We start from the raw sequence: 72,089 nt of genomic DNA on the forward strand, positions 1-72,089 counted from the left end.
GAAGTGGTGAAGGGTGGATGAGGCGTCATGAAGCCTGTGGACGCCATGACACTGTGTTACTGTCACTGAATACTGACACCTGCTGGACTGTAAACTTCCCTGCAGGCTTGACCGACTGAACTGACACTGATTTGATGACCCGTGAACACAATGAGATCATTGAAGTCTTTGCATTCATACTGGATCGTTCCATGTCTTTGAACAATGGGACCATGATGTGAAAGTCTCAGTGAAAGTGATGGGAATGAGGACGCTTTGTTTTTACAATTTTTATTAAAAAAAGAAGTTTTTCCAACGTTTTCAAATCAAGTCTGTTGGGTTTCTTGAAGCGATTTCTCCTGCCGTGGAGAACACACGCTCACATGGCCCTGATGATGACGGCCTGCACAGGAAGTCTGTGGCCAGCAGGAAGAGGCTGGGACAGGCAGTCTGCTGGCTCTTCAGTGCACCAGAGGATCTTGAGTCCGTCCAGTATCTGCTAGTATCGCTGTACTCGCTGTACTTGATGTACTCGCTGTACTTGATGTACTTGCTGTACTTGATGTACTCGCTGGAGTTCCACTTCTTCCAAGTCTCCCCACTTCATCATCCAAGTGCTGCCACAGGTCATTTAAAGAAAAAACAAACAAACAAACAAACCGTCCTTTTAGTACAATTTCCAAAAACCAACACGATGATGAACAACATGGCTGATGGGGCTGAGAGAGCTGTGATGGAAACGAAGCTCCAACAGACGCGCGGACCAGAGGGAGGAAACCACGGCGTTTCACTGCTTTACATTTAGAATCTCACGCCAAGCCGGAGAAGCAGGTCCTGAATCAGTCACGTGGTCACTGCTGGCTGGCGAGGCTTCGGACGTCACCACATACGTCATCAATACGCGCTTCACAAAACGAGAAGAAGACGCGGGAAGCTTTGAACACAACAAGAAAAGAAGGAGAAGTCCGTGAAGCCCCGGCCTCGGTCTTTGTCTCCTGAAGGCTGAGTGGCGCCGGTAGAACCTCAACATGTGCGCCGCGCAGCTGCTGCGGGTGTCGGTCCAGGAGCGGATCCTCGCCGCCGCTGAAGACTTCCTGCTGCAGCTGGGAGAAGGAGACTCAGCGGCTGGAGTCCCGGTGCTGAGAGCGCTGCTCACCGAGCGGCTGGCGGCGGCCGCGGAGCAGATCGTGGCTCTGCTGGAGGAAACCGTGGCGGAGTACGAGCCGGAGAACCGCCGGCAGAGGTTGCTGCTCGATGCCGTGCTGAAGCCCCGAGTCAGGCTGGACAGAGCAGGTGAGTCCCCCGGACCTGCTGGGCCCCTCATTCAGCCAGGAAGTGGAGCTGCAGCAGGGCCGGTTCTAGACAGGCATTTGTAAGGGGGCAGACAGGAATGTGAAGGGGGCACATGGTGGCCACTGAGGCGGGAAAGGGTGTGGTGGTGTTGGGGGGGGGGGGGTAGGTGGTTCTCTGGATCACTGTTGTTGTCATGTAATTGGATTGCACTTTGTCAGACCTTCACCCTCAGACCGGTTAAACCTGGTCCCACATGAAGGCTAAAGCCCAGTTCACTCCAAGATTTTAGGCGTCAGTCACTTCCCTCCCCATCAGGCTGAGGCATCAATGACCACCACACTACAGTAATGAGGGTGAACAGATCCAGGACAGCAGACATGGGAGCTCTGGCAGTGGGGGAGTGACGCAGAGCCAACAACTACAATGAGGAGGGGCATGGATTCTATGAAGGGTTCACCACATCCTTGGACACAGGATTCTTGGCTCCATGGTAGCGCACAAAGGACCTGGAGGGCTGCGTTCTGCTCCACCTCCATGTTTACAATGAAAGGGGTGTGCGCTGCGTCCAAGAGTTTCCTGGTCAGCTGTGCAGTTGGCCACGCCTTCTGACGGGGAAAATCATGTAGTCTGAACACTCCTGTGCGCCAACAAATCTTGTGGTGTGAACAGCAGCCAGATTGAGCGTCGATGGTGTGAACAGCAGGGCCTGTCGCTAACAAAAAGTAGCGTAGTTTGAACAGGGCTTGAGCTTCTGCTGGTGGAACTCTGAGGGTCCCTGAGGCCCCAAACCCCTGACCAGGAGGAGGTGGCAGTCCCTCTGGGCCAAATTAAAAAAGAAAACTAAAAAAACATTTCTGGTTCCAATTCTGAGATCAACTTACAAAATAAAGTCAGACTCAATAAGAGCTCTCAATGTAGCCGATATTTACCAAACTGAAGGGTTGGCGTTGTGTTAAACCTCTTGTTTGTCTTCTTGTCCTGTTCTCAGCTTCTTGTTTGGAGCCCCTGAACAGCTCCACTCTCCTTTCTCACCAATCCACTCCTCAACAACAGCCTCCTGTTTCCCTTTGCAAACTCTAACAAACCTCCATATCCAAGTCATGTGTTCTGGACTTCTCATGGCCCAAGTTGACCAAAGTCCTCTTTCTTCGATGGAACGTGGTTTGATGGTAGGGGGTTCAGATCTGTGACAAAGCAGAGAAGGAACTCTCCCAAGATGCTGAGACGCATCAATGACACGGAGGAATGAATGGACAAAACCATTCAGCAGAGGGGACCTATGACCTTTGACCTGGGTGACCCAACGTTGATCCAAGCATCTGAAGCCAGCGTTTCTGTTCCCAGTTTGCTGACTGGTCCTCAGTAGCAGGACGTCTCTGTTCATTGAGTTGATTTCTGTTTCTGTCTGTTGCTCCGCTGTTTCAGAGTCAAATGAAGAGATTTCTGATGTAGCTGTTTGTGTCCTGCAGATGTGGAGCAGCTGCTGGTGATTAAAGAAGAGGTTCCCCCTGAGCTGCAGGACCCAGAGCCCCCCCCCCCCACATTAAAGAGGAGTGGGAGGAGCTCTGCACCAGTGAGGAGGGAGGGCAGCTTCAAGGGCAGCAGGAGGCTGATATCACCACGTTCCCCTTCACTCTGGTCCCTGTGAAGAGTGAAGGGAACGAAGAGAAACCTCAGTTCCCACAGCTTCATCAGAGTCTAACTGAGGAGAACTTGAAAGAAGAGTCTCTGAGCAGCAGCCCAGTTCATCCTCTGAAAACAGAAGCTGATGGAGAAGAGAGTGGAGGACCAGAACCTGAACCAGCCAGCAAGGTAGATCCAGATCCACTTGTACAACCCCAGACTGACGACCAGATGTCAGACTCTTCTGAAGCTGAGACTGAAGTCAGTGAGGATGATTGGGTCAGACCTGATAACACGGCCACCTCTGAGCACAAGGAACCCTTTGGTTCAAGGAGGAATTTGCTTCAGAAATTGAGCCCAGGACAGGAAGTGACTCATTGCAGCTCACTGATAAGACACATGAGAACGCACACTGGGGAGAAGCCATTCCCCTGCTCAGTTTGTGGCAAAAGATGGTCAGACAAGGGAAATCTGAAAAAACACATAAGAACGCACCCCGGGGAGAAACCATTTTTCCAAACATGGCACTGAAGCTGTGACAAAAGAGTGGGAGAAGCAGGTTGAAAGTCAAATAATGAATGTATTTAACTATTAAAACACAACAGTAATTCAAAAATGGGCCCAGGTGCTTCCAACTCGCCCACCCTCCACATACCTGCTGCAACACCAGAAACATCATGAAAAACATGAGATTCTGTGTGACTTTTCTGTTAAACCTGTGTTGGGAGCTAATTTGCGGTATGCACCCAAAATTGGTTACATTTAGATGCTGCAAAAATACATCCCTGAAATTCTTCAAAATAATTAATAACACAAGAACACACATTAGGTTTGTTTTGCACTGGAATTGTCCTTTAAGAGCTTCACAAGTGGGGAGAAGGATTTTAAACTCCACGCTGGATTTTACTGGAGGCCAGTGCAGCGAAGTTAAGACTTAGGGGTCTTGCTTCTTAGTTCCTGTCAATTTGCATGCAGCTGCATTGTGGACCAGCTGCAGAGTCTTCAAACACTTGTTAGTACAGCCTGATAATAAAGAGTCACAATAGAGCAGTGACATCACTAGATAATGTGTCTCGAAGGGTTTGGGGCCAAGCACAGGAACTTCTGTCTTATCAGAGTTGAACAGTGAAAAGTTATAAGTCATCCAGGCCTTCATGTCTGGAATGCATGCTTGTAGTTTAGACAACTGTTGGCCTTCATCCAGCTTTATTGAGAAATAAACTGGGTATCATTTGTGTAACAGTGGAAATGTATGGAGTGTTTTTGAATAAAATGACCGAAAGGAAGCATATATAAAATGAAGAGTATCGGTCCCAGCACTGAACCTTGGGGAACACCGTGTTTAAATTTTGGTTAGATCTAAGATTTATCATAAATGAGTACAAACTCTAATCGACTCACAGAGGGAAAGACTTCATCCAGCAGCCTGGAAGGTCTTGAATCTAAGAGACAGGTTGAAGGTTTTGATGAGGTCATCATTGAATGAAGTTCTGGACTGTTAATTTGATAAAAGTGGTCTAAAGAAACATCTGGTTCAACAGCAGTTTCTGTGTTGACTGAGTTTACAGGTAAATTAGAATCTCTTGAGGACAGGAGCTGATTAATTTGATCCTAATAGTTCCTATCTTGTCCTCAAAGAAGCTCCTAAAGTCGTCTCTACTGAGAGCTGAAGGAGTCCAGGGTCTACAGAGTCAGGACTCTGTCAGTTTAGCTCAGTGCTGGAAAGAAACCTGGACTGTTTTCTGTTCCTCTGTTAGTGATGAATAATAGGAGGCTCTGGCTCTACTGAGGACCTTCTTATCCATTTGAAGACTTGTCTGCCTCTTGTTTAGTTGCCTGGAGATGGAAGTCTACCACACAGCTGTTCTCTTTTGTTTATCTTCTTTTAAAGGAGCAATGGAGTCTGGAGTTGTTGGTAGTGAACCTGCAGTTTTATCTACTATGAGGTCCACCTCCAATGACTCAATTCAGAATCAGGGATCTCTGTAGTAGGGAGACATGTTATTGAGTGTAACACAGGTGGAATGACTTCCTTCAGATGTGGTCAGACCCACCCTGAGAGTTTGGGGAGAACCCTTGAAGCCTGGGACTTCAGGTCCAACGCTGAGACCACGGCGTGATGGAGAGTTCTGATGATTCATCAGCACAATCAAACTCTGAGAACTCCTCCCTCCCTGGTTGATCTGAGTCAAAGTTCCCATGTCTGATCAACTTCCTGTCCTGATGACATCACTACTTCAGGTGAACAGTTAGCATTGCTCTGTTTGATGAAGCTGCGTTCAGGAATGAGGAAGTTTCCCTTTGTTTCACTGCTTCTCTACTAATCTGATCTCTGATCAGTTCACCAAGAAGAGTCTGGGGTCAGGGGCTTGATGAGTAGAGCTGTTTAGTCAGGAGGAGGCTGCTCTGATTGGTTCCTGACACTGAAACAAGGCCAAAGCTCAAGTACACAGGCTCACATATTGAAGTATTCTCAGTCTTCCCACTTCAAGTATTTTCCCACTTCAAGTATTTTCTACTCTGCACACCAAGTTACCTCTTATGTTAAGTTACTAGCTGAGAGTTATGCAGGACACTTGGATGGAAACATAACCTTTTTCTCTAATCAGCACAACAATGTGGGCGTGTAGTGAATCAACACCATAACAGTAACGAGGAATGAATGCAGCAGCCATCTTGGAATCATTAGGTTTACAAGGCTTCCACTCGGTGAGAGCAACCCCTCGATGGAGGAGAAGAAGCCGGACCATCAAGAAGACCTGAAAGAAGACAGCAGAGGCAGGAAGAGGGACCAGAGACACACAAACAGACACAACACTGCCACCTTCTGATCTGATGACATCAGAGTTGAATGTGTGGACTATTTGGAGGCCAAGCCTCACAATAAAAGAAGCATTTTCATGGGAATGTGTTCCATCCAGGGCTTCACAATAAAAGCATTTGAAATGTTGAGTCATTTTAACAGATGTTTGTGTGTCGGCTGTCCTATGAGTCACAGCAGGTTGACAGTTTGGGGAGAAACTCTTGAAGACTGGGACTTGAGGGGCCCGTTTCACAAAGCAGGTTCATCAAACCCTGAGTTTCATCCTGATCTCTGAGTTGATCTACCCTGAGATAGAAAACTCTGAGTTTTCGGTTTCAGAACAGCGGATTTGAATCAGTTTGATCAACTCCGAGTAGGTCCACCTGGGGTAAAGCGCGATCACGACAACTCTAAAAAGCCAGCATAAATAGAGCCCCGATCCACCGAGTCACCATGGCGACGGAGAAGAGGAGAGCTTTGTTTTTCACGTCAGTGCAGTTGGAAATCTTGATGCGATCATGTGAAGAGTTCCAACACGCGTTAAAAAAAGAAGTGCAACACCGCTGCAGCTGCAAAAGAGAGAGAGATGGTGTGGAGGAACATTGCTGCTCGGTCAATGTGTGAGTTTGACTGTAGTCCTTAGCAATCATGATTATTACGGAGGAAGCTGCTTCCATGGTAGCGCATTAATTTACATCATTTAGATGCAATACTGCGGGGGAGAAACACACTTGGCAGCAACTGAAAATGAAGCATAAAAACATGATTCAAACAGGTCAGACCACCTCAGGGGTACCCCAGGTTCTGCATTGTAAAGTAAATATTAAGTGGCTGTTTGACTGTACAATAGTTGTTTGATCACCAACACAATGATGGTTTCATACACAAATGTCTTCATCAATATCATGTCCTGTTAAATAAGTCAGCCTATTTAAACTAACACAGACTTCTGCTCAGCCAACAGAAAGAAGGCAGACGCCCGTAAAACGGGTGGTGGTCCAGCACCACCACCTCTAACAGAGGCACAGGAGCCAGAGTTTAGGAAGGCCAGTGGCTGAGGGAGTTCATCCTTAGAACCCAACCCCCAAGACACCAGTGCCTTCATAAAATGTAATATGGCTCGATATATATATATATATATATATATATGTGTGTGTGTGTGTGTGTGTGTATATGTATGTGTGTGTATATATATATATATATATATATATATATATATATATATATATATATATATATATATATATATATACACATATGTACCCATGACTTTATTTCCCAACAGATTCTGCTGGTGCCATTTGCCTTGTCACAACAGACACAGTCACTGTCAGTAAATTCTTCAAAGATTTTCTCAATGTTATTTCAAGTCACTGAAACATCTCTCCTCCAGGACGAAGAGGATGGACAAACGCTGTCTGCTGCCTTTACAGTGGGGGACCCAGAAAGGCCTGTAGAAGTCACATCTTGATACATTCCTGATTCTTCCTCCATTCATATTTCTTACCATTCTGGTGGGATATAGAGACATCAGCCTACACTGAAGTATGAAGACAGTCTTGTCCTCTTTAACAGAGCATGGCTGGGCAGGAGGGTCCCTCGACCTCCAGTGCACACACTGACACAGTGAGATGTTCAGTCGACAGATTCATGTCCAACTGTCTAATCCTCATGTTCTCAGTTACCAGTAAAGGAACTTTACAGAGTCCACCTGCTGAGAAAAATGTAAAAAAGTGACAAAGAAATGCAGTCCTTGGACCGCCAGATTAGGAAAGCAGATCTGGAAACAGAACGACTGGAGCCCAAGTTAGAGGGGGGTGCATGGCTCCAGGTGAATATGTTAACTAGTGGAACGTGAACTGAACGAGCTTTTTGATTGCTAGGAAATAAAGAAGACCAAATGAAATGTGTATTGTTCCTTTATTCGACTGTGGTGGGGAGGATGATTGCTAATTAAATGCCAAAGTGATTCTGACATATGGTGTCTCTGACGGCTCTGCTGTCCTGGATAGCTGGCAGGTGGATGGGGTCGTCATCAGGCTCTTCCATTTGTAGGGCAGGGTGTTGCTCTCCTCTCATAGTGGCAATGTTATGAAGAACACATGCCACAAGAATATCACAGGCCCTCTCAGGGGACACCCTGAGGTGACCTAGGCACTGGAAACGGGCTTTTAGCAGGCCTGTGGTCATCTCCACCTCTGGTCCTGCAGTGAGCCCAGTTGAAGTTCTGTTGGGGGCCTGGTTCAGGGTGCGGGTAAGGGGTCAGCAGCCTGTGTTGGCATGGGGAACCCCTGTCACCCAGCAGAAGGCCATCAAACTCTCCTGTAATGTATAGTGGATACCTGAGAGTGGATTAAAGGAGGGAGACAATTGACTTCTATTGTGCAAATCTTGAGGCTGTACTTACCACGTTGCAGTCTGTTGCTCAGGTCAGACACAAAACATCTTGAGTCAGGGACAGACCCAGGCCACTATCATCCTCCGAATGTTGTGGGAGTCCAGCTGTCATGATGACAAAGATGGATTTGGACTGTGACCCAACGACTCAGGTCCTGACACCAGCAGACCCCTCACCACCTGCAGCCTTTTTCCAGCTCCACCAAACCCACCATTCACTGCCTCCTCATCATCTGGGCATCAAAAGCAGCTCAGACCTGCTGCAGCTCAGAGACCTCAGCCATTTTTAGGATGTCTCCATGATTCTCCTTCACAGGATTTTCATTCAGAAACAAGAGAACTGTCAAAGACCACAACAGTTTTCAGCTTGCTGCTAACAGTACTTCAACTACCATTCCACTGTGTAATGGCAGTGACTGATGTGTACTATATGCAGTATTAATCAAGTACAGCCCTGACTGATACTTTATCTCCAATGCTAGGAAGGATAAGAATGTTGAAATGGACCCAGCAGGAAGAGAATCTCAAGTCATGGCAACTTTACTGAGCAGCACTCAGTTAAGTTCAGGAAACACCAGACATTTTTACCACCTGTCAATGAAGTAGTCAGTAAAATAAATACTACACTGAACAGTAGTGGAGGGAGAACAGAGCTGGAAATGAGACCTTACTGGAGGGAATGAATCTAGAAATGTTAGCGTTCTTTCAGTTGAAGAAATCAGATTTGGGAGGGATGCTCTGGACGTTTTCATCCATTTTTATTTCATCCAGATAAACAAATCATGTCTTCTACTTGGGCAGAATACGCTAACATTGCTAACTGGCTAATATTATTTTCTAACTTCAGGCCTAAATTTGGGATTGACTGTTAAAATTGTTCACCTCACCTTTGTAAGCACCAGGTTTTGTCTTGATGATGTCATTCTATTTGTCTCTGGTTCTTTCCATTCATAAATCAAACTTGAATGTTAGCTAGCCTGCTCTTACTGTGTTCCATCAGCTGCAGGTTTGACCACAGGTAGCTTAGCTGCCTGCTAACTAATGAATGTTTAGTCCAACAAAGAATGGAGGTTGATAGTCATTCATCCAAAGTCTTTGGTTTCAGATGGAGCCTCAACTGAGACTCCTAGTTCAGAGGATGGGTTTGTTTGCTATCAGGTTGCCACCTTTCTGGAGGAAGACAGGAGACAAGAAAGGACATATTCTTTCACCAGGGGGTCAAAGCAGACATCAGTCCCCACTGATCCTGGATCTGCTCTACGTTCCTGCCTGTTAAAAGAAGGTTTTAGTCACTACTGTTGATGGATGTGCTTGCTGATGGAGAATTGTTGGGTGTTAACTGATGGAAGGACTGAGGTGCTGGACCTGCTCTTCTTGTAGAGTGTCATGAGATCACTGTTGTTGTGATTTGGCACTAAAAAAATAAAATTGATTTGACTGAAATGGAAACTGTTGGGGGGGGGGGGGTGTAGCCTCCATAGGTTATGTCTTTGATCTCTGAATTCTGTGTTTGATCTCTGAATTCTGTGTTTGATCTCTGAATTCTGTGTTTGATCTCTGAATTCAGTCTTTGATCTCGGGGTTCTGAGCATTGATCTCCTGCTTCAGTCTTTGATCTCTGATCATGGAGCTGATCTGGGAGCAGTCCTGATGTTAAATGTTGTGATGAAGGACAGTGTGGAGGTGAAATGGATGAAACATGTCAACATAAAATTAAATTTGAAACTTATTTCAAGCTTTATTTTGTGTTTGATGGCCATTTTTAAAGTCACTCATGATTTGCTTTGACTCCTGGATCCTGTGGTGCCTGATGAGGAGACAACTGGAGCACAAAGTAGGGGAAGAGGTCTGATATGGACCATCAACAGTTGAACGTTGTTGGCAGGACTCGAACCTACGCGGGGAGACCCCAATGGATTTCAAGTCCATCGCCTTCACCACTCGGCCACAACAACCACATTCACACACATGTGTAGGAGACTGAAATTCACCAAATTATCTTTATTCTTATCTTTATTATTATCATTTTGATGTTCTAGAGGAGACAACATCTGATCTTTGTTAGAGCCACCAGTCAAAGGTTTTCTTTAAAGGCTGTAGCAGCTGAGAATGAGGAATTAATAACCATCTTAGTGAGGACATTTTGAAACAATGACAGAAAAGATGACATTTTGCCAGCTCTGCTGCTCCAGCCAGTGTTGGACAGTGACTTGGGAATCTGTATTGTTGAATATCAGACTCCACTGGTGAGTGGATGCTGTATAAATTCCATCCATAAATGGAGGTGGATCCTAAAAGGGCTCGTTGACTCAGGAGGATCTCTCCACCCTACAGACTGAGAAGGAATCATCAAAGATGGCAGTTGGAGTTCTGTGGATCTGTCCTGGATTCCTCGTCCTCACGGACCAGAAGTCTGTCTGAAATACGACACTGATTGATGATCTTTTCATGAATCTGAAAATGCTTCTAAACTTAAGAGGAAAACAAATCTATCTTTTATATTAATTTTCATCATGGGAACGGACGTCTGCTGTGGTTGGTTTTTAAACGAGAGCAGGAAAGGACAGACAGCAGAAGGCAAATAAATAGAAAGAAGAAAAGACAAAAGAGAGAGAGAGAGAGAAAGAATGAGAGGGAGGGAGGGCTCTTGTGGGGCTACTTCCTGCTCCTCTGCTCCAGTTGGTTCCGCCCTGTCTGCTGGTGTCTCCACTGCTGTCACAGAGCGGCTGATTGTCACACCAAGAGACCGCAAGTGTCTCATGTTCAGTGTCTGGCACGGGACTTTGCAAAAGTAGGTAGTTATAGTTACTAGTTACTTCTGCCAAAATGTAACTGAGATAGTACCTGAGTTCCTCCACTCTGAAAGTAACTACTCACCAGGGAAAGTAACTACTGCAAGAAGACAGACATGTCCTCCCTCAAGCCTCACACAGACCATTGGTCCTGTTTGGTGTTCCAAGTCACACGTCTGGCCTTCTGTTTGAGGGGAGGAAGGTGTGGGGAACCCAACCCCTGGTTTACTGGTAGATTCATCACAGCCGACTTGGCACACACTTTGTCTCTGACCAAAAGACACAACAGGACCTCAGAGGACCGTACGACTCTTCTTTTCTTTTCACCAGGAGAGAAGTCTTTGTTTTTTGGAAAATGGCCGATTGCAACGGTAAGCAATTTCTTTATGTATTGTTGTCTTTAACTGATGCGATGATAAATTACTAGTGTGCTTTTCAACATTTGAAACCTTTTTTTGTTGAGGAAAAGTCCGGTGAGCCTCTCTGTATGATCATATCATGAACAAATAAATATTTGATTGAGTAAACCACTAAAACTTCTAGCCCATGACCTTTGCTTTCAAACACCCAGATTGACCACGTGCCTTCTGTTTTAGGGGAGGAGGGGTGAGGAACCCCAACCCTGCCTTTGAGCTGCTCTGGCTGTTTGACCTCTGTTTAATGGTGATGTTATTTCTGCTTCTCTTTGACTGTATGGAACAAAACAAGCTGAGGGCCAGTGAGTGTATTCAGAGATGGAGGCCAGGCAGCTGGAATCTCCACCAGAGGAAGCTTCAGGGTGTGCAGGACCATACCTGGATCATGAAGACGGGTTCATGGATTGGGAACTTTCAGCCAAACTCATGGAGCGTCTAAGAACTGCTGTCTGACTGCTGCTCAATGCTGCCATGAACACACAGTGGACTGATGACTGGTGATGAAGCATTCATGTGAGAGCAACCACACGTGGGGAGGAAATACCTGATGACTATTTTGAAAGAGATCATGAAAACATACGGTCCAGGCTTTGGAACAGAAACCTCATCTGCACAATTAGAAAGGACCTGTTCCTGAACCACAGGCTCATCAGTCCTGCTAAGATCACGGGCGCTGCTGAGACACTGTTGGAGACACTGTTGGAGACACTGGTGCAAGCAGGGGTGGCACCAAGAGCGACTGGTGACTGTTGGAAAGTACACAGGTAGGTGACCACTGCTGGAACATTCATGCTGAACAAGCAGGATCTCAAACATTGGTATTCTACGTAGGTGGCGCTACAGAGTTGGATGTACTTTTTTGACTACTCTGACTTTGCCTACATGCAGGAATGCTGCCCAGGCCTGTGCACTGCTAATGGGACTGATGGGTGCCCTCAACCTTGCATGTCCCCCACGACTGTGCTACACTTCTGAAGTGTTTCAAAAACTTCTCTTGGATCTGGATGGACTTCAACTGTCCCCCAAAGTCCACGCATTAAAGGTGAAATTGTCTTGAATGAAGATTTGAAGTGACAAACTTCACAATGCCAAACCGATGAGGTCAGGTTTGAATGGACGATGTTGCAGTTGAACAAGATTTGAAAGCACTTTGATGAAGCGTTTCAGGAGTTCTTGTCACGCTCACTGACTGTTACACACTTACGCTCACACACTCTCACACACTCACTTTACAGATGTGCGGTACACACACGGCGAAGAGGTTTTTGCTAAGAACATTTTTGTTTTGTTTTTTAAGAACATTTTTGTTTTGTTTTTTTAAGAACATTTTGGTTAGTTTTTTCCTGAACGTACTTGGAATACATTGATTCTTAAAAATAAATATGTATTTGTACTTTGACTACTCTAAATTGACCGTAGGTATGAATGTGAGTGTGAATGGTTGTTCGTCTCTGTGTGTTGGCCCTGTGATGGACTGGCGACCTGTCCAGGGTGAACCCTGCCTCTCGCCCGTTGACGCTGGGATAGGTTCCAGCCCCCCCGCGACCCTTAATGTGTAGGAATAAGCGGAACACAATGTATGGATGGATGTATTTATTTGTACTGTATTTTAGTTGTGTGATCCTCTTCCTGAGCCTGTCTACCTGGACAGTGAGGACCAACAAGACAGCCTTGGTGCCTTTCTGAAGGCAGTACTTCATAGAACACCAACACAACTGAGCTTCACGGATGAAGTGCAGTTCATCTTTGGTGTTCTAGTTCCTGAGGGAGGCCTCACCATGGATATACTTTACAGAGTTTGTCCTTGCAGCAGTCAGTGACTTAATAGAGTCTAACAAAGGGTTGAACCTGAATGAGACAGTCACCCTTCAACATGGGGCCATGGCAGAGTGAACCAAGAACACTACAATGGGGGTGAGAGTGGAGCCATGATGGATTCACAGTTCATCACCTCCACCATCATGTGGACCACCTGATCACCTCTCCCTCAACCTCTAAATAACTCATTCCCTGACTGGGAATCGAACCCGGGCCGCAGCGGTGAAAGCGCCGAATCCTAGCCTCTAGACCAGGGACCACAGTGAGCTCTCCAACAACAGAGACTATAGACAATGACTCAAGAACACAGGACTCTGTGGTCTCAGCTTGAGATGCAGAGGGTCCACCAAGACCACCAGACACCTCAGCCCCCTAAAGACAGTCCACCCCCAGGATCCTGCACCCCTCTGCTCCAACTCAGCCCTCCATTCATAACTGACTTTGTCTCAGTCTCTTCACAATGCCAGTCACTGAAACACTGACAATGTGATGGGGCTTCCTGTCTTTACTGCATTTTCTTCAAGGCTCACAACTGCTACTTCCTACAGTCGTCTCTACTGTGTACTTGTACTACCAGTTGTTATGAGCATCTGTGGATTTCTAAATATTTCAGTCATCAGTTTGCAACTGTATAGTGATGATGGGTCAGTTTAGAGCTGTCAATCAATGTTAATAATTGATCTTAACATCTGTACATTATTTTAGGAACACAAATACTTTTACTTCATTCTGAGGATGAGCAGACGTTCAATATAATTCTCATTTCCTGGTCAAAGACTCCTGCTAGTCACAGAGGATCTGGGCTGGATTGGAAAGCTTCTGAGAGGGAAACCTTCACTCTGGACTGGACTGAGAACGGAGCAGCCTCAGCTTCCTGGAGCCTGACTTGCCTCTGTGGTCTAAGGCTGTGTGGGCTGACATCACAGTGAAACTACTGAGATCACAGAGCCTTTGAGATCACAGGCTGACTTCCTTTTTATCCCTAAAATGAAGAATAAAAATGTTGTGTCTGTGTTTGTGTTGCTGCATCAGTTAAACAGTGACTCTGACAGAGGGGGTGTAGCTCAGTGGTAGAGCGCATGCTTTGCATGTATGAGGCCCCGGGTTCAATCCCCGGCATCTCCAGCTGGTCCTTTGGAGCCTTCATCTTACCAGCTAAATTGATCATTAAATGTGACAACAGTTGATAACAAACTACCAGAAGAGAAACCAGTCTGTTGCATATCAAAGTATTTATAGCTGGGTCAGCGTGACTGTGAGCCTTCATAGCCAGCATGAAGGAGCTGGTTTCATCTTTGCTGGGGAAATCCCACACACAGCTGCTCTCAGTTCCAAATGTGTGTGTCCTCACTCCTCCGTCCTCCTGCTGCCCTCAGAATACAGACACAATTCAACCTGGCAAGTTTGGAGCATAGAAGTGCTCCTGAAGAGATGTGTGTCAGCCCACAGCTGGCTGTTCTTACCTGGAACCTCAAGATGAAACTGCTTCCACAGATTGGAAATGAATCTGATGTTGACTTTTGGACAAATCACCTGTTCATCAGTTCCATCCATTTTCTACTGCTTATCTTGTTATAGAAAGGAGTCTATCTGCTGTGTGACTGAGGCAGTTACTGTGAGCTGCTGCGTGTCTCAGTGTGTGTGTGTGTGTGTGTGTGTGAGTGTGTGTGTTGTGGCAGGATAGCGCCACACTCCCCACCGTGAGGGGCAGTGTGGCAGACGATAGTGAGCGGTCACCTAGAAGTAGACCTGGTCCGACCCTTCTCCGTCCTTTCCACTTCCTCTCCCTCCTTTACGGAGCCGACAGCCGTGCGTGGTGGCGTCTCGCTGGTCAGCAGATCGGTTACAAACAAAGGTATGCATGCTTGCTCTGCTCCATTATTCAGTGTCATGGGCCCCCTGTTTACTCTGGTTTTGCTCCGTCCAGCGGTGTGGTGGTACCCTTGAGCTGGGCTGTCTCCCTTGGGCCGGTGTGTGCGTGGTGCGCTTTCTGTGGGTAAGACGCGTAGTTGTCTGCCTTTCATATCAAGCTGCCGATGATCTGTGGTGTTCTGATTATCCTCTCCCGGCCATCGTTTGTGTAGTCTGGGCTGCTGGCTTCCTCCTCCTGCCTCGTCTGACGCCACGATTCTGCTCTCCGGTAGGAAATGTTTTTTCTTAGCTTTTGTTATTCTGTAATGCCCTTCATCCACATTTTAATCAGGTTAACTTGTTTATTTTGCAGTGCGCAGCCGTCAATTGCTGCTGTGAGCCTCGCTGCTGTTTTGGTTCTTCCTCTTCTTCTCTTCTTCAGTCTGGATTCTTGCTGATTCGGCTCATAACGGCTCTGCTCCCAGTAACGGCGGTTAAAGCCGTGCACTACGGCCTTTATAAGAGCCTCAACGTGGGCCAAGAGAAGGCATCCCGACCCTCATCGGCGCTGAGCCATCCCCCTTGGAGACCGGTTTTACTTAGAGGGGCAGACATTTCCTTAATTACTTGAGTTTATTCCTTTTCTATTTGTTATTTCTTTCTTTGAATTATTACTGTTAGTTGTTGTGGGTTACATTTGATTTATTGTTTAGAACCCTTATTATTATTATTATTATTATCATAGCCTTTTGCTCCCCATTTTGATCATTTGGATTTAAAACAGTTTCTGTTGGGTTATTTGTGGTAGCGATATTTAGTTCGTGTGTGAGGGTTGCCTTGATTTCATGTTTTTGATGGTGTTCTTTTCTTTTCTTTGACAGGTGTGGAGGGCCCAGTGCGGCAGCGGTCCCCCTGGTGATGGTTCCTTATTCATGTTTTTTTGGTTTGCTGTGTCACGGGTGCAGTGTAGTTTTTTTTGGATCCCTCCCCTTTTCGTTACCGCTGTCGTGGTAAGCCCCAGCCCTGTCCCCTTTTCCTTTCGGTAATTCGTCTTGCACTCCTTATTATATCCATTGGTATTCATTTAGTCTGTTGCTCATTTTAAACTATTTTTCTAAGAAAAGTATTTTTATAATTGGAAATCACGGTCCTGTCCTGTTGTATCTCTCGAACTGTGTGCCTTTGTTCAAGTGGAAGCCTGGTCATTTTGAAATTTTGTTTATATCCTGGGGTGAAAGCCCCCAGGTGGCGTTGTCAGCAACTGTTCCCCACCGCTCGCCTTGCCACAGTACGAACCTTAAAAAAATGCAACAGTAAAGTAGTAAGAGTTACTGTTATGTAGTGATAGTTGCTAATGAACTCAAAATGATGCTGACAGTAATGTAGTGATAGTTGCTAATTAACTCAGTGATGCTTACAGTAATGTAGTCAGAGTTTCGAACAACCTCAAAGTGATGCTGACAGTCATTTAGTAAGAGTTGCTAATGAACTCAAAATAATGCGACAGTGATGTCTATGAATTGCGAATAAACTCAAAATGATGCTAAAAGTAATGTAGTGATAGTTGCTAAGAAACTCAGTGATGCTTACAGTAATGTAGTAAGAGTTGCTACGAACCTCAAAATAATGCGACAGTAATGTAGTAAGAGTTGCTACGAACCTCAAAATATTGCGAAAATGATGTTGGAAGAATTGCTAATGAACTCAAAATAATGCTAACAGTAATGGAGTGACAGTTTCGAATAACCTCAAAGTGATGCTGACAGTCATGTAGTAAGAGTTGCTACGAACCTTTAAATAATGCAACAGTAATATAGTAAGAGTTGCTACGAACCTCAAAATATTGCGAAAGTGATGTTGGAAGAATTGCTAATGAACTCAAAATGATGCTAACAGTAATGTAGTGATAGTTGCTAATTAACTCAGTGATGCTTACAGTAATGGAGTAAGTGTTTCGAACAACCTCAAAGTGATGCTGACAGTCATTTAGTAAGAGTTGCTTATGAACTCAATTTAATGCTACAGTGATGTCGTAAGAATTGCTAATGAACTCAAAATGATGCTAACAGTAATGTAGTGATAGTTGCTAATGAACTAAGTGATGCTGACAGTAATGTAGTAAGAGTTTCGAACAACCTCAAAGTGATGCTGACAGTCATGTACTAAGAGTTGCTCCGAACCTCAAAATATTGCGACAGTGATGTCGGAAGAATTGCTAATGAACTTAAAATGATGCTAACAGTAATGTAGTAAGTGTTTTGAATAACCTCAAAGGGATGGTGACAGTCATGTAGTAAGAGTTGCTTTGAACCTCAAAACAATGCGACAGTGATGTCAGAAGAATTGCTAAAGATCTCAAAATGATGCGACAGTGATTTAGTAAGAAGTGCTAATGAATTCAAAATGATGCTAACAGTAATGGAGTGAACGTTTCTAATAACCTCAAAGTGATGCTGACAGTCATGTACTAAGAGTTGCTACGAACCTCAAAATAATGCGACAGTGATGTCGGAAGAATTGCTAATAATCTGAAAATGATGCGACAGTGATGCAGTAAGAATTGCTAATGAACTCAAAATGATGCTAACAGTAATGGAGTGAAACTTTCGAATAACCTCAAAGTGATGCTGACAGTCATGTAGTAAGTGTTTCGAACAACCTCAAAGTGATGCTGACAGTCATGTAGTAAGAGTTGCTACTAACCTCAAAATGATGCTAATACTAATGTAGTGATAGTTACTAATAAAGTTAAAGTGATGCTGACAGTCATGTAGTAAGGGTTGCTACGAAACTTAAAATAATGCAACAGTAAAGTAGTAAGAGTTGCTTTGAACCTCAAAATAATGCGACAGTGATGTCAGAAGAATTGGTAATGATCTCAAACTGATGGGACAGTGATGTCGTAAGAATTGCGAATGAACTCGTAATGATGCTAACAGTAATGTAGTGATAGTTGCTAATCAACTCAGTGATGCTTACAGTAATGTAGTAAGAGTTTCGAACAACCTCACAGTGATGCTGACAGTGATTTAGTAAGAGTTGCTAATGAACTCAATTTAATGCTACAGTGATGTCGTAAGAATTACTAATAAACTCTAAATGATGCTAACAGTAATGTAGTGATAGTTGTCAATAAACTCAAAGTGATGCTGACAGTAATGTAGTAAGAGTTGCTACAAACCTCAAAATAATGTGACCGTGATGTCAGAAGAATTGCTAATGATCTAAAAATGATGCGACAGTGATGTAGTAAGAATTGCTAATGATCTCAAAATGATGCCAACAGTAATGGAGTGAAAGTTTCGAATAACCTCAAAGTGATGGTGACAGTCATGTAGTAAGAGTTGCTAAAAACCTCAAAATAATGCGACAGTAATGTAGTAAATGTTGCTACGAACCTCAAAATATTGCGACAGTGATGTCGTAACAATTGCTAATGAACTCAAAATGATGCTAACTGTAATGGAGTGAAACTTTCGAATAACCTCAAAGTGATGCTGAGAGTCATGTAGTAAGAGTTGCTTTGAACCTCAAAATAATGCGACAGTGATGTCAGAAGAATTGGTAATGAACTCAAAATGATGCGACAGTGATTTAGTAAGTATTGCTAATGAACTCAAAATGATGCTAACAGTAATGCAGTGAACGTTTCGAATAACCTCAAAGTGATGCTGACAGTCATGTACCAAGAGTTGCAACTAACCTCAAAATGATGCTAATAGTAATGTAATGATAGTTGCTAATAAAGTTAAAGTGATGCTGACAGTAATGTAGTAAGTGTTTCGAACAAACTTAAACTGATGCTAACAGTAATGTAGTGATAGTTGCTGATCAACTCAGTGATGCTTACAGTAATGTAGTAAGTGTTTCGAACAACCTCAAAGTGATGTTGACAGTCATGTAGTCAGAGTTGCTACGAACCTCAAAATATTGCGACAGTGATGTCGGAAGAATTGCTCATGAACTCAAAATGATGCTAACAGAAATGTAGTGATAGTTGCTAAGAAACTTAGTGATGCTTACAGTAATGTAGTCAGTGTTTCGAACAACCTCAAAGTGATGCCGACAGTCATGTAGTAAGAGTTGCTACGAACCTCAAAATAATGCGACAGTGATGTCAGAAGAATTGCTAAAAATCTCAAAATGATGCGACAGTGATGTCAGAAGAATTGGTAATGATCTCAAAATGATGCTAACAGTAACGTAGTGATAGTTGCTAATAAACTCTGTGATGCTAACAGTAATGTAGTAAGTGTTTCGAACAACCTCAAAGTGATGCTGACTGTCATGTAGTAAGAGTTGCTACGAACCTCAAAATAATGTGACAGTGATGTCAGAAGAATTGCTAAAGATCTCAAAATGATGCGACAGTGATTTAGTAAGAATTGCTAATGAACTCAAAATGATGCTAACAGTAATGGAGTGAACGTTTCGAATAACCTCAGAGTGATGCTGACAGTCATGTACTAAGAGTTGCTACGAACCTCAAAATAATTCGACAGTGATGTCGGAAGAATTGCTAATGAACTCAAAATAATGCTAACAGTAATGGAGTGAAACTTTCGAATAACCTCAAAGTGATGCTGACAGTCATGTAGTAAGTGTTGCTACAAACCTCAAAATAATGCGAAAGAAATGTAGTAAAAGTTCCTACGAACCTCAAAATATTGCAACAGTGATGTCGGAAGAATTGCTAATGAACTCAAGAAGATGCTAACAGTAATGTCGTGATAGTTGCTCAGAAACTCAGTGATGCTTACAGTAATGTAGTAAGAGTTTCGAACAACCTCAAAGTGATGCTGACAGTCATTTAGTAAGAGTTGCTCATGAACTCAATTCAATGCTACAGTGATGTCGTGAGAATTGCTCAAATACTCAAAATGATGCTAACAGTAATGTAGTGACAGTTGCTAATAAACTGAAAGTGATGCTGACAGTAATGTCGTAAGAGTTGCTAGGAACCTTAAAATAATGCAACAATAATGTAGTAAGAGTTGCTACGAACCTCAAAATAATGTGACAGTGATGTCAGAAGAATTGCTAATGATCTGAAAATGATGCGACAGTGATGTAGTAAGAATTGCTAATGAACTCAAAATGATGCTAACAGTAATGGAGTGAAAGTTTCGAATAACCTCAAAGTGATGCTGACAGTCATGTAGTAAGAGTTGCTGCGAAACTCAAAATATTGCGACAGTGATGTCGGGAATTGCTAATGAACTCAAAATGATGCTAACAGTAATGTAGTGATAGTTGCTAATCAACTCAGTGATACTTACAGTAATGTAGTAAGTGTTTCGAACAACCTCAAAGTGATGCTGACAGTCATGTAGTAAGAGTTGCTGTGAAACTCAAAATAATGCGACAGTGATGTCGGAAGAATTGCTCATGAACTCAAAATGATGCTAACAGTAATGTAGTGATAGTTGCTAATCAACTCAGTGATGCTTACAGTAATGTAGTAAGTGTTTCGAATAACCTCAAAGTAATGCTGACAGTCATGTAGTAAGAGTTGCTACGAACCTCAAAATAATGCAACAGTAATGGAGTAAAAGTTGCTACGAACCTCAAAATATTGCGACGGTGATGTCGGAAGAATTGCTAATGAACTCAAGATGATGCTAACAGTAATGTAGTGATAGTTGCTAAGAAACTCAGTGATGCTTACAGTAATGTAGTAAGAGTTTCGAACAACCTCAAAGTGATGCTGACAGTCATTTAGTAAGAGTTGCTAATGAACTCAATTTAATGCTACAGTGATGTCGTGAGAATTGCTCAACAACTCAAAATGATGCTCACAGTAATGTAGTGATACTTGCTAATAAACTCAAAGTGATGCTGAAAGTCATGTAGTAAGAGTTGCTACGAACCTTAAAATAATGCAACAATAATGTAGTAAGAGTTGCTATGAACCTCAAAATAATGTGACAGTGATGTCAGAAGAACTGCTAATGATCTGAAAATGATGCAACATTGATGTAGTAAGAATTGCTAATGAACTCAAAATGATGCTAACAGTAATGGAGTGAAAGTTTCGAATAACCTCAAAGTGATGCTGACAGTAATGTAGTAAGAGTTGCTACGAACCTCAAAATATTGCGGCAGTGATGTCGGAAGAATTGCTAATGAACTCAAAATGATGCTAACAGAAATGTAGTGATAGTTATTTATCAAGTCAGTGATGCTTACAGTAATGTCGTAAGTGTTTCGAACAACCTCAAAGTGATGCCGACAGTCATGTAGTAAGAGTTTCTACGAACCTCAAAATAATGCGACAGTGATGTCAGAAGAATTGCTAAAGATCTCAAAATGATGCGACAGTGATGTCAGAAGAATTACTAAAGATCTCAAAATAATGCGACAGTGATGTCAGAAGAATTGCTAAAGATCTCAAACTAATGCGACAGTGATGTCAGAAGACTTGGTAATGATCTCAAACTGATGGGACAGTGATGTCGTAAGAATTGCTAAAGAACTCAACATGATGCTAACAGTAATGTAGTGACAGTTGCGAAGAAACTCAGTGATGCTGACAGTAATGTAGTAAGAGTTGCTACGAACCTTAAAATAATGCAACAATAATGTAGTAAGAGTTGCCACGAAACTCAATAAAATGCGACAGTAATGTAGTAAAAGTTGCTACGAACCTCAAAATATTGCGACAGTGATGTCGGAAGAATTGCTAATGAACTGAAAATGATGCTAACAGTAATGTAGTAAGTGTTTCGAATAACCTCAAAGTGATGGTGACAGTCATGTAGTAAGAGTTGCTACGAACCTCAAAATAATGCGACAGTGATGTCAGAAGAATTGCTAATGAACTCAAAATGATGCGACAGTGATGGAGTAAGAATTGCTAATGAACGCAAAATGATTCTAACAGTAATGGAGTGAAAGTTTCGAATAACCTCAAAGTGATGCTGACAGTCATGTCGTAAGAGTTGCTGCGAAACTCAAAATATTGCGACAGTGATGTCGGAAGAATTGCTAATGAACTCAAAATGATGCTAACAGAAATGTAGTGATAGTTATTTATCAAGTCAGTGATGCTTACAGTAATGTCGTAAGTGTTTCGAACAACCTCAAAGTGATGCCGACAGTCATGTAGTAAGAGTTGCTACGAACCTCAAAATAATGCGACAGTGATGTCAGAAGAATTGCTAAAAATCTCAAAATGATGCGACAGTGATGTCAGAAGAATTGGTAATGATCTAAAAATGATGCTAACAGTAACGTAGTGATAGATGCTAATAAACTCAGTGATGCTGACAGTAATGTAGTAAGTGTTTCGAACAAACTCAAACTGATGCTAACAGTAATGTAGTGATAGTTGCTGATCAACTCAGTGATGCTTACAGTAATGTAGTAAGTGTTTCGAACAACCTCAAAGTGATGTTGACAGTCATGTAGTAAGAGTTGTTACGAACCTCAAAATATTGCGACAGTGATGTCGGAAGAATTGCTAATGAACTCAAAATGATGCTAACAGAAATGTAGTGATAGTTGCTAAGAAACTCAGTGATGCTTACAGTAATGTAGTAAGTGTTTCGAACAACCTCAAAGTGATGCCGACAGTCATGTAGTAAGAGTTGCTACGAACCTCAAAATAATGCGACAGTGATGTCAGAAGAAATGCTAAAAATCTCAAAATGATGCGACAGTGATGTCAGAAGAATTGGTAATGATCTCAAAATGATGCTAACAGTAACGTTGTGATAGTTGCTAATAAACTCAGTGATGCTTACAGTAATGTAGTAAGTGTTTCGAACAACCTCAAAGTGATGCTGACAGTCATATAGTAAGAGTTACTACGAACTTCAAATTAATGCGACAGTGATGTCAGAAGAATTGCTAAAGATCTCAAAAAAATGCGACAGTGATTTAGTAAGAATTGCTAATGAACTCAAAATGATGCTAACAGTAATGCAGTGAACGTTTCGAATAACCTCAAAGTGATGCTGACAGTCATGTACTAAGAGTTGCAACGAACTTCAAAATAATGCGACAGTGATGTCAGAAGAATTGCTAAAGATCTCAAAATGATGCGACAGTGATTTAGTAAGAATTGCTAATGAACTCAAAATGATGCTAACAGTAATGCAGTGAACGTTTCGAATAACCTCAAAGTGATGCTGACAGTCATGTACTAAGAGTTGCAACTAACCTCAAAATGATGCTAATAGTAATGTAGTGATAGTTGCTAATAAAGTTATAGTGATGCTGACAGTAATGTAGTAAGTGTTTCTAACAAACTCAAACTGATGCTAACAGTAATGTAGTGATAGTTGCTAATCAACTCAGTGATGCTTACAGTAATGTAGTAAGTGTTTCGAACAACCTCAAAGTGATGCTAACAGTCATGTAGTAAGAGTTGCTACGAACTTCAAAATAATGCGACAGTGATGTCAGAAGAATTGCTAAAGATCTCAAAATGATGCGACAGTGATTTAGTAAGAATTGCTAATGAACTGAAAATGATGCTAACAGTAATGCAGTGAACGTTTCGAATAACCTCAAAGTGATGCTGACAGTCATGTACTAAGAGTTGCTACGAACCTCAAAATAATTCGACAGTGATGTCGGAAGAATTGCTAATTATCTGAAAATGATGCGACAGTGATGTAGTAAGAATTGCTAATGAACTCAAAATGATGCTAACAGTAATGTAGTGATAGTTGCTAATAAACTCAGTGATGCTTACAGTCATGTAGTAAGTGTTTCGAACAACCTCAAAGTGATGCTGAAAGTCATGTACTAAGTGTTGCTACGAACCTCAAAATAATGCGACAGTAATGTCGTAAAAGATGCTAATAACCTCAAAATATTTCGACAGTGATGTCGGAAGAATTGATATTGAACTTAAAATGATGCTAACAGTAATGTAGTGATACTTGCTAATCAACTCAGTGATGCTTGCAGTAATGTAGTAAGTGTTTCGAAAAACCTCAAAGTGATGCTGACAGTCATGTAGCAAGAGTTGCTACGAACCTCAAAATAATGCGACAGTGATGTCGGAAGAATTGCTAATGATCTCAAAATGATGCTAACAGTAATGTAGTGATAGTTGCTAATCAACTCAGTGATGCTTGCAGTAATGTAGTAAGTGTTTCGAATAACCTCAAAGTGATGCTGACAGTCATGTAGCAAGAGTTGCTACGAACCTCAAAATGATGCGACTGTGATGTCAGAAGAATTGCTAAAGATCTCAAAATGATTCGACAGTGATTTAGTAAGAATTGCTAATGAACTCAAAATGATGCTAACAGTAATGGAGTGAAAATTTCGAATAACCTCAAAGTGATGCTGACAGTCATGTACTAAGAGTTGCTACGAAACTCAAAAAAATGCGACAGTAATGTAGTAAGAGTTGTTACGAACCTCAAAATATTGCGACAGTGATGTCGGAAGAATTGCTCATGAACTCAAAATGATGCTAACAGTAATGGAGTGAAAGTTTCGAATAACCTCAAAGTGATGCTGACAGTCATGTACTAAGAGTTGCTACGAACCTCAAAATATTGCAAAAGTGATGTAGTAAGAATTGCTAATGAACTCAAAATGATGCTAACAGTAATGTAGTGATAGTTGCTAATAAACTCAGTGATGCTTACAGTCATGTAGTAAGTGTTTCGAACAACCTCAAAGTGATGCTGAAAGTCATGTACTAAGTGTTGCTACGAACCTCAAAATAATGCGACAGTAATGTAGTAAAAGATGCTAATAACCTCAAAATATTTCGACAGTGATGTCGGAAGAATTGATATTGAACTTAAAATGATGCTAACAGTAATGTAGTGATACTTGCTAATCAACTCAGTGATGCTTGCAGTAATGTAGTAAGTGTTTCGAAAAACCTCAAAGTGATGCTGACAGTCATGTAGCAAGAGTTGCTACGAACCTCAAAATAATGCGACAGTGATGTCGGAAGGATTGCTAATGATCTCAAAATGATGCTAACAGTAATGTAGTGATAGTTGCTAATCAACTCAGTGATGCTTACAGTAATGTAGTCAGTGTTTCGAATAACCTCAAAGTGATTTTGACAGTCATGTAGTAAGAGTTGCTACGAACCTCAAAATAATGTGACAGTGATGTCGGAAGAATTGCTAATAATCTCAAAATGATGCGACAGTGATGTAGTAAGAATTGCTAATGAACTCAAAATGATGCTAACAGTAATGTAGTGACAGTTGCTAATCAACTCAGTGATGCTTACAGTAATGTAGTAAGAGTTTCGAACAACCTCAAAGTGATGCTGACATTCATTTAGTAAGAATTGCTAATGAACTCAATTTAATGCTACAGTGATGTCGTGAGAATTTCTCAACAACTCAAAATGATGCTAACAGTAATGTAGTGATAGTTGCTAATAAACTCAAAGTGATGCTGAAAGTCATGTAGTAAGAGTTGCTAGGAACCTTAAAATAATGCAACAATAATGTAGTAAGAGTTGCTACGAACCTCAAAATATTGCGACAGTGATGTCGGAAGAATTGCTAATGAACTCAAAATGATGCTAACAGGAATGTAGTGATAGTTGCTAATCAACTCAGTGATGCTTACAGTATTGTAGTAAGTGTTTCGAATAACCTCAAAGTGATGCTGACAGTCATGTAGTAAGAGTTGCTACGAACCTCAAAATAATGCGACAGTAATGTAGTAAAAGTTGCTACGGACCTCAACATATTGCGACAGTGATGTCGGAAGGATTGCTAATGAACTCAAAATGATGCTAACAGTAATGTAGTGACAGTTGCTAATCAACTCAGTAATGCTTACAGTATTGTAGTAAGTGTTTCGAATAACCTCAAAGTGATGCTGACAGTCATGTAAAAAGAGTTGCTACTAACCTCAAAATAATGCGACAGTAACGTAGTAAAAGTTGCTACGGACCTCAAAATATTGTGACAGTGATGTCGGAAGAATTGCTAATGAACTCAAAATGATGCTAACAGTAATGTAGTGATAGTTGCTAATAAACTCAAAGTGATGCTGACAGTCATGTAGTAAGAGTTGCTACGAACCTCAAAATAATGCGACAGTCATGTCAGAAGAATTGCTAATGAACTCAAAATGATGCTAACAGTAACGGAGTGAACGTTTCGAATAACCTCAAAGTGATGCTTACAGTCATGTACTAAGAGTTGCTACGAACCTCAAAATAATGCGACAGTAATGCAGTAAAAGATTCTACGAACCTCAAAATATTGCGACAGTGATGTCGGAAGAATTGATATTGAACTGAAAATGATGCTAACAGTAATGCAGTGATAGTTGCTAATCAACTCAGTGATGCTTGCAGTAATGTAGAAAGTGTTTCGAATAACCTCAAAGTGATGCTGACAGTCATGTAGCAAGAGTTGCTACGAACCTCAAAATAATGCGACAGTGATGTCAAAAGAATTGCGAATGATCTCAAAATGATGCGACAGTGATGTAGTAAGAATTGCTAATGAACTCAAAATGATGCTAACAGTAATGGAGTGAACGTTTCGAATAACCTCAAAGTGATGCTTACAGTAATGTAGTAAGAATTTCGAACAACCTCAAAGTGATGCCGACAGTCATGTAGTAAGAGTTGCTACGAACCTTAAAATAATGCAACAATAATGTAGTAAGAGTTGCTACGGACCTCAAAATAATGTGACAGTGATGTCAGAAGAATTGCTAATGATCTCAAAATGATTCGACAGTGATTTAGTAAGAATTGCTAAAGAACTCAAAATGATGCGACAGTGATGTAGTAAGAATTGCTAATGAACTCAAAATGATGCGACAGTGATGTCAGAAGAATTGCTAAAGATCTCAAAATAATGCGACAGTGATGTCAGAAGAATTGCTAAAGATCTCAAACTAATGCGACAGTGATGTCAGAAGACTTGGTAATGATCTCAAACTGATGGGACAGTGATGTCGTAAGAATTGCTAAAGAACTCAACAAGATGCTAACAGTAATGTAGTGATAGTTGCGAAGAAACTCAGTGATGCTGACAGTAATGTAGTAAGTGTTTCGAAAAAACTCAAAGTGATGCTGACAGTCATGTAGTAAGGGTTGCTACGAACCTTAAAATAATGCAACAATAATGTAGTAAGAGTTGCCACGAAACTCAATAAAATGCGACAGTAATGTAGTAAAAGTTGCTACGAACCTCAAAATATTGCGACAGTGATGTCGGAAGAATTGCTAGTGAACTGAAAGTGATGCTAACAGTAATATAGTAAGTGTTTCGAATAACCTCAAAGTGATGGTTACAGTCATGTAGTAAGAGTTGCTACGAACCTCAAAATAATGCGACAGTGATGTCAGAAGAATTGCTAATGAACTCAAAATGATGCGACAGTGATGGAGTAAGAATTGCTAATGAACGCAAAATGATTCTAACAGTAATGGAGTGAAAGTTTCGAATAACCTCAAAGTGATGCTGACAGTCATGTACTAAGAGTTGCTACGAACCTCAAAATGATGCGACAGTGATGTCGGAAGAATTGCTAATGAACTCAAAATGATGCTAACAGTAAGGTAGTGATAGTTGGGAATTAACAAAGTGATGCTTACAGTAATGTAGTAAGTGTTTCAAACAACCTCAAGGTGATGCTGACAGTCATGTCGTAAGTGTATCTACAAACCTCAAAATAATGCGACAGTAATGTAGTAGAAGTTGCGTCGAACCTCAAAATATTGCGACAGTGATGTCGGAAGAATTGCTAATGAATTCAAGATGATGCTAACAGTAATGTAATGATAGTTGCTAAGAAACTCACTGATGCTTACAGCAATTTAGTGATACTTGCTAATAAAATCAAAGTGATGCTGACAGTAATGTAGTAAGAGTTGCTACGAACCTTAAAATAATGCAACAATAATGTAGTAAGAGTTGCTACGGACCTCAAAATAATGTGACAGTGATGTCAGAAGAATTGCTAATGATCTCAAAATGATTCAACAGTGATTTAGTAAGAATTGCTAATGAACTCAAAATGATGCGACAGTGATGTAGTAAGAATTGCTAATGAACTCAAAATGATGCTAACAGTAATGGAGTGAAAGTTTCGAATAACCTCAAAGTGATGCTGACAGTCATGTAGTAAGTGTTACTACGAACCTCAAAATATTGCGACAGTGATGTCGGAAGAATTGCTAATGAACTCAAAATGATGCTAACAGTAATGTAGTGATAGTTGCTAATCAACTCAGTGATGCTGACAGTGATGTAGTAAGTGTTTCGAACAACCTCAAAGTGATGCTGACAGTCATGTAGTAAGAGTTGCTACGAACCTCAAAATAATGCGACAGTAATGTAGTAAAAGTTGCTACGAACCTCAAAATATTGCGACAGTGATGTCGGAAGAATTGCTAATGAACTCAAGATGATGCTAACAGTAATGGAGTGAAACTTTCGAATAACCTCAAAGTGATGCTGAAAGTCATGTAGTAAGAGTTGCTACGAACCTCAAAATGATGCTAACAGTAATGTAGTGATAGTTGCTAATAAAGTCAAAGTGATGCTGACAGTAATGTAGTAAGTGTTTCGAACAACCTCAAAGTGATGCCGACAGTCATGTAGTAAGAGTTGCTACGAACCTCAAAATAATGCGACAGTGATGTCAGAAGAATTGCGAATGTTCTCAAAATGATGCTACAGTGATTAAGTAAGAATTGCTAATGAAGTCAAAATGATGCTAACATTAATGGAGTGAAAGTTTGGAATAACCTCAAAGTGATGCTGACAGTCATGTAGTAAGAGTTGCTACGAACCTCAAAATAATGCGACAGTGATGTCGTAAGAATTGCTAATGATCTCAAAATGATGCGACAGTGATGTCGTAAGAATTGCTAATGAACTCAAGATGATGTGAACAGTAATGTAGTGATAGTTGCTAATAAACTCAGTGATGCTTACAGTAATGTAGTAAGAGATTCGAACAACCTCAAAGTGATGCTGACAGTCATGTAGTAAGTGTTGCTACGAACCTCAAAATAATGCGACAGTGATGTCGGAAGAATTACTAATGATCTCAAAATGATGCGACAGTGATGTAGTAAGAATTGCTAATGAACTCAAAATGATGCTAACATTAATGGAGTGAACGTTTCGAATAACCTCAAAGTGATGCTGACAGTAATGTAGTAAGAGATTTTACGAACCTCAAAATAATGCGACAGTGATGTCGGAAGAATTGCTAATGATCTCAAAATGATGCGACAGTGATGTAGTAAGAATTGCTAATGAACTCAAAATGATGCTAACAGTAATGGAGTGAAAGTTTCGAATAACCTCAAAGTGATGCTGACAGTAATGTAGAAAGTATTGCTACGAACCTCAAAATAATGCGACAGTAATGTAGTAAAAGTTGCTACGAACCTCAAAATATTGCGACAGTGATGTCGGAAGAATTGCTAATGAACTCAAGATGATGCTAAAAGTAATGCAGTGATAGTTGTTAAGAAACTCAGTGATGCTTACAGTAATGTAGTAAGAGTTTCGAACAACCTCAAAGTGATGCTGACATTCATTTAGTAAGAATTGCTAATGAACTCAATTTAATGCTACAGTGATGTCGTGAAAATTGCTCATAAACTCAAAATGATGCGAAAAGTAATGTAGTGATAGTTGCGAAGAAACTCAGTGATGCTTACAGTAATGTAGTAAGAGTTTCGAACAACCTCAAAGTGATGCTGGCAGTCATTTAGTAAGAGTTGGTAATGAACTCAATTTAATGCTACAGTGATGTCGTGAGAATTGCTCATAAACTCAAAATGATGCTAACAGTAATGTAGTGATAGTTGCTAATAAACTCAAAGTGATGCTGAAAGTCATGTAGTAAGAGTTGCTAGGAACCTTAAAATAATGCAACAATAATGTAGTAAGAGTTGCTACGAACCTCAAAATATTGCGACAGTGATGTCGGAAGAATTGCTAATGAACTCAAAATGATGCTAACAGGAATGTAGTGATAGTTGCTAATCAACTCAGTGATGCTTACAGTATTGTAGTAAGTGTTTCGAATAACCTCAAGGTGATGCTGACAGTCATGTCGTAAGTGTTGCTACAAACCTCAAAATAATGCGACAGTAATGTAGTAGAAGTTGCGTCGAACCTCAAAATATTGCGACAGTGATGTCGGAAGAATTGCTAATGAATTCAAGATGATGCTAACAGTAATGTAATGATAGTTGCTAAGAAACTCACTGATGCTTACAGTAATTTAGTGATACTTGCTAATAAAATCAAAGTGATGCTGACAGTAATGTAGTAAGAGTTGCTACAAACCTTAAAATAATGCAACAATAATGTAGTAAGAGTTGCTACGGACCTCAAAATAATGTGACAGTGATGTCAGAAGAATTGCTAATGAACTCAAAATGATGCTAACAGTAATGGAGTGAAAGTTTCGGATAACCTCAAAGTGATGCTGACAGTCATGTAGTAAGTGTTGCTACGAACCTCAAAATATTGCGACAGTGATGTCGGAAGAATTGCTAATGAACTCAAAATGATGCTAACAGTAAGGTAGTGATAGTTGGGAATTAACTCAGTAATGCTTACAGTAATGTATTAAGTGTTTCGAACAACCTAAAAGTGTTGCTGTCAGTCGTAGTAACAGTTGCTTCTAACCTCAAAATGATGCTAACAGTAATGTAGTGATCGTTGCTAATCAACTCAGTGATGCTGACAGTGATGTAGTAAGTGTTTCGAACAACCTCAAAGTGATGCTGACAGTCATGTAGTAAGAGTTGCTACGAACCTCAAAATAATGCGACAGTAATGTAGTAAAAGTTGCTACGAACCTCAAAATATTGCGACAGTGATGTCGGAAGAATTGCTAATGAACTCAAGATGATGCTAACAGTAATGGAGTGAAACTTTCGAATAACCTCAAAGTGATGCTGACAGTCATGTAGTAAGTATTGCTACGAACCTCAAAATAATGCGACAGTAATGTATTAAAAGTTGCTACGAACCTCAAAATATTGCGACAGTGATGTCGGAAGAATTGCTAATGAACTCAAGATGATGCTAAAAGTAATGTAGTGATAGTTGCTAAGAAACTCAGTGATGCTTACAGTAATGTAGTAAGAGTTTCGAACAACCTCAAAGTGATGCTGACATTCATTTAGTAAGAATTGCTCATGAACTCAATTTAATGCTACAGTGATGTCGTGAAAATTGCTCATAAACTCAAAATGATGCTAAAAGTAATGTAGTGATAGTTGCAAAGAAACTCAGTGATGCTTACAGTAATGTAGTAAGTGTTTCGAACAACCTCAAAGTGATGCTGACAGTCATGTAGTAAGAGTTGCTACGAACCTCAAAATAATGCGACAGTGATGTCCAGATGAAACCATTCCAAAGAAGGCTAAGTGGAGCTGGCATATCAGCCCCCAATGGAAGTCTGCTGCTGCTGCCAAGCTCTCCATGTCATCATGGAAAAGTTAATTGTTCAACTCAATGTTTTTCCCATTGGGAGGAGATTTGTTGTTCCACCATGAAGTCTTTTCTGGTGATGAGTTTGTGTGTTGTAGTAGCATGAAGATATCTTGTTGTCATGATCAACTCATCTGGCCTGGTGGAAGAACGCTGCTGTGTTTGGATTCAGACGAGTCAAATCTGAACCAGGGACTTGGAGTTTTATCCTCGGTCTCCGGACTCATAAAATGGAGACCGGCCCAGTTTGACACTTTTGAACTCCTCCATGATGTTCAAATCTCATGACTGAGATTCGTGATTGGAAACATCGGCTGTTCAGGAAAGAAAACATGTACCATTGAACATCGCTCTCATCCTTCTACTCAGAAGGCTGCGGTGGACTCCACCGTGTCCAGGCTTTGGGCAGATACGTCTTCATCCTCCACCACCACCAGCCGCTCCACCCCACCCACCCTGTGCAGGTCTACATTACCAGGGTCGGATCTGGCAGGGTGGAGGATCTTTGATTCATCTTAGCTTTCCTGCTCCGGCTGTTTGAGAAACATTCAAATGGAGATGGTTGTTTGTGTCTTTCAGGCCACGCCAACGCCTCCTTCTGTCCCCACGCTTACGGCTGCCGAAACGTGCAGGTGTCTGAAAACCAGATCATTCTGGATGTGCCGGACCACCAGGTCCTCCTCACCTGCAGGTTCCTGCAGGCAGAGCCCGGTGGTGGTAGGTTTCCTGCTCCTCTGCTGGACTGATACCCTCTCCCTTTCCCCACACGTATCTGCTGTTTCTACTCTGTGCCTCCTTCTCCTCTGTCAGGCCTGGACTTCTTCCTTCTGTCTCTCCAGGATTACGTCCTGGTGGTGCCTGAGAGCAGCTCCAGCTCCAGCTCCCTGAACCAAGAACCACTGGAGAAATCTGACCACTTCATCAGCAACTGTGGCCTCAACAGCTTTCATGTCAAGTCGGTGTCTCCAAGCCTGAGTTGGTCCATGTTCTGTATCCCTGAATGTTCTAGAGGAACTAAACTGGGCCTGACTGGGACGCTTCTGTCTGCTCAGATTTGGGTTGTGAATGCATTCAGATGTCATTTACAAGCATTGGAACTAAAGACCTGAGCCTCAAGAATATTTAGTTCTTGATTTACTTTCTCTTGCAGGGTTTCATTTTGTGCAAATTTTCTTTTTAAGATCTTTGTTTTTTGTTGTCCTTCCATTGAGCAAGTTTGGCGAAGAACCTTTTCCCCACTAAACTAATTTTCCTAAAATGTCTCGCTAACGTTTCCTTTTTCTCTGTCGTCCCTCCTGTCCTTCGTCTCCATTCTGTCTCAGCTCAGCTGTGTCTCTTGGGCTCTCTTCAACAACGGCGCCCTGCCTTGTGCCTGCCATGAGGTTGGAGCTGAGAGTGACACCTGCGAGTCATTTGGTGGTCGGTGCCGCTGCAGGCCCCACGTGATTGGCCGAGACTTTTCCATGTGGGCCGCGGGCTGCCGGGAATTCCCCACTGCAGACGTGAGTGTCAGATTGGATGAATGATGAGTAATAAGGGCTTTTAATGATGAGTGAGAGGACGGACCAAACCAACCTGTACAACCATCAGAGGACATTTTGTTGTTCTAGTTTCAACTCTTACTACATTACTCTTACTTGACTCTTACATTACTCTTACTTGACATCACTGTAGCATTATTTTGAGGTTAGTAGCAACTCTTACTACATGACTGTCAGCATCACTTTGAGGTTGTTCGAAACACTTACTACATTATTGTAAGCATCACTGAGTTGATTAGCAACTATCACTACATTACTGTTAGCATCATTTTGAGTTCATTAGCAATTCTTCCGACATCACTGTCGCAATATTTTGAGGTTCGTCGCAACTTTTACTACATTACTGTCGCATTATTTTGAGGTTCGTAGCAACACTTACTACATGACTGTCAGCATCACTTTGAGGTAATTCGAAACTTTCATTCTATTACTGTTAGCATCATTTTGAGTTCATTAGCAATTCTTACGACATCACTGTCCCATCAGTTTGAGATCATTACCAATTATTCTGACATCACTGTCGCAATTATTTTGAGGTTCGAAGCAACTCTTACTACTTTACTGTTGCATTTTTTAAGGTCCGTAGCAACCCTTACTACATGACTGTCAGCATCACTTTGAGGTTCTTCTAAACACTTACTACATTACTGTAAGCATCACTGAGTTAATTAGCAACTATCACTACATTACTGTTAGCATCATTTTGAGTTCATTAGCAATTCTTCCGACATCACTGTTGCAATATTTTGAGGTTCGTAGCAACTTTTACTACATTACTGTCGCATTATATTGAGGTTCGTAGCAACTCTGACTACATGACTGTCAGCATCACTTTGAGGTTGTTCGAAACACTTACTACATTACCGTAAGCATCACTGAGTTTATTAGCAACTATCACTACGTTACTGTTAGCATCATTTTGAGTTCAAGAGCAATTCTTACGACATCACTGTCGAAATATTTTGAGGTTATTAGCATCTTTTACTACATTACTGTCGCATTATTTTGAGGTTCGTAGCAACACTTAGTATGACTGTCAGCATCACTTTGAGGTTATTCGAAACTTTGACTCCATTACTGTTGGCATCATTTTGAGTTCATTAGCAATTCTTACGACATCACAGTAGCATTAAATTGAGTTCATTAGCAACTCTTACTACATGACTGTCAGCATCACTTTGAAGTTGTTCGAAACACTTACTACATGACTGTCAGCATCACTTTGAGGTTGTTTGAAACTCTTACTACATTACTGTAAGCATCACTGAGTTTATTAGCAACTATCACCACATTACTGTTAGCATCATCTTGAGTTCATTAGCAATTCTTACGACATCACTGTCGCATCATTTTGAGATCATTAGCAATTCTTCTGACATCACTGTCGCAATATTTTGAGGTTCGTATTAACTCTTACTACATGACAGTCAGCATCACTTTGAGGTGTTTCGAAACGTTCACTCCGTTACTTTTAGCATCATTTTGAGTTCATTAGCAGTTCTTACTAAATCACTGTCGCATCATTTTGAGATCTTTTGCAATCCTTCCGACATCACTGTCGCATTATTTTGAGGTTCGTAGCAACTTTTACTACATTACTGTCGCATTATTTTGAGGTTCGTTACAACATTTACTACATGACTGTCAGCATCACTTTGAGGTTATTAGAAACTTTCACTCCATTACTGTTAGCATCATTTTGAGTTCATTAGCAATTCTTACTAAATCACTGTCACATCATTTTGAGATCATTAGCAATTCTTCTTACATCACTGTCGCATTATTTTGAGGTTCGTAGCAACTCTTACTACATGACCGTCAGCATCACTTTGAGGTTATTCGAAACTTTCACTCCATTACTGCTAGCATCATTTTGAGTTCATAAGCAATTCTTACTACATCACTGTCGCATCATTTTGAGATCATTAGCAATTCTTTTGACATCAGTGTCGCATTATTTTGATGTTTGTAGGAACTCTTACTACATTACTGTTGCATTATTTAAAGGTTCGTAGCAACTCTTTCTACATCACTGTCGCATCATTTTGAGATCATTAGCAATTCTTCTGACATCACTGTCGCATTATTTTGATGTTCGTAGCAACTCTTACATTACTGTTGCATTATTTAAAGGTTCGTAGCAACTCTTACTACATTACCGTCAGCATCATTTTGAGTTTATTAGCAACTTTTACTACATTACTGTTAGCATCATTTTGAGTTCATTAGCAATTCTTACTAAATCACTGTAGCATCATTTTGAGATCATTAGCAATTCTTCTGACATCACTGTCGTATTTTTTTGAGGTTCGTAGCAACTCTTACTACATTACTGTCAGCATCACTTTGAGGTTGTTCGAAACGTTCTCTCCATTACTGTTAGCATCATTTTGAGTTCATTAGCAATTCTTACTAAATCACTGTAGCATCATTTTGAGATCTTTAACAATTCATCTGACATCACTGTCGCAATATTTTGAGGTTCGTAGCAACTTTTTCTACATTACTGTCGCATTATTTTGAGGTTCGTAGCAACTCTTACGACATGACCGTCAGCATCACTTTGAGGTTATTCGAAACTTTCACTCCATTACTGTTAGCATCATTTTGAGTTCATAAGCAATTCTTACTACATCACTGTCACATCATTTTGAGATCATTAGCAATTCTTCTGACATCACTGTTGCATTATTTTGATGTTCGTAGCAACTCTTACTACATTACTGTTGCATTCTTTAAAGGTTCGTAGCAACTCTTACTACATTACTGTCAGCATCACTTTGACTTTATTAGCAACTTTCACTCCATTAATGTTAGCATCATTTTGAGTTCATGAGCAATTCTTACTAAATCACTGTCGCATCATTTTGAGATCTTTAGCAATTCTTCTGACATCACTGTCGCATTATTTTTTAGGTTCGTAGCAACTCTTACTACATCACTGTCAGCATAATTTTTTATTTACTCGCAACTCAAACCACATGACTGTCAGCATCACTTTGAGGTTATTTGAAACTTTCACTCCATTGCTGTTCGCACCCTTTTGAGTTCATTAGCAATTCTTACTAAATCACTGTAGCATCATTTTGAGATCATTAGCAATTCTTCTGACATCACTGTCGCATTATTTTGAGGTTCGTAGCAACTCTTACTACATGACTGTCAGCATCACTTTGAGGTTGTTTGAAACTCTTACTACATTACTGTAAGCATCACTGAGTTTATTAGCAACTATCACTACATTACTGTTAGCATCATCTTGAGTTCATTAGCATTTCTTACGACATCACTGTCGCATCATTTTGAGATCATTAGCAATTCTTCTGACATCACTGTCGCAATATTTTGAGGTTCGTATTAACTCTTACTACATGACTGTCAGCATCACTTTGAGGTTATTCAAAACTTTCACTACATTCTTGTTGGCATCATTTTGAGTTCATTAGCAGTTCTTACTAAATCACTGTCACATCATTTTGAGATCTTGAGCAATCCTTCCGACATCACTGTCGCAATATTTTGAGGTTCGTAGCAAATTTTACTACATCACTGTCGCATCATTTTGAGATCATTTGCAATTCTTCCGACATCACTGTCGCAATATTTTGAGGTTCGTAGCAACTCTTACTACATGACTGTCAGCATCACTTTGAGGTTATTCGAAACTTTGACTCCATTACTGTTGGCATCATTTTGAGTTCATTAGCAATTCTTACGACATCACAGTAGCATTAAATTGAGTTCATTAGCAACCTATTACATGACTGTCAGCATCACTTTGAAGTTGTTCGAAACACTTACTACATGACTGTCAGCATCACTTTGAGGTTGTTTGAAACTCTTACTACATTACTGTAAGCATCACTGAGTTTATTAGCAACTATCACTACATTACTGTTAGCATCATCTTGAGTTCATTAGCAATTCTTACGACATCACTGTCGCATCATTTTGAGATCATTAGCAATTCTTCTGACATCACTGTCGCAATATTTTGAGGTTCGTATTAACTCTTACTACATGACAGTCAGCATCACTTTGAGGTGTTTCGAAACGTTCACTCCATTACTTTTAGCATCATTTTGAGTTCATTAGCATTTCTTACTAAATCACTGTCGCATCATTTTGAGATCTTTTGCAATCCTTCCGACATCACTGTCGCATTATTTTGAGGTTCGTAGCAACTTTTACTACATTACTGTCGCATTATTTTGAAGTTCGTTGCAACACTTACTACATGACTGTCAGCATCACTTTGAGGTTATTAGAAACTTTCACTCCATTACTGTTAGCATCATTTTGAGTTCATTCGCAATTCTTATTAAATCACTGTCACATCATTTTGAGATCATTAGCAATTCTTCTTACATCACTGTCGCATTATTTTGAGGTTCGTAGCAACTCTTACTACATGACCGTCAGCATCACTTTGAGGTTATTCGAAACTTTCACTCCATTACTGCTAGCATCATTTTGAGTTCATAAGCAATTCTTACTACATCACTGTCGCATCATTTTGAGATCATTAGCAATTCTTTTGACATCAGTGTCGCATTATTTTGATGTTTGTAGGAACTCTTACTACATTACTGTTGCATTATTTAAAGGTTCGTAGCAACTCTTTCTACATCACTGTCGCATCATTTTGAGATCATTAGCAATTCTTCTGACATCACTGTCGCATTATTTTGATGTTCGTAGCAACTCTTACATTACTGTTGCATTATTTAAAGGTTCGTAGCAACTCTTACTACATTACCGTCAGCATCATTTTGAGTTTATTAGCAACTTTTACTACATTACTGTTAGCATCATTTTGAGTTCATTAGCAATTCTTACTAAATCACTGTAGCATCATTTTGAGATCATTAGCAATTCTTCTGACATCACTGTCGCATTTTTTTGAGGTTCGTAGCAACTCTTACTACATTACTGTCAGCATCACTTTGAGGTTGTTCGAAACGTTCTCTCCATTACTGTTAGCATCATTTTGAGTTCATTAGCAATTCTTACTAAATCACTGTAGCATCATTTTGAGATCTTTAACAATTCATCTGACATCACTGTCGCAATATTTTGAGGTTCGTAGCAACTTTTTCTACATTACTGTCGCATTATTTTGAGGTTCGTAGCAACTCTTACTACATGACCGTCAGCATCACTTTGAGGTTATTCGAAACTTTCACTCCATTACTGTTAGCATCATTTTGAGTTCATAAGCAATTCTTACTACATCACTGTCACATCATTTTGAGATCATTAGCAATTCTTCTGACATCACTGTTGCATTATTTTGATGTTCGTAGCAACTCTTACTACATTACTGTTGCATTCTTTAAAGGTTCGTAGCAACTCTTACTACATTACTGTCAGCATCACTTTGACTTTATTAGCAACTTTCACTCCATTAATGTTAGCATCATTTTGAGTTCATGAGCAATTCTTACTAAATCACTGTCGCATCATTTTGAGATCTTTAGCAATTCTTCTGACATCACTGTCGCATTATTTTTTAGGTTCGTAGCAACTCTTACTACATCACTGTCAGCATAATTTTTTATTTACTCGCAACTCAAACCACATGACTGTCAGCATCACTTTGAGGTTATTTGAAACTTTCACTCCATTGCTGTTCGCACCCTTTTGAGTTCATTAGCAATTCTTACTAAATCACTGTAGCATCATTTTGAGATCATTAGCAATTCTTCTGACATCACTGTCGCATTATTTTGAGGTTCGTAGCAACTCTTACTACATTACTGTCAGCATCACTTTGAAGTTGTTTGAAACACTTACTACATGACTGTCAGCATCACTTTGAGGTTGTTTGAAACTCTTACTACATTACTGTAAGCATCACTGAGTTTATTAGCAACTATCACTACATTACTGTTAGCATCATCTTGAGTTCATTAGCATTTCTTACGACATCACTGTCGCATCATTTTGAGATCATTAGCAATTCTTCTGACATCACTGTCGCAATATTTTGAGGTTCGTATTAACTCTTACTACATGACTGTCAGCATCACTTTGAGGTTATTCAAAACTTTCACTACATTCTTGTTGGCATCATTTTGAGTTCATTAGCAGTTCTTACTAAATCACTGTCACATCATTTTGAGATCTTTAGCAATCCTTCCGACATCACTGTCGCAATATTTTGAGGTTCGTAGCAAATTTTACTACATCACTGTCAGCATCATTTTTTATTTACTCGCAACTCAAACCACATGACTGTCAGCATCACTTTGAGGTTATTGGAAACTTTCACTCCATTACTGTTAGCACCCGTTTGAGTTCATTAGCAATTCTTACTACATCAGTGTCGCATCATTTTTAGATCATTAGCAATTCTTCCGACATCACTTTCGCAATATTTTGAGGTTCGTATTCACTCTTACTACATTACTGTCAGCATCACTTTGAGGTTATTCGAAACGTTCACTCCATTACTGTTAGCATCATTTTGAGTTCATTAGCAATTCTTACTAAATCACTGTCGCATCATTTTGAGATCTTTAGCAATTCTTCCGACATCACTGTAGCATTATTTTGAGGTTCGTATTAACTCTTACTACATGACAGTCAGCATCACTTTGAGGTGTTTCGAAACGTTCACTCCATTACTTTTAGCATCATTTTGAGTTCATTAGCAGTTCTTACTAAATCACTGTCGCATCATTTTGAGATCTTTAGCAATCCTTCCGACATCACTGTCGCATTATTTTGAGGTTCGTAGCAACTTTTACTACATTACTGTCGCATTATTTTGAGGTTCGTTGCAACTCTTACTACATCACTGTCAGCATCATTTTTTATTTACTCGCAACTCAAACCACATGACTGTCAGCATCACTTTGAGGTTATTCGAAACTTTCACTCCATTACTGTTAGCACCCGTTTGAGTTCATTAGCAATTCTTACTACATCAGTGTCGCATCATTTTTAGATCATAAGCTTTTCTTCCGACATCACTTTCGCAATATTTTGAGGTTCGTATTAACTCTTACTACATTACTGTCAGCATCACTTTGAGGTTATTCGAAACTTTCACTCCATTAATGTTAGCATCATTTTGAGTTCATTAGCAATTCTTACTAAATCACTGTAGCATCATTTTGAGATCATTAGCAATTCTTCTGACATCACTGTCGCATTATTTGGAGGTTCGTAGCAACTCTTACTCCATTACTGTCAGCATCACTTTGAGGTTATTCGAAACGTTCACTCCATTACTGTTAGCATCATTTTGAGTTCATTAGCAGTTCTTACTAAATCACTGTCGCATCATTTTGAGATCTTTAGCAATCCTTCCGACATCACTGTCGCATTATTTTGAGGTTCGTAGCAACTTTTACTACATTACTGTCGCATTATTTTGAGGTTCGTTGCAACTCTTACTACATCACTGTCAGCATCATTTTTTATTTACTCGCAACTCAAACCACATGACTGTCAGCATCACTTTGAGGTTATTCGAAACTTTCACTCCATTACTGTTAGCACCCGTTTGAGTTCATTAGCAATTCTTACTACATCAGTGTCGCATCATTTTTAGATCATAAGCTTTTCTTCCGACATCACTTTCGCAATATTTTTAGGTTCGTATTAACTCTTACTACATTACTGTCAGCATCACTTTGAGGTTATTCGAAACTTTCACTCCATTAATGTTAGCATCATTTTGAGTTCATTAGCAATTCTTACTAAATCACTGTAGCATCATTTTGAGATCATTAGCAATTCTTCTGACATCACTGTCGCATTATTTGGAGGTTCGTAGCAACTCTTACTCCATTACTGTCAGCATCACTTTGAGGTTATTCGAAACGTTCACTCCATTACTTTTAGCATCATTTTGAGTTCATTAGCAATTCTTACTAAATCACTGTCGCATCATTTTGAGATCTTTAGCAATTCTTCCGACATCACTGTAGCATTATTTTGAGGTTCGTAGCAACTCTTACTACATGACTGTCAGCATCACTTTGAGGTAGTTCGAAACTCTTACTCCATTACTGTAAGCATCACTGAGTTTATTAGCAACTATCACTACATTACTGTTAGCATCATCTTGAGTTCATTAGCAATTCTTCTGACATCACTATCACATTAATCTGAGTTTTGTAGCAACTCTTACTACATTACTGTTGCATTATTTTGAGGTTCGTAGCAACTCTCACTACATGACTGTCAGCATCACTTTGAGGTTGTTCGAAACGGTTACTCCATTACTGTAAGCATCACTGAGTTTATTCGCAACTATCACTACATTACTGTTAGCATCATTTTGAGTTCATTTGCAATTCTTCTGACATCACTGTCGCATTATTTTGAGGTTCGTAGTGTGGCAAGGCGAGCAGTGGGGAACAGTTGCCAACAACGCCACCTGGGGGCTTTCACCCCAGGATATAAACAAAATTTCAAAATGACCAGGCTTCCATTTGAACAAAGGCACACAGTTCGAGAGACACAACAGGACAGTACAGTGATTTCCAATTATAAAAATACTTTTATTAGAAAAATAGTTTAAAATGAGCAACAGACTAAATGAATATCAATGAAATGAAGTGCAAGAGGAATTACCGAAAGGAAAAGGGGACAGGGCTGGGGCTTACCACGACAGCGGTAACGAAAAGGGGAGGAATCCAAAAAAGAATACTACACTGCACCCGTGACACAGCAAACCAAAAAATAATCATGAATAAGGAACCACCACCAGGGGGACCGCTGCCGCTCTGGGCCCTCAACACCTGTCAAAGAAAAGAAAAGAACACCATTAAAAACATGAAATCAAGGCAACCCTCACACACGAACTAAATATCACTACCACAAATAACCCAACAGAAACTATTTTAAATCCAAATGATCAAAATGGGGAGCAAAAGGCAATAATAATAATATAATAATAATAATAATAATAATAATAATAATAATAATAAGGGTTCTAAACAATAAATCAAATGTAACCCACAAAAACTAACAATAATAATTCAAAGAAAGAAATAACAAATAGAAAAGGAATAAACTCAAGTAATTAAGGAAATGCCTGCCCCTCTAATCAAAAAACAGTCTCCAAGGGGGATGGCTCAGCGCCGATGAGGGTCGGGATGCCCTCTCTTGGCCCACGTTGAGGCTCTTATAAAGGCCGTAGTGCACGGCTTTAACCGCCGTTACTGGGATCAGAGCTGTTATGAGCCGAATCAGCAAGAATCCAGAATGAAGAAGAGAAGAAGAGGAAAAACCAAAACAACAGCGAGGCTCACAGCGGCAATTGACGGCTGCACACTGCAAAATAAACAAGTTAACCTAATTAAAATGTGGATGAAGGTCATTACAGAATAACAAAAGCTAAGAATAAACATTTCCTACCGGAGAGCAGAATCGTGGCGTCAGACGAGGCAGGAGGAGGAAGCCAGCAGCCCAGACTACACAAACGATGGCCGGGAGAGGATAATCAGAACACCACAGACCATCGGCAGCTTGATATGAAAGGCAGACAACTACGCGTCTTACCCACAGAAAGCGCACCACGCACACACCGGCCCAAGGGAGACAGCCCAGCTCCCGGTAACACCACACCGCTGGACGGAGCAAAACCAGAGTAAACACGGGGCCCATGACACTGAATAATGGAACAGAGCAAGCATGCATACCTTTGTTTTTAACCAATCTGCTGACCAGCGAGACGCCACCACGCACGGCTGTCGGCTCCGTAAAGGAGGGAGAGGAAGTGGAAAGGACGGAGAAGGGTCGGACCAGGTCTACTTCTAGGTGACCACTCACTATCGTCTGCTACACTGCCCCTCATGGTGGGGAGTGTAGCGCCATCCTGCCACAACACTGACACACACACACACACACACACACACACACACACACTCCCAGGCACTAACCCATATTGTCATCACTTAAACCACCACTGGAGTATTGACAGAGATTCCACATGTTGGTCAACCAGAGAAGCTCCAACTGGTGAAGGTCATCCAACCCTGCATGAAGGTCAACCTCCATCATCTGTTGCTCATTAGCAGGGACTTAGCTCCAATGGTAGAGTGTTAGCTTAGCATGTGAGAGGTAGAGGGATCCATGCCCTCCTTCTCAGAATACTTCAGCTTGTTCTGTTGATCAGAGGAGCTGCTGGGTGATGAATGCTGATGTTTGTCCACTGCTGTGATAAAGTGTCCCCCTGTTACTGAGATGAGGATGAACACCTGCTCAGGTCAAAGCTGCAATCAAACCAGGGACTCTGAACCTCCCACACAGTGAAGGAGTTTGTCCTTCAGGTTGATGGACGCTTTGAAATTCCTTCAACATTGATTACTTTCCTGTCTCCTGCTGAGTCAGCATCCAGAACCTGGTCAAGAGGAGGCTGAGAGCTCAGGAGGTGATGTGACGGCTGGTTGGACAACTCAGCAGCCAGAGCTTCCAGTCTGAGACCCCAGCTCCACACCATGGAGAGCCTCCTGGATGATGTCCTCAAGCAGCGTCCCTGTTTGTCTCCTGGCTGCAGCTGGACGCCCTCTCAGCTGTGAGAGTCCAGCAGTGTTGCTCTCTGTCCATCTGATGTCCGTCCTCTCCTGTGTTCGTCCGTTGAGGAGAAGGGAGACGGATTTCTCTTCCTCTCTTCTCTCCAGACGACCTTCTTTGTGTGTCAAACTACTTTGTGCTGCTCAAAGATCAAACTGATCTAGTGGCTCCAGGTGCCTGGACCTCTCTGGAGCAGCCGGTCCTGAGTGGATCCAACAGTTTCCCATGGGTGACTCTGTCGTGGTCTCTCTCCTCCTGCTGTCTCCAACTCTCAGAGTGCTTCTCCTAGTTTCTCTCCATCGTCCCTGTTGCTAGGCAGAGCACTGGTGAGGACTGAGGCCAGTGATGTCATCACCTCCAGCTGAGACCGATTGCACCACAGAGACTCTGAGTCTCCTGCTTTTCATGAAGAGTTTTCAGGCTAAATTCAGTTTGTGAGGTCCACACTGCACATTTGAGGGAACATGAAGGACAGAGGAGAGTCTGACTGTCATGGTGAAAGCCTTCAGCACTAGAACTGAAACAGCCCCACCATCTTAACCCCCCCAGACCAAACAGGCTTCATCAGAAACAGACCCCCCTCCTAGAACATCCAGAGATCATCAGTCTGATTAATAGAACATGGCAAACAATCAAGAAAATGTTATTGTTTGATCAGAAGCTGAAACAATGTTTCTATGTTTGTCTGTTCTGGTCTGAATGAAAGAGGAGGTTTTCTTGGTCATGTGACGTGGATGAGAGTTCAACTAGAACTTCCTGATTCAACAGGATTTTAGTTTGTTGGGATTTTGTCAAAGACACCAACCAAACCTCTGAGTGGTGCAGATGTCTGCTGCCTCCTCAGAGCAGACTGGAGCTCAGCCTCACTCACCTGTGGGAGCCCCAGCAGAGCCACCGTGTGATGGAGTTTCAGTTTAGGATCCAAGGTCCTGGATTGAATTGGTGTTTTGTGTTTTTAGGCCTCCTGGCACCGATGAATGAATGAACCATTGTTCCAGAGGGAGCTGGTGTCAGGTCAGTCCCTGTTTCTACAAGACCTCCTGCTGCAGAGCCACATTGGGAAACATCCATCCATCCATTTTCGTCTACTTATCCTATTTAGGATTGTGTGTGTGTGTGTGTGGGGGGGGGGGGGGCTGGAGCCTGTCATTGTGAAACATTTGAAACTCAAAATCCTGTTCTTGTCACAATCCTGCTCTCCTAAAACAAGGACTGTTCAGTCAATGGTAGAGCAGAGAGGAGCAGAGGAAGCGTGCTGGGCCCAGAACCCAGAGGTCGATGGATCAAAACCATCCTCTGCTAGAAGAAGAAAAATAAAATGAACAAGTGTCTTTAGAAATGTGTGTCTGTTAAAAAGACGTTCATAAGGATTTTGTCTTCCTCCAGAATCACCAACCATTGTGAGAGTTAACAACAGTCCACTTTCTGACTGAAGCAAAAGTAGACTTCAAAAGGTTTTTCTGATTCAACATAGCAGCTAAATTTCCATTTCTCCACTGATTATCTGTTAAGGTTCATGGGGGGGTGGAGCCTATCACAGCTGACATTGGTCGAGGGGCGTGGTTCACCCTGGACAGGGCACCAGTCCATCACAGGACCAACACATAGAGACAGACAACCATTCACTCTCACAGTCACACCTACAGTCAATTTAGAGTATCAGTCAGCCTCATCCTCTCTTGATGTCTTTGGACTGTGGGAGGAAGCTGGAGTACCAGAGAGAACCCACGCAGGAACAGGAGAACATGCAGACTCCACACAGAAAGATCCTGTGCTGGAGCCGGGACTGGAACCTGGAACCTTCTTGCTGTGAGGCCACAGTGCTGACCACTGCACCACCATGCTGGATTTTCTGTAACGTCAAGTACATCTGAACTGGCACTTGACAGTGACAGCAGGAGAACAAAAATCCCAGTGTGTCATCAACATTTCCTGTCAAATCAATGATAGAAGCTGTTGAATTTCTGGATCAGACCAAGGAGAAAGGAGCCCCAATGAAAGAGTGATGGTTCTTGATTCTGATTTTGTTCTTCACTCCTACACCAGAGAGTGAAAGTGAGGGCTGGCTGGGAGCAACTGCCTGCTTCAGAGTGGGAGGAGCCTCAGGACTTTCCAGTGAGAGCTGCAAACTTCCACCAGCGCCCAGTGCCAGCAGGTCTTCATGATGGAGCTGAGAAGAACACAACAACACCAGAGCACTGGAGAGGAGCACAACACTTCTTTGCTTCCTGGCCACTCTCATGTCTGTCTGTCCATCTGGAGCTGGGGGGAGGAGCTTCACATGTTTTTTATTTTCTTAAAAAGGGAATGTCATGACTTCCTCTGTATGTTAGAATATGAACTACTAAAAATGTTCATCTCCAGTTTAAAGTTAGAATTAAATTTAAAGTAGAAAACTCTTCCCTCTTCAATCCTGTCACTCAGTGTTGTAAACTGTGTCAAACAAATTCTACTGTTCAACAGTTCAAGTGTTTCTAATGAAGCTGAATGTTCTCCTCTACTTTCCTCAATTGGGTTTCTTTCATGTCCTCCTGAGATCAAAGACAGAATTCTAGGTACAAATAAAGACACTATCAAAGCCTCCTGATGACATCATCATCAATTCTGTCTTTGATCTGTGTCTGTCCAGCCGGTCCTGAGTGGATACAACAGTTTCCCATGGGTGACTCTGTCGTGGTCTCTCTCCTGCTGTCTCCAACTCTCAGAGTGCTTCTACTGGTTTCTCCCCATCGTCCCTGTTGCTAGGCAGAGCACTGGTGAGGACTGAGGCCAGTGATGTCATCACCTCCAGCTGAGACCTGCCAGGTGATCCTGCTTCATTCAACTCTGCTGCCTCTGCCACTGCCCTGACTGGTGAGGCTGACAGCAGGTTCTCTCTCATCTAAACTCTCTGTTTACAATGGAGGCTGAAATCCTTGTGATTGGTGGTTCAATCATCAGGTCTGTTGAACTCCCAGGTGCCATCACCTGCTGTCTTCCTGGTGCCAAAGTTGTGGACATTATTGAACGTCTCCAGGACTCATCGATCTCCACCCCTCCTGCAGGTTCTCCCTGTTCCTGTGTGGGTTCTCTCTGGTTCTCCAGCTTCCTCCCACAGTCCAAAGACATCAAGAGGGGACGAGGCTGATTGATACTCTAAATTGACTGTAAGTGTGACTGTGAGTGTGAATGGTTGTCTGTCTGTGTCTGTGTTGGTCCTGGGAGGGACTGGCGACCCATCAAGGGTGAACCCCCTCCTCACCTGATGTCAGCTGTGATAGGCTCCACCCCCATGAACCATTGCAGACAATCAGTATAGAAATGGAAACTTAGCTGCTATGTTGAATCACTAAAACCTTCTGAAGACTTCTTTTGCTTCAGTGGAAAAGTAGAATGTTATTAACTCTCTCAATGGTTTGAATTCTGATTTCCACCTCTTTTTAACAGATTCACATTTCAAAATAACCAGGTTTATTTTGCTCCTTTCTTTGAGCAGAGGATGGTTTTGATCCATCAACCTCTGGGTTCTGGGCCCACCTCTCTTCCTCTGCTCTACCATTTATTAAACTGGCCTTGATTTAGTATTATTTATTTCTTTTATTATTATTATTAATTATTTTATTGACTTCACCCTGATAACCAGGAGGTAACGTGGTTGTCAGAGCAGCGGTGCTCAGGTCTGTGGACTCAGAGGAGGACTATGTCTGGATCTTTTCTTTTGATATCCTCCTGTCTGCTCTTTGCTTTTGGAGCTTCCTTCAACAACTCCCAGGCCTCCTGGGTACTGTAGGAGACATGGTCAAGTTCTTCTGACTTCTCCAGGAACGTCCTGCTCACATTGGTTGGTCTTCATTTTGACTCCTCCCACTGCCACAATGACCAGCCTTTATACTCTTGGTGACTGGGGCCCTGGTTGCTGCAGGCCTCAACACCAGCCTGTGGTTGTGAGCAGGGCAGAACAGAACTGACAGTATCTCCCATGCAGGACCTGGGTCAGCGCCTGGTGCAAGCTGGCCAACGTCCTGGAGTTCATTCAGCCTGGAGAACCAGGTGCTGGTTCCTTCTTTTACCAGGCAGGAATGGGCAGCAGATCCAAGATCAGTAGGTGTGGATGAAAAAATGAAGAAAAAATAAAAACGAGAAAAAGCAGTTTGGTTTGGAGTGCATTCCTGCCTGATGTTCTTGATTGGTACAACTCTCCTTCAAGTGTGGGGAAAACAGCAAAAAGAATAAAACACTTGACATTGAGAGAACAAAGACTTCTAAGATCAAACACAAAACTCTGAGATCAAAGGTTGAAGTTCCCCAAGGTTCAGTTTTAGCTCAGACCCTCTTCAAGGTGGAACCAGCAGAGGAGCTCAGTAGAGACAACTGGACAGCAGCAGGACAGAACAGAGGCTCTCCACAATGGCAGGAGACAGGAAACAGGTTTGGACCATCTGGGTTTTGTCCACTTTGATGTTTTTCAAACATTGAAGGAAATTGTAAAAATCAACATTGTGGGAAACGTTGGTTTGCCAGTGTGTTTACATCATGAGTGTTGAGAGAGATGAGAGTGTTTGCTCATCTGTTCCAGAAGCTTCTTCTAGAGTTGAGCCTGGATGAGTGGAGGGACCTTTTTGACCATCAGGACTGGTTTTTGATGGCCTGATGGTGCATCGGGGTCATCATGGTCCTCCACCATCTGCAGGGGTTCCAGGACTGTTGTGGTGTTTGTGGGAACTGCAGGGGGAAGCCCTCAGACCTGGAGAGGAAGTCCTGACACCAGCAGACCCCTCCCCACCTGCAGCCTTTTTCCAGCTCCACCAAACCCACCATTCACTGCCTCCTCATCATCTGGGCATCAAAAGCAGCTCAGACCTGCTGCAGCTCAGAGACCTCAGCCATTTTTAGGATGTCTCCATGATTCTCCTTCACAGGATTTTCATTCAGAAACAAGAGAACTGTCAAAGACCACAACAGTTTTCAGCTTGATGGTAAACAGTACTTCAACTACCATTCCACTGTGTAATGGCAGTGACTGATGTGTACTATATGCAGTACTAATCAAGTACAGCCCTGACTGATACTTTATCTCCAGTGATAGGAAGGATAAGAATGTTGAAATGGACCCAGCAGGAAGAGAATCTCAAGTCATGGCAACTTTACTGAGCAGCACTCTAAACCTGCTTTGTGAAACGGGCCCCTGGTCTCTTTTAAACGCCCGGGCTACAAATTGGTCATTTACGGTACTGGTGACGCTCATTCAACCATGATGAAGGTCAACATGCATCATCTGCTGTGCTCCTTAACAGGGGAATTAGCTCAAATGGTAGAGTGCTAGCTTAGCATGTGAGAGGTAGGGCCTCCTTCTCCACAATACTTTAACTTATTCTGTTGATCAGAGGAGCTGCTGGGTGATGAATGCTGATGTTTGTCCACTGGTGTGATAAAGTGTCCCCTGTTACTGAGATGAGGATGAACACCTGCTCAGGTCAAAGCTGCAATGAAGTCAAGTCATCACCCTGTAAAGTACCAAATAACAACCAAAGTTACACTTTACAAGTAGAACAGGTCCAGTTCAACACTCCTTAAATGAATTTACACCCAACAATTCTTCATGAGCAAGCACATCCTAGCTTAGGCCCAACTTTTCTTGGTGCTCTCCTAGATGCTTGGGAGCTGCTGGGGGAGCGCTAGTTGGACCTAAGCTAGGAGCTAAGCTAAGGTGGTGTGCACCAGCTAATGAGGGCTGGCTAGCTCTCGCAGCTTTTGGTGCAGAGCCGCTGCAGGTCCAATTCAACATCGCTAAGCCTCACCTCCAACACAACAAGAAAACTACATTTAACACACTTATCAGTATCACTAAAGGAGGCAGAGGAGGAACAAAACATGTGGCACTCTGAGCAGGAGAGAGGAGAGCAAGAGGGAGAAGCCATCGTTAGCTTAGCGTGTTTACAAGGCAGAAAGACTGTTGCTACCAGAATGATGGTCTTTTAAACTTCAGCCAAATAAAGCAATTAGGTATTAATTTTTGGTGGGTAATTAGTCAATGAAATAAGGAATTAGCAGGGAGGATCACACTTTAGCGAGCACAATGAAGCAAGGCTCTACGTTCAGCAACACAGAAAAAGGAGTTGAGGTCACATGCTTCCTGCAACCAAGGTCAAAAATCCAGGACGGACGAAGGGGAGGATGACAAAGACAAAGACACAAGAGACAGAGATAATAACCTTAAACTCCATAACAACCATAACACATATTGCCCACACACACACACACACACACACACACACGCATTTTGTGAAACAACTCAGGAGTCATCAGGTGTTTTACTCAGAGGGATTCATTCATGATAAATGAGCATGGAGGAGACCCAGTAATCATCAACACAAGCGTCACATGAGCAGGTCACCACCCACTTTTATTGATTGGTTCTTGTAAGAATCACTCCCAACGCCATCAGGAGGTCATTTTTTGTCCTGCCCTGTCTCAACTGTTGGAGCACAGCAACAGCCTGAACTCTGCCACTACCTTATCCCTCCCTAACAACCTCATTCAGACCCACTATCAGGACTACCCTGACCCCCCTGACCCTCATCAGTCACTCGTAGTGCCTCACACTGGAGGGAATAGGAGCGTCTGTGAGTTCTGACTGTTGGGATGCACATCCATGCGATGGAAGAGCTGTTTTAAACAGGGAATCATTTGACCTTTTGACCTGTGTGGGCAGGTACAGAGGGACGATTCCATGAACAATAATATTACTAAACAAATGGGTCTTTAGCATCTTTCTAAAGGTGTCCTCAGCGTCCTCATGTCCAGAGGGAGAGCGTTCCAGAGTCTAGGAGCTGCAACCTGGAAGGTTCCCTCTCCTTCAGTGAGGCTGAATCCCTGTGGTCAGTGAGGATAAGGGACCCCACAGGTGTCACTAAAGTGCTTTAGACTGCAAAGGACACAGCTAATCAAGCTGGGATCAACTGCTGTGGTGATCAAGGTATCATCATATATAACAAACAAAGAAAACAAAGTTGAGGAAAAGCACACAAAAAAAAAACTATGAACATGAACAGAGCATCTTCTACACCAGATGTCACACGGCTCAGTAGACCTCTGGTTTGACCCGCAGCAGGTCCAGTCTCCAGGGTGCCCCCATCATTCTGCTCTTCAGTCACAGGACATGCAGCAGAATCCCGTCGCTCTTCTGCAGAAGAACATGTGAGAGCGTCTGCTTGCTCTTCTCTGGCTGGACGTAGGGGAGAGTCTGCTGGCTCTTCTCTGGCTGGACGTAGGGGAGAGTCTGCTTGCTCTTCTCTGGCTGGACGTAGGGGAGAGTCTGCTTGCTCTTCTCTGGCTGGACGTAGGGGAGAGTCTGCTTGCTCTTCTCTGGTTGGACGTAGGGGAGAGTCTGCTTGCTCTTCTCTGGCTGGACGTAGGGGAGAGTCTGCTTGCTCTTCTCTGGCTGGACGTAGGGGAGAGTCTGTTTGCTCTTCTCTGGCTGGACGTGGGGGAGAGTCTGTTTGCTCTTCTCTGGCTGGACGTAGGGGAGAGTCTGTTTGCTCTTCAGAAGTTTGCTGGACCTTCGCTTGAAGGTCATGATTTTCCTCTTTCAAACAGCTTTTTAAATCATGAAGATTTCCCAGGATTTCCCTCTGAGCACTGCTCCTTTTCTTCTTTTGTGTTCTCACTGCACATAGAAGACTCTGAACTTCACCGTTCAGACTGCCAGTCTTTGTGGGGTCCTGGTCCTTCCTTGATTCAAGGTGGGCCAACTCAGCAGTGAAGGTCCCTGTCCCCTGAGATGCAGTAGAAACTCGTCTCCTCAAACATCCATTTTCTGCCTCTCTCTCCTCACTCTGGGACCTCAGCTGTTCAAGAGTTGTCTTCTTCTCAGTGAGTTCTTGTCTCATTTTGTTCTTCTCTGCCTGGATGGAGTTGAGCTCACACTTGAGGTCACACTTCTCCTTGTAAACCATCTTCACCTCAAGCTGAAGATTGTGGACTTGTGTGTTCAGGTTTCTGATCTGAGTCTGGTTCTCCTCCCTCACAGATTCAAGGTTACCCACCATGGCAGACATGTTCTCTACCAGCTGATATGCAATGATCTTCTCTTGTCCAAGACTAGAAACCTGTCCCCACAAATTCTGGTTTTCTGTCCATCTCTTGTCACACAGAGACTGAAGCTGATCAAGTGCACTTTTCGTCTCAGTCAGGTCTTCCTCAAGACATTTCATCTCCACCTGTTCACTCTCCCTCAGAGACTGAACCTGGGTCAGCTCTTTTCTGAGCTCATGGTTCTCTCCATCAACCTTCCTCCCCTCACACTGAAGACTGTGGACTGTTGCGTTCAGATCTTCTATCTGAGTCTGGTTCTTGTCCTGGACTGTTTTGAGGTTGGCCACCACAGCAGTGAGGTTCTGTAGCTCCTGGATTGCTCTTTTATTCTCACGTTCAAGAGTAGAAACTTGTTTCCTCAAATTCTGGTTTTCTGCCTGTGTGTTGTCACTCAGAGACTGAAGCTGCTCAAGTGCAGCTTTCTTCTCAGTCAGGTCCTCCTGCTCTGTCAGCCTTAGAGATGAAGGAGCAGGATCACATTGACCAGGATCATTCAGTGGATAAATACAGCTCCTACTGAGATCCACCAGATCTCTGAATGCTCCAACTACACAATCCAATGGAGTCATAGCCTTCTGTCCTGGGTTGATCTGAAGATCTTGAGCCAGACTAAATCTCCTGCAACTGTCAAGTGTTTTAAGAGCAAAACTGCCCAAGAAATGAGGAGACTGGATTCTTTTCTAGAATGTGATGGCAATGACAGTCCTGCAGAGTGACATCACTGACATGACTGATGACTTCAGTCACGTGACTGATGACTTCAGTCACATGACTGGATGACAGTGTAGATGCCAATGTAGAGGTTGGGGAAATAGTCTCTGAGAATCCAGCTTGAAGCCACGCCCTCTTTGTTCTTCAAAAACCCAAACAGCGACCATCAGTCTCCCTCCAATCCTGTACTTGGGTTCAATGTTGCTGTTCCATTTTGCAGCAGTAGGTGTCGCTGTGATACCAGGTTCAGTTCAAGATTCCCAACTCCAGCTCATGTTGGTGACCTCAGTGGCAGGTAAAATGGTGCTTCAGTGGATCATGTGATCAACTCATGTCTGTCCTCACTGCTCCACAGGTCTGTCAAATGTTCTGTAAAATAGTTGGACCCAGCAGAGCTGCTAGATTAGGAGTTGATGGAGTCGTTGCAGATACCAGGGTCCAAAGTCCAGCTTGAACCTGGTTTGTGCAGTTCTTTGTCAAGCTAGCAGCCATTCTTGTCACTGCCAAGCTTAAGTGACTTCTGTCAACAAAGGTCAACATACAAAAGGACATTTCTACTGGCAGTTCAAGATTTTGATCAAACTCCTTTTTCAGAGCTGGAACCTTCCTCTAGTGTCAGCTTTCTGTTCCCATCTCTATGTTAACGGTCAGTTTTGACCCACGTCTTCAATCAGCTGTCAAATAAACTAAAACAATTTTCTATCCTCCAAGTTGTTTCCATCTCTTGGTGACCTTGTTAGGCTTCCTTATCCATGGAAATATTGATTGATTGATTGATTGATTGTGTTTAGATTCATATGTGACACTTCTGTGTGTTCTCTGCAGAGATGTTTCCTGCAGTTGAAGCACAATCCGTTTGTCCTGCTGTCCTGACTGCTTGGGCAGACCTGACACCTCTTTCATCTGGAACCAGATCCTGAGTGGGGTTGTGGCTGTGGCTGTTCTGGTTGGTGTTGAGGCAGGGCTGCTGAGGAGGACGCTGTTCCACTCTTGGTGGATGTGGGTCCACAACACAAATGCATTCTATGCAGACACATCAAGGATGGTCTTTGTTTGTTGTGTTGTTGTGTAGGTCGATGGGAGAACGAGGCTGATGAGAGTCCCTGAAGCTCCCATGACTGGGAGAGGAGCTGCTGGCAGTGTTGCTGACAGTGCACTTCTGACTTCAGGTTTGGCTCTGATTGTTGCTTTGTCATCTTATTTTGATAACTGGGTCTAAACCAATCCTAATGATTTCATAATTCAGTGAAAAACATTTTTTCTTTTATTTTGTTGAACTAGAGGTTCCTGACAAAGTCAAAAATCCTTGATACAATAAACAAATTGATGTGGTTCTTTGATGCATTTAAATCCTAAAACAGGTCCCACAGGAGGAAGGTTAAATCATGTGACCATCATCATAACAGCTGTTGACCTTGTTTAACTAGTTGGTGGTGCTAAATATCACCAGCTTGCTAACGTTAACTAGCTAACGTAGCCAGCTAGCTAATATTATTTTCTAACTTCAGGCCTAAATTTTGGATTGATTGTGAAAATTGTTCACCTCACCTTTGTAACACCAGGTTTTGTCTTGATGATGTCATTGTAACTGTCTTTCTGATTCTAAAATATAAATGCATCCAAAATAAAAATGTCAAACTGCCCCTCCATGGAAACATCATATTTAATATACTGCAATATTCTTTTCCAGTGTACTACACTATATTTTTGTTTTATCAGAGAGGCTTTAATGTCTGTCTTTGATCTCTAAACTCTGACTCTGATGTCATTGGTGGTGACTGAATTCTACCCCCTGACAGACTGGGAAGGCTCATATTGGCGATGGATCCATGAAGGAATGAAGGTCTTTTTTCAAAGTAACTTGTTATTTTGTTCTTGGTTGTCATGGTGACTCGTGGTATCGGGGCTCCATTGATGATGTCATTTTGTCGTGGTTGTGCACTTGTGACACTCAAGGTGAACACACTCACAGTTGATTGGACCGACTCAGATCAGCTGTTCTGAACCTGATACTCAGAGTTTCCATCTCAGTGTCAACTCAGGAGTGACTGAGGAGAAGAGTTTCAGAACAGCCACAGTTGGGGGACTTCCATCCAGCAGCCATTTTCTATCCCTGTAAGGGAGTGAAGGGATCTGGAGCTGCTGGGTTCAGGTGGATCCAGAACACAAGATGGAGGTCAGTCAGGACCCCAGAAGGAGACCAGCATCTGGAAGGTGAAGATGCTTTAATCCGACACCATCGTGTCAACAATTCTGAAATCAGAACAAAAATAAACAGTAGTATTTCCACCTGCTACTCCTGCAGATATTCAAGTGAACAGGAACACAGATTCATGCTCAACTTCTCCTGTGTGTTCATCCACAGTCACCAAACAACAACCAAACCAGACAAAAGGGGGTTTGCTAGCATGGCGATCAGCTGTAGTTCACCCATCTTATCCAGGTCACATGGCTCAGGGATAGCATGGCCATCTGGTAACAAAAGGGGGTTTGCTAGCTTGGCGTGCTGAGGTAGAACGGCTCTGTTTAAATTGAGTCCTTTTTCCATTTCTTTCCCGGCTTCTTCTAGCAGTGCTGTCATCCCTTCCAGTGACTGCAGGAGGGAAGGGGTCCCCCTTCAGAATCAGTTTGATGTCATTGTTACTTCCTCTTCAACACTCCTTTAGCAGACCAACTCACTAACTAGCTCAGTGAGGTGGTGTGGCCGAGTGGTCTAAGGTGCTGGATTAAGGCCCCAGTCTCTGAGGAGGCGTGGGTTCAAATCCCACCACTGCCATCATGTCCCAGGTCTCTGGAGAGGTGTGGCAGGTCTCTCCCAGCCTCTCTGTGCTGGGGGTGTTGGCTGCTTTTATCACTCTGGGAAGAAAATGTCCTGAACTTGAGGTGTTCTCCTCATCTTGAACTCTCCAAAACAACAATGTGCAGTAACGCTGAGCTGCCTTCAAGCCAACAACATGGGCACAGTGTACCCAGAGCCACAGGCTCCTCCCAGTATATGCAGCACTGCCAGTGACCTCTGCTCCAGTGTAACAGTGACTCTCCAAACTGAAGCTGATCCAGGACCAGCTCAGGAGGAGCCATGGAGCAGACAGGCTCTCTGATTTAATGCTGCTGGATATTGAGAGGAACATCCCAGTTGACTCCAACAAGGCTGCTGATGTCTTCAGACCCAGGACCAGAAGAAGAACCCTCCTCTGAGTCCACAGACCTGAGCACCGCTGCTCTGACTACCAGGTTACCTCCTGGTTATCAGGGTGAAGTCATGGTGAGGTGGTCAGTTGTTCCTTGGGTTTTATTACAGAGGCCTGGGAGTTAAACACTGAATTAAATAATTTTAATTATTTAATGAAGTTTCCTGCTGTTTTGCTGGAAATGTTTGACAACTTCCTCCATGCTGGTGCCCCATCACACACAACAGGTGCACTTGTCCTCTTTTCACCTCTGACCCTCAAACATTCCACCAGTGAACGTCCAGAAATTGAAGCATCAACAGTTCAGCAACAATGAATTCTTCAAATCACCTCTGAAATAACAGATGAATCTTTACCTGCTGAGGCTTCAGAGCCAAATTGGGAACCTTCAACTCTCACATTCCTGTTCTTGTCTCAATCCTGCTCTCCTAAATCAAGACCTGTTCAATAGATGGTAGAGCAGAGAGGAGCAGAGGAAGAGAGCTGGGACCAGAACCAGAGGTTCTGGGCCCAGGTTCTGCAGAATCACAAACCATTGTGAGTTAACAACAGTCTCCTTTCTGACTGAAGCAAAAGTTTACTTCAAAAGGTTTTTGTGATTCAACATAGCAGCTAAATTTCCATTTCTATACTGATTATCTGCAGTGGTTCATGGGGGGTGGAGCCTATCACAGCTGACAATGGGTGAGAGGCGTGGTTCATCCTGGACAGGTCACCAGTCCATCACAGGACAAACACATAGAGACAGACAACCTTTCACACTCACAATCACACCTACGGTCAATTTAGAGTATCAATCAGCCTCGTCCCCTCTTGATGTCTTTGGACTGTGGGAGGAAGCTGGAGTACCAGAGAGAACCCACACAGGAACAGGGAGAACATGCAAACCCAGAGCCTTCTTGCTGTGTGGCAACAGCACGAACCATTGCACCATTTTGTCCCCTGAAAATGCCACCAGAATTTTGGGATTTTCTGTAAAACCAAGTACACATGAACACACTACACTGATCTCAGGGGTAGTGGCACACTGGATAATGTGTCTGACTACAAATCAGAAGCTTCTAGGTTCAACTGCTGGCCAGCTTAATTAAAACTTTACACTGAGAAGCTTTCATTTCCTCTCCTTCTTCCCAGGATGGTTCCACCTCAGTGGAAAGGTTCACTAAATACTCATCAACTTCTCTGGTCCAATCACATTTATGTTGGCACACAGAGAACAGATCCAGAGTCAGAGCTGAGACTTCAGTCTGACCACCTTAAGATGGAGGAGAAGAAGCCCTGATTTCTGGGTCTCAGTCTTTTTACTCTCTTGGCTCCACCCACACAGGGCAGGAGAACATCCTCATGGTGAGTCAGTGTTTTTCCATGTTTAACCAAATCAGCTCTCAGTGGTTAAGAACAGGTGAGTTAGTGAGTGTGGTTCGTTCTAATCTGATGTCCAAGCTGCAGGGAACAGCAAAGCCAAACAGTACAGAAGCCTTTCAGCATTCATGCAGACTGGAAAGAGGCTGAAATGCTCCCTGCTTCTGGAAGGAGCAGAGATGGAGCCAGAAAAAACACAGAATTTACCCAGACTCTGATTTGAACTAGCAAGAGACTCAAGCTGGTCATGAAGTATGATTGGCTGCCTCTTCGTGATGTCATTCACACACACCTGTATAATCAGGATGTGAGCTGAGGGGTGGAGATCGATGAGTCCTGGAGACGTTCAATAATGTCCACAACTTTGGCACCAGGAAGACAGCAGGTGATGGCACCTGGGAGTTCAACAGACCTGATGATTGAACCACCAATCACAAGGATTTCAGCCTCCATTGTAAACAGAGAGTTTAGATGAGAGAGAACCTGCTGTCAGCCTCACCAGTCAGGGCAGTGGCAGAGGCAGCAGAGTTGAATGAAGCAGGACCACCTGGCAGGTCTCAGCTGGAGGTGATGACATCACTGGCCTCAGTCCTAACCAGTGCTCTGCCTAGCAACAGGGACGATGGGGAGAAACCAGTAGAAGCACTCTGAGAGTTGGAGACAGCAGGAGAGAGACCACGACAGAGTCACCCATGGGAAACTGTTGTATCCACTCAGGACCGGCTGGACAGACACAGATCAAAGACAGAATTGATGATGATGTCATCAGGAGGCTTTGATAGTGTCTTTATTTGTACCTAGAATTCTGTCTTTGATCTCAGGAGGACATGAAAGAAACCCAATTGAGGAAAGTAGAGGAGAACATTCAGCTTCATAAGAAACACTTGAACTGTTGAACAGTAGAATTTGTTTGAAACAGTTTACAACACTGAGTGACAGGATTGAAGAGGGAAGAGTTTTCTACTTTAAATTTAATTCTAACTTTAAACTGTGGATGAACATTTTTAGTAGTTCATATTCTAACATACAGAGGAAGTCATGACATTCCCTTTTTAAGAAAATAAAAAACATGTGAAGCTCCTCCCCCCAGCTCCAGATGGACAGACAGACATGAGAGTGGCCAGGAAGCAAAGAAGTGTTGTGCTCCTCTCCAGTGCTCTGGTGTTGTTGTGTTCTTCTCAGCTCCATCATGAAGACCTGCTGGCACTGGGCGCTGGTGGAAGTTTGCAGCTCTCACTGGAAAGTCCTGAGGCTCCTCCCACTCTGAAGCAGGCAGTTGCTCCCAGCCAGCCCTCATTTTCACTCTCTGGTGTAGGAGTGAAGAACAAAATCAGAATCAAGAACCATCACTCTTTCATTGGGGCTCCTTTCTCCTTGGTCTGATCCAGAAATTCAACAGCTTCTATCATTGATTTGACAGGAAATGTTGATGACACACTGGGATTTTTGTTCTCCTGCTGTCACTGTCAAGTGCCAGTTCAGATGTACTTGACGTTACAGAAAATCCAGCATGGTGGTGCAGTGGTCAGCACTGTGGCCTCACAGCAAGAAGGTTCCAGGTTCCAGTCCCGGCTCCAGCACAGGATCTTTCTGTGTGGAGTCTGCATGTTCTCCTGTTCCTGCGTGGGTTCTCTCTGGTACTCCAGCTTCCTCCCACAGTCCAAAGACATCAAGAGAGGATGAGGCTGACTGATACTCTAAATTGACTGTAGGTGTGACTGTGAGAGTGAATGGTTGTCTGTCTCTATGTGTTGGTCCTGTGATGGACTGGTGCCCTGTCCAGGGTGAACCACGCCCCTCGACCAATGTCAGCTGTGATAGGCTCCACCCCCCCATGAACCTTAACAGATAATCAGTGGAGAAATGGAAATTTAGCTGCTATGTTGAATCAGAAAAACCTTTTGAAGTCTACTTTTGCTTCAGTCAGAAAGTGGACTGTTGTTAACTCTCACAATGGTTGGTGATTCTGGAGGAAGACAAAATCCTTATGAACGTCTTTTTAACAGACACACATTTCTAAAGACACTTGTTCATTTTATTTTTCTTCTTCTAGCAGAGGATGGTTTTGATCCATCGACCTCTGGGTTCTGGGCCCAGCACGCTTCCTCTGCTCCTCTCTGCTCTACCATTGACTGAACAGTCCTTGTTTTAGGAGAGCAGGATTGTGACAAGAACAGGATTTTGAGTTTCAAATGTTTCACAATGACAGGCTCCAGCCCCCCCCCCCCCCACACACACACACACACACACACACACAATCTTAAATAGGATAAGTGGACGAAAATGGATGGATGGATGTTTCCCAATGTGGCTCTGCAGCAGGAGGTCTTGTAGAAACAGGGACTGACCTGACACCAGCTCCCTCTGGAACAATGGTTCATTCATTCATCGGTGCCAGGAGGCCTAAAAACACAAAACACCAATTCAATCCAGGACCTTGGATCCTAAACTGAAACTCCATCACACGGTGGCTCTGCTGGGGCTCCCACAGGTGAGTGAGGCTGAGCTCCAGTCTGCTCTGAGGAGGCAGCAGACATCTGCACCACTCAGAGGTTTGGTTGGTGTCTTTGACAAAATCCCAACAAACTAAAATCCTGTTGAATCAGGAAGTTCTAGTTGAACTCTCATCCACGTCACATGACCAAGAAAACCTCCTCTTTCATTCAGACCAGAACAGACAAACATAGAAACATTGTTTCAGCTTCTGATCAAACAATAACATTTTCTTGATTGTTTGCCATGTTCTATTAATCAGACTGATGATCTCTGGATGTTCTAGGAGGGGGGTCTGTTTCTGATGAAGCCTGTTTGGTCTGGGGGGGTTAAGATGGTGGGGCTGTTTCAGTTCTAGTGCTGAAGGCTTTCACCATGACAGTCAGACTCTCCTCTGTCCTTCATGTTCCCTCAAATGTGCAGTGTGGACCTCACAAACTGAATTTAGCCTGAAAACTCTTCATGAAAAGCAGGAGACTCAGAGTCTCTGTGGTGCAATCGGTCAGCGCGCTCGGCTGTTAACCGAGAGGCTGGTGGTTCAAGCCCACCCAGGGACAATGACCAGGCTCTACTGGTGCTTAGGAGTCGCTGCGTTTATGATCTGAATGTGGACGGACAGATTGACCCTCCACAGCAGACCCACGTGACAGATCTCTGGATGAGACGTTTCAGTCTTCAGTTTCGTCATTGTGTGTCATGCAGTGTTGCTGGCAGCCCTGCTGGCTGTGGGTAAAGTGGGGGTTCAGAGTTTGTGGAGTCGGCTCACTGTTTGGTTCTCAGATGCTCCAGCTCAGGTTAGCGAGGTGGTGGAGAAATGAATGAGAACTCTGCCTCCCGGGAGGCTTCACTCCTGGAGGTGGAAATGATGAGGAGTTTTAAAATCTGCTCCTCTTTCACGCTGACTTGTTTTCTTGGGTTCCCTCTTTCATTCATGTGTGATTTTAGTCTCAGCTCTCTAAACCTGAATGGAGCCAGAACCCATTTTAAAAGAGCTGCTCTTTTAAACTCCTGGAGATCAAGAGGATCCTGCCATGTTTGTCCAGGAGACCCACAGCACAACAGTCAGTGAATGGGGATGCAGGCAGGCTTTTAATGGGGGTCATTTGAAGTCCCAAGTCCAGTTGGAGCAGAGGCTGGAGTTTGATTCTCCAGGAGTTTTCGTTGTTGTTTTTTTCACCAGTTTCTTTTGGTTTGGAGGAAATCATTCCAGGTGTTTGAAAGAAAGTGAGAGCAACTTTGGAAAATGTTCAACTGGTGTTTTTAAATGTCTTTGCACCAACAAATGGTGGACAGGACAGCTTTTGAGACATTTTAATGCCACCGTTCAACAGTGAATCTGCTGGTTTCCTGTTTTTAGGAGCTGATGGGAGCTGCACAGAGAAGCTCTTTGAGACAGGAACCATTCAGAGCTCCACCCTGCTTCTTCCAGCAGGATCCACAGATCCACCAACACACCAGCTGTTTGATGAGTGGAGGCTTTTGACCAGGATTCCTAGACAGCACAGCTGGACTCACTCAACAGCTAACTTGTTAGCACCAACTAGACAGGAGCGCTTCTATGGTTTTACTCAGTGGTTCAATATTTTTTAAGAGATGTCCCATTCAGCCTGTGGGTTGATTTCCTCCAAATCAAAAGAAACTGGTGAAAAAAACAACAACAAAAAACTCCTGGAGAATCAAACTCCAGCCTCTGCTCCAACTGGACTTGGGACTTCAAATGACCCCCATTAAAAGCCTGCCTGCATCCCCATTCACTGACTGTTGTGCTGTGGGTCTCCTGGACAAACATGGCAGGATCCTCTTGATCTCCAGGAGTTTAAAAGAGCAGCTCTTTTAGAATGGGTTCTGGCTCCATTCAGGTTCAGAGAGCTGAGACTAAAATCACACATGAATAAAAGAGGGAACCCAAGAAAACAAGTCAGCGTGAAAGAGGAGCAGATTTTAAAACTCCTCATCATTTCCACCTCCAGGAGTGAAACCTCCCGGGACCCAAGAGGCTCCAGCTGGCAGAGCTCTCACCTGCGTCTGCTGTGGAGGGTCAATCTGTCCGTCCACATTCAGATCATCGATGCAGCGACTCTGCTAGGATCAAACTACTGAGGATGAAACAGACCAACGTTGACATCAAGTAGCAACTCAGCAGCTGATCAACGGAGTCCTCAGCACCAGTAGAGCCTGGTCCTGGTCCCTGGGGGGCTCCAACCACCAGCCTCTCTGTTAACAGCCGAGCGCCACAGAGACTCTGAGTCTGTGAGGTTTGTGTCTTTCTGGTTCCTCTTTTCCTGCCTCTGCTGTCTTTTTTCAGGTCATCTTGATGGTCCGGCTTCTTCTACCTCATCAAGGGAGTGAGCAAAAGAAATTTACAATCCATACCAGGCAGAACACCAACAAAACACTTCTTTCTTCACAGTTTCAACATTTGTGATAAATTTCCACCCAACAAACAAACAACTTAACAGACAACATTCACCTATAAAGTTTTATATATTTATTAAACAATAAAAGACAACTGATTATGAAAAATATTATAAAAACACAGCTCTGACATCATCAAAATAACCTCAAAACTGTCACTGACACAAAGAGTAAAATAATCAAGAACCATTAATTTATTCAAAACAAAAACAGATTTGAAGATGAAAGAACACACAACATAATTTTAACTGAAGAGAAACAAAAAAACATTCCTCTTTTCTGCCTCCACCTCTACCACCTTCTCTTCATTCTTCTAGTATTTATAAACGTGCAATATTCTTTTCAAATATATTTCTCTATATTTTGGTTTTCAAAGAGAGACTTTGATGTCTGCTTTGATGTCTAAACTCTGACTCTGATGTCATTGGTGCTGACTGAATTCTACCCCCTGACAGACTGGGAAGGCTCATATTGGTGATGTCATCATAAATAAATGAAGGTCTTGTCTCAGTGTCAGGAACCAATCAGAGCAGCCTCCTCCTGACTAAACAGCTCTACTCATCAAGCCCCTGACCCCAGACTCTTCTTGGTGAACTGATCAGAGATCAGATTAGTAGAGAAGCAGTGACACAAAGGGAAACTTCCTCATTCCCTGAACGCAGCTTCATCAAACAGAGCAATGCTAACTGTTCACCTGCAGCAGTGATGTCATCAGGACAGGAAGTTGATCAGACATGGGAACTTTGACTCAGATCAACCAGGGAGGGAGGAGTGCTCAGAGTTTGATTGTGCTGATGAATCATCAGAACTCTCCATCACGCCGTGGTCTCAGCGTTGGACCTGAAGTCCCAGGCTTCAAGGGTTCTCCCCAAACTCTCAGGGTGGGTCTGACCACATCTGAAGGAAGTAATTCCACCAGTATTAAACTCAATGCCATGTCTCCCTACTACAGAGATCCCTGATTCTGAGTTGAGTCCTTGAAGGCAGCTGTCATGAAACCACTGCTTCAGAAGCCTCCTCTAGACCCTGAGGTTCTCGCCAACTCCAGACTGATAGCTAACCTCCCCTTTCTCTCTAAAATCCTGGAGAAAGCAGTTGGTAATCAGCTGAGTGACTTCCTACATGACAAGAGTTGATTTGAGGGGTTCAGTCTGGTTTTAGAGCCCAGCCCAGCACAGAGACAGCGCTGTAGAAACTACTAACTACCTTTAATTCATCAGATCATGGCTTTGTGTCTGTACTCGTCCTGTTAGACCTCAGTGCTGCCTTTGACACAATTGACCATCAAATCCTGCCACAGAGACTTGAACACTTCAACACTTCCTTTAGGTCATGTTATTCAAAAACACTCCATAAATTTCCATTGTTTCACAGATGATACTCAATTATATTCATCAATAAAGCTGGATGAAGGCCAACAGTTATCCAAACTACAAACATGCATTCCAGACATGAAGGCCTGGATGACTTGTAACTTTTTACTGTTCAACTCTGATAAGACAGAAGTTCCTGTGCTTGGCCCCAAACCCTTAGAGGCCCATTTTCTAGTGATATCACTGCTCTGGATGACATCACTATGGCCTCCAGCAGCACAGTTAAGAACTTAGGAGTTCAATTTGGTCAGGAGTTGTACTTCAATTCCCACATTAAACAAATTTCAAGGACCGCCTTTTTTCATCAACACACTATCTCAAAAATTAGACACATTCCATCCCAAGATGATGCTAAAAAACTAGTCCATGTATTTGTTACTTCTAAGCTGGACGGTTGTAATTCTTTATTATCAGGCTGCACTAACAAGTGGTTGAAGACTCTGCAGCTGGTCCAGAATGCAGCTGCAAGCGAACTGACAGGAACTAGGAAGAGCGACCACATCACCCAAGTCTTAGCTTTGCTGCACTGGCCTCCAGTAAAATCCAGAGTAGTGTTTAAAATCCTCCTCCCTTTGAAGCTCTTCAAGAACAGTTCTGACACAAAACAAACTGAAGGTGTGTTCTTGTATTATTATTTTGAACGATTGCAGGGATTTGTTTTTGCAGCATCAAAATGTGATCCAGTTTTGGCGCACACCGCTCATTAGCTCCCAATACACCTGTTGAACTGAAAAGTCACGTGGAATCTCATGTCTTTTGGAGGGTGGGGAAATGTTCATTCCTCCTAGTTGGAGGCACCTGGGCCCATATTTGGTTCATCATTGTGTTGTTTTTTTTTTTTGTTAAATACATTCATTATTTGGCTTTCAACCTGCATCTCCCACACTTTTGTTACAGCTTCAATGTCATGCTTTGACAAATGGTTTCTCCCCAGTGTGCGTTCTTAAGTGTCTTTTCCAATTTCCCTTGACTGAGAATCTTTTACCACAAACTGAGCAGGGGAATGGTTTTTCCCCAGTGTGCGTTCTCATGTGTTTTGTCAGATTTCCCTTTTCTGACCATTTTTTGCCACAAACTGTGCAGGTTAAGGGTTTCTCCCCAGTGTGCATTCTCATGTGTTTTGTCAGGTGTCGCTTTTCTGAGAATCTTTTGCCACAAACGGGGCAGGGGAGTGGTTTCTCCCCAGTGTGCGTGCTCATATGTGATTTCAGATGTCCCTTAACAGAGAATGTTTTGCCACAAAGGGAGCAGGGGAATGGTCTCTCTCCTGTGTGTGTTCTCATGTGGTTTTTCAGATATCCATTTTCTGGAAATCTTGTGCCACACACTGAGCAAGGGAATGGTTTCTCCCCAGTATGTGTTATCATGTGTCTTTTCAGATGTCTCTTTTCTAAGAATCTTGTGCCACAAACTGAGCAGAGGAATGGTTTCTCTCCAGTGTGCGTTCTCATGTGGTTTTTCAGATATCCATTTTCTGAAAATCTTGTGCCACAAATTGAGCAGGGGAATGGTTTCTCCCCAGTGTGTGTTCTCATGTGTCTTTTCAGATGTCTCTTGTCTGAGAATCTTGTGCCACAAACTGAGCAGGGGAATGGTTTCTCTCCGGTATGTGTTCTCATGTGTGTGGTCAAATATCCCTTTGAGAATCTTTTGCCACAAATTGAGCAATGGAATGTTTTCTCCCCAGTGTGTGTTCTCATGTGTTTATCCAAACACTTTCTGTTACTAAAACCTTTACTGCATGTTGAGCACCTAAAGGGACGCTCATCCTCACTGACTTCTGTCTCAGATTCAGAAGAGTCTGACATCTGGTCTTCAGTCTGGGGTTGTACAAGTGGATCTGGATCTACCTTGCTGGCTGGTTCTGGTTCTGGTCCTCCACTCTCTTCTTCATCAGCTTCTGTTTTCAGAGGATGAATTGGGCTGCTGCTCAGAGACTCTTCTTTCAAGTTCTCCTCAGTTAGACTCTGGTGAAGCTGTGGGAACTGAGGTTTCTCTTCGTCCCCTTCACTCTTCACAGGGACCAGAGTGAAGGGGAACGTGGTGATATCAGCCTCCTGCTGTCCTTGAAGCTGCCCTCCCTCCTCACTGGTCCAGAGCTCCTCCCACTCCTCTTTAATGTGGGGGGGCTCTGGGTCCTGCAGCTCAGGGGGAACCTCTTCTTTAATCACCAGCAGCTGCTCCACATCTGCAGGACACAAACAGCAACATCAGAAATCTCTTCATTTGACTCTGAAACAGCGGAGCAACAGACAGAAACAGAAATCAACTCAATGAACAGAGACGTCCTGCTACTGAGGACCAGTCAGCAAACTGGGAATAGAAACGCTGGCTTCAGATGCTTGGATCAACATTGGGTCACCCAGGTCAAAGGTCACTGGTCCCCTCTGCTGAATGGTTTTGTCCATTCATGATCACATCTGCTAGTTGATTCATCAGTTAATGTCTGACATTTCTTGCACATTTGTCAGGCTCATCCATTTCAGATCCAGCAACCTAAATATTTTACAAAGATAAAACACAAGGAAACACAAAATGCAGTTTTTGGTGCCAATGTCATTTAATAAGGTAAAAAACATCTGAGCCTCCGAAGGCCCATGTGAATAAGTGATTGTCCCCCTGCCTCTAACAGCTGGTTGAACCACCTTTTGCAGCAATAACTGCAGTCAAGTGTTAGCGATAAGAGGCAATGAGTCTTTCACATCGCTGTGGTGGGATTTTGGCCCACTCTTCTGTGCAAAATTGAAAAGATCAATCAGATTGGATGGTTTTCGGGCATGAACAGCCTTTTTAAGGTCCTGCTACAGCATCTCAATAGGGTTCAGGTCAGGACTTTGACGAGGCCACACCAAAACCCTCATTTTGTTCTTTTTTAGTCTTTCAGATGTGGACTTGCTGGTGTGCTTCAGATCGTTGTCTTGCTGCAGAACCCAGGTACGCTTCAGCTGGAGGTCTCGAACTGATGGCCCAACATTCTTTGCCAGGATTTCTTGATAGCGAGCAGAATTCATGGTTGTTCCACAGCTGAGTCAATGCCTATGATATCATTTTACTCTTAATTTGGTGAACTTTCTAAACCTCTAATACTGTAATATTGTAGTAGTAACAGTGTGATGGCCTTTTATTTAGAAGTGGAAACTCTTCTCATTGTTCTGTACTGTTGATGAATGGTTGATGGTCTTCAAAGTTCCTGTTCATGTTGGAGCACTGGAGGTCTGAACCACTGAGACACTCAAAGAGCTGCATGAGTGACGTCACTTCAAGCTGGCAGAACGACTCCAGCCAGGGTCCTGCTGAGTGTTGTGATGCTCCGTGTTTAGCTGTCAAGCTAGCAGCTCTGGACTCACTGATCTGGACTGAAACTGCATTGAAATGAAACAACAGAGCTTCACTGGTGTCTGCAGGAGGTTTGCCTTTGGATTTTGTCCCCTAAAGCTGCTGTAACATTGGTTCATTCTGATGGGACTCATTTGGATATCATGTGACTTGCTGCAGGACACAGAGAGACTGCTGACACGTGTGTGTGTGTGTGTGTGTGTGTGTGTGTGTGTGTGTGTGTGCTGACTGTTTTGATGTTGAGGTGTTAATTGTCATGTTGTATGCATTTCTTTGAAGGTTTTAAATTAAATCAGTAACAACAGGAAATAAACCAATTGTTTCAGGTCGACTTTGTTTCCTGAGTTCCTAAAACTTCCCTTTATGTTGGTAACAATGCAGCAGGAGCCTGGTTCACATTCTGGTCCACAAGTTAGCAGCAGTTGGTGATCCAGTGTGAACGTCATTCAGGCGAGGTGTTGTTGTGGTTCAGTTCAATGGTAACACGCTGCTACTGATTGTTAAGGCAGGGCTTCTTAACAGGACCCAGGAATGAGGGGCCCAGCAGGTCCGGGGGACTCACCTGCTCTGTCCAGCCTGACTCGGGGCTTCAGCACGGCATCGAGCAGCAACCTCTGCCGGCGGTTCTCCCGCTCGTACTCCGCCACGGTTTCCTCCAGCAGAGCCACGATCTGCTCCGCGGCCGCCGCCAGCCGCTCGGTGAGCAGCGCTCTCAGCACCGGGACTCCAGCCGCTGAGTCTCCTTCTCCCAGCTGCAGCAGGAAGTCTTCAGCGGCGGCGAGGATCCGCTCCTGGACCGACACCCGCAGCAGCTGCGCGGCGCACATGTTGAGGTTCTACCGGCGCCACTCAGCCTTCAGGAGACAAAGACCGAGGCCGGGGCTTCACGGACTTCTCCTTCTTTCCTTGTTGTGTTCAAAGCTTCCCGCGTCTTCTTGTCGTTTTGTGAAGCGCGTATTGATGACGTATGTGGTGACGTCCAAAGCCTCTTCAGCCGGCAGTGACCACGTGACTGATTCAGGACCTGCTTCTCCGGCTTGGCGTGAGGTTCTAAATGTAAAGCAGTGAAACGCCGTGGTTTCCTCCCTCTGGTTCGCGCGTCTGTTGGAGCTCCACGGCAGGAGAAATCGCTTCAAGAAACCCAACAGACTTGATTTGAAAACGTTGGAAAAACTTCTTTTTTTAATAAAAATTTGTAAAAACAAAGCGTCCTCATTCCCATCACTTTCACTGAGACTTTCACATCATGGTCCCATTGTTCAAAGACATGGAACGATCCAGTATGAACGCAAAGACTTCAATGATCTCATTGTGTTCACGGGTCATCAAATCAGTGTCAGTTCAGTCGGTCAAGCCTGCAGGGAAGTTTACAGTCCAGCAGGTGTCAGTATTCAGTGACAGTAACACAGTGTCATGGCGTCCACAGGCTTCATGACGCCTCATCCACCCTTCACTCCTGTCTCGTCCTTGTGTGCTCACTCCAGCCCGTTGATGCACAGTTCCTGCCACAGCCTCTACCTTGTTAATGCAGCCGTGCCTGTCTTGTGTTCTTCAGCCTCTGAGAGTTTTTGAAAGTTTTATCCGATAGTCTAGATTTAGTGGATACGTTTGCAGCCGTTTGGTTTCTCTGCTCGGAGTACGAGAACATCAACGTCCCTTGCCGTGAACCCTGCTTCTGTCCTGTGTCTGAGCCTGGTCCTGTCAATCACAATGATCCAATTTTTGGAACTGACCATATCTTTCTTTCAAAAACAAAAGAAATCAAGAGTGGCATGAAAAGATCTTCCTCACAAACGTGGACGATACAAAGCTCTCTTCCTCTTCATCTCCAAATATTTGACCAAATTTGGCCGTCAAACTGGAGAGAAAACTCAGCCCTGTTGAACTCTGGCAGCTTTCCATTTACAAATAACACGTGTCCACGTGACAAAGTGTGTGAGCAGGAAGGAAGGGAGGAGGGGGGCTGAGAAAATAACAGCAGATCCCTGGATGGAGACCCCGTGCTCTTCTCTCCACCTCTCTTCCTCCCTGCTCTCTCCACCCCTCTTGAACAACACTGCAGGTGAACAGTTAGCATTGCTCTGTTTGATGGAGCTGCGTTCAGGGAATGAGCAAGTTTCCCTTTGTGTCACTGCTTCTCTACTAATCTGATCTCTGATCAGTTCACCAAGAAGAGTCTGGGGTCAGGGGCTTGATGAGTAGAGCTGTTTAGTCAGGAGGAGGCTGCTCTGATTGGTTCCTGACACTGAAACAAGGCCAAAGCTCAAGTACACAGGCTCACATATTGAAGTATTCTCAGTCTTCCCACTTCAAGTATTTTCTCACTTCAAGTATTTTCTACTCTGCACACCAAGTTACCTCTTATGTTAAGTTACTAGCTGAGAGTTATGCAGGACACTTGGATGGAAACATAACCTTTTTCTCTAATCAGCACAACAATGTGGGCGTGTAGTGAATCAACACCATAACAGTAACGAGGAATGAATGCAGCAGCCATCTTGGAATCACCAGGTTTACAAGGCTTCCACTCGGTGAGAGCAACCCCTCGATGGAGGAGAAGAAGCCGGACCATCAAGAAGACCTGAAAGAAGACAGCAGAGGCAGGAAGAGGAACCAGAGACACACAAACAGACACAACACTGCCACCTTCTGATCTGATGACATCAGAGTTGAATGTGTGGACTATTTGGAGGCCAAGCCTCACAATAAAAGCAGCATTTTCATGGGAATGTGTTCCATCCAGGGCTGCACGGTGGTGCAGTGGTCAGCACTGTCTCCTCACAGCAAGAAGGTTCCTGGTTCTAGTCCTGGCTCCAGCACGGGGTCTTTCTGGGTGAGTCTCCATGTTCTCCCTGTGCCTGTGTGGGTTCTCTCTGGTACTCCAGCTTCCTCCACAGTCCAAAGACATCAAGAGGGACCAGGTTAATCCAGACTCTAAATTGACTGTAGGTGTGACTGTGAGAGCGAATGGTTGTCTGTCTCTATGTGTTGGACCTGTGATGGACTGGTGACCTGTCCAGGGTGAACCCTGCCTCTCGCCTGAAGATACTGGCATAGGCTCCAGCCCCCCCCCCCCCCCCCGCGACCCTTAACATAAGGAATAAGCAGAAGACAATGGATGGATGGGATGGACATCAGCCAGCTGGTGTGTTGGTGGATCTGTGGATCCTGCTGGAAGAAGCAGGGTGGAGCTCTGAATGCTTCCTGTCTCAAAGAGCTTCTCTGTGCAGCTCCCATCAGCTCCTAAAAACAGGAAACCAGCAGATTCACTGTTGAACAGTGGCATTAAAATGATGCCAGTGCTGGTTGTCTCTGTCTAAGGGTTGTGAGGGCGTCCAGCTGCAGCCAGGAGACAAACAGGGATGCTGCTTGAGGACATCATCCAGGAGGCTGTCCATGGGGTGGAGCTGGGGTCTCAGACTGGGGACATTGGACAAGAACTTCTCAGAGGAAACTCATCATGGTGGCTCAGTGAAGAAAACTAGACCTGAGCTGCCTGCTGGAACCTAGCAGGTGAAGGACAGAGCTCCACCTCTTTGGAGACACCACCACTGTGGGCTCATGTTGGCAAAAGAAGTGGGTCAGTATTTGACACACACACACACACACACACACACACACACACACACACACACACACACACACACACACACACACATACATGCATGCATGTTCTTACACACAGAGACTTTTCCTCTGTTTTTGTTTTTTACTGGTTTTGAACCGGTAACTGGTTTCTGTTGGTTTGGTTTGCTTGTTGTTGGTTGTTGTTTGTTGACCTTCCAAATCCACATTTTGGCTTCTGGCTTGTTCTGCTTTTCATTTTGTGTTAGTATTAAAGTTCTGTTGATGAAAAAGAGACTTTTTTTCTCTTTTTCTTGAAGTAAATATATGAGGGTCTAAACTGACCCATAACACCATGGATGTTCCAATAGTTAATGATATTAAAATGAATACTAAATCAAACCAGTCCATGTCAGAGATGTGTTCTAACACCCTCAGTAATGGTCAGGAAACACAACAACCTTTGGTTTATTTCTAGGATTTTCTTGAGGTTCATTTTACCATTTTTTTAACTGAAATGGAGGGTTTACTGACTAAAAAAAGGTCCAGAGGCCCACAACTAAATCTTCAAACCAATATTTCCATGGATAAGGAAGCCTAACAAGGTCACCAAGAGATGGAAACAACTTGGAGGATAGAAAACTGTTTAAGTTTATTTGACAGCTGATTGAAGACGTGGGTCAAAACTGACCGTTACCATGGAGATGGGAACAGGAAGCTGACACAAGAGGAAGGTTCCAGCTCTGAAAAAGGAGTTTGATCAAAATCTTGAACTGCCAGTAGAAATATCCTTTTGTATGTTGACCTTTGTTGACAGAAGTCACTTTAGCTTGGCAGTGAAAAGAATGGCTGCTAGCTTGACAAAGAACTGCACAAACCAGGTTCAAGCTGGACTTTGGACCCTGGTATCTGCAACGACTCCATCAACTCCTAATCTAGCAGCTCTGCTGGGTCCAACTATTTTACAGAACATTTGACAGACCTGTGGAGCAGTGAGGACACACATGAGTTGATCACATGATCCACTGAAGCGCCATTTTACCTGCCACTGACGTCACCAACATGAGCTGGAGTTGGGAATCTTGAACTGAACCTGGTATCACAGCGACACCTGCTGCTGCAAAATGGAACAGCAACATTGAACCAAGTACAGGATTTCAGGGAGACTGATGGTCACTGTTTGGGTTTTTGAAGAACAAGGAGGGCGTGGCTTCAAGCTGGATTCTCAGAGACTATTTCCCCAACCTCTACATTGGCATCTACACTGTCATCCTGTCATGTGACTGAAGTCATCCAGTCATGTCAGTGATGTCACTCTGCAGGACTGTCACTGCCATCACATTATAGAAAAGAATCCAGACTCCACATTTCTGGGGCAGTTTTGCTCTTTAAACACTTGACAGTTCCAGGAGATTTAGTCTGGCTCAAGATCTTCAGATCAACCCAGGACAGAAGGCTATGACTCCATTGGATTGTGTAGTTGGAGCATTCAGAGATCTGGTGGATCTCAGTAGGAGCTGTATTTATCCACTGAATGATCCTGGTCAATGTGATCCTGCTCCTCCATCTCTAAGGCTGACAGAGCAGGAGGACCTGACTGAGAAGAAAGCTGCCCTTGAGCAGCTTCAGTCTCTGTGTGACAACACACAGGCAGAAAACCAGAATTTGAGGGAACAAGTTTCTACTCTTGAACGTGAGAATAAAAGAGCAATCCAGGAGCTACAGAACCTCACTGCTGTGGTGGCCAACCTCCAAACGGTCCAGGACAAGAACCAGACTCAGATAGAAGATCTGAACACAACAGTCCACAGTCTTCAGCGTGAGGGGAGGAAGGTTGATGGAGAGAACCATGAGCTCAGAAAAGAGCTGACCCAGGTTCAGTCTCTGAGGGAGAGAGAACAGGTGGAGATGAAATGTCTTGAAGAAGACCTGACTGAGAAGAAAAGTGCACTTGATCAGCTTCAGTCTCTGTGTGACAAGAGATGGACAGAAAACCAGAATTTGTGGGGACAGGTTTCCAGTCTTGGACAAGAGAGGATTATTGCATATCAGCTGGTAGAGAACATGTCTGCCATGGTGGGCAACCTTGAATCTGTGA

General features: G+C 43.1%; 1 protein-coding gene, 2 long non-coding RNA genes and 3 other non-coding genes across 6 annotated transcripts; 4 read left to right on the forward strand and 2 right to left on the reverse strand.

The window, feature by feature from the left end:
- Positions 1-9,968: 9,968 nt before the first annotated feature.
- On the reverse strand, positions 9,969-10,050 carry trnas-uga (transfer RNA serine (anticodon UGA)). The gene has a single exon. It is a non-coding gene; the product is annotated as a tRNA-Ser (tRNA).
- A 1,571-nt stretch (positions 10,051-11,621) lies between these two features.
- Positions 11,622-44,546, forward strand: LOC147270418 (uncharacterized). Its single transcript, XM_086205187.1, has 9 exons — positions 11,622-11,750; positions 14,801-14,976; positions 15,049-15,117; positions 15,206-15,261; positions 15,346-15,367; positions 15,854-15,982; positions 31,979-32,116; positions 32,239-32,901; positions 44,433-44,546. The coding sequence occupies exons 1-7, from the start codon at positions 11,622-11,624 to the stop codon at positions 32,037-32,039; spliced, it is 642 nt and encodes a 213-aa protein (XP_086061313.1). The 3' UTR covers positions 32,040-32,116; positions 32,239-32,901; positions 44,433-44,546.
- On the forward strand, positions 14,175-14,246 carry trnaa-ugc (transfer RNA alanine (anticodon UGC)). Its single transcript has one exon. It is a non-coding gene; the product is annotated as a tRNA-Ala (tRNA).
- Positions 42,314-42,660, reverse strand: LOC147270420 (uncharacterized). The gene is made up of 3 exons (XR_015115688.1): positions 42,600-42,660; positions 42,460-42,527; positions 42,314-42,371 (listed from the first exon to the last, which is right to left on the reverse strand). It is a non-coding gene; the product is annotated as an uncharacterized LOC147270420 (long non-coding RNA).
- Positions 44,547-46,223: 1,677 nt separating the features above from the next.
- Positions 46,224-53,930, forward strand: LOC147270421 (uncharacterized). Its single transcript, XR_015115689.1, has 3 exons — positions 46,224-46,326; positions 46,414-46,619; positions 53,083-53,930. It is a non-coding gene; the product is annotated as an uncharacterized LOC147270421 (long non-coding RNA).
- A 5,856-nt stretch (positions 53,931-59,786) lies between these two features.
- Positions 59,787-59,860, forward strand: trnan-guu (transfer RNA asparagine (anticodon GUU)). Its single transcript has one exon. It is a non-coding gene; the product is annotated as a tRNA-Asn (tRNA).
- Positions 59,861-72,089: the final 12,229 nt, after the last annotated feature.

Source organism: Aulostomus chinensis, chromosome 1 (assembly GCF_037954235.1).
Source record: "Aulostomus chinensis isolate RoL2024-O1b breed Wild chromosome 1, RoL_Achi_v1.0, whole genome shotgun sequence".
Taxonomy (NCBI): Eukaryota; Metazoa; Chordata; class Actinopteri; order Syngnathiformes; family Aulostomidae; genus Aulostomus; species Aulostomus chinensis.

What these genes read in the sequence shown, in the direction of transcription:
- LOC147270418 (XM_086205187.1), top strand. Translation starts at nt 11,622, where the DNA reads ATGGAGGCCAGGCAGCTGGAATCTCCACCAGAGGAAGCTTCAGGGTGT. An exon ending in CAGATCGGTTACAAACAAAG is followed by an intron (nt 14,977 to 15,048) that starts GTATGCATGCTT and finishes TGCTCCGTCCAG; the next exon opens with CGGTGTGGTGGTACCCTTGA. An exon ending in GCGTGGTGCGCTTTCTGTGG is followed by an intron (nt 15,118 to 15,205) that starts GTAAGACGCGTA and finishes TCGTTTGTGTAG; the next exon opens with TCTGGGCTGCTGGCTTCCTC.